Consider the following 72,089-nt stretch of genomic DNA (forward strand, 5'->3'; position numbering starts at 1 on the left):
GATGGCTGATATAGATCTATTTTAAGCTTTCTAAAGCAATTTGGACATGCATACTTAAACACATCATGATCTTACTTCTGCTATCTTTGTCTTTCTTCTTATCTTTTGGTGCAATCATTTATTGTATCTTGGCTCAGGCAAAATACTACTTGCGGCAAATTTTCCACCTGCATGTGAATGTTCATAATGCAAATAGAATCAAATTTCTGTTCTGATGGGGTCCTCCAAGAACCTGCCAAAAGATATGTTATTTCTATTCTATTTTAGAAACTATAACTAAGTGGTACATCAGCCAGGCAAACCCATAGACCTTTATAAAGGAGAGGGTTCTGTGTTCATGTGGTTTTGGCAAAATATTGAGGAGGTTTGAGCCACCCTCTTGACCCAAATCAACTCAGTTATGGAGTAGGCTCTGTCTATCATCTATTACATAAGCAAGACATCACTCTTAACAGAAAAGTGCAAGGCAAACGCGACTGAATTAATGGCATTCATAATAAAATATATTGTAGACAAAAAGTATTTCAGATTTCCAGATGATCTAAATCTTCTCTGTGTGGTATTGGAGGGGGGGGAGGAAAGTGACAATTTTTCTGGTGCTATATTATAGCATAATTAGAGCCATCAGTAAATGACAACTTCCATTCGCAGTCTTAACCTTACTCTTTTCCACATACGTTTTATAGTACAGCCAATATTTACATGTATTTCAGTATTTCTCAGATAAGGTAATGCCCTCTTTTCTCTACATATTAGCTAACATTTAAAAAAAAAAAAATTAAATCTTTAAAACAACAACAAAAAAAATCTTAAAAGCCCACTCTGAAAACCCAGTTTCGCAGATGCAGCTGAAGAAACTTACCTTTAATTATTCCATTTATGATCTCTGAGAGCATCGAGCTTGCTAACCCAGTCCCCAAGCTCACGTTTGCAGGAAGAAAGTCAAAAACACCTGAACAAAGGCATATGTTAAGCAACCTGACCTTGACTCTGTACTACATACATTATACCGGTGATATCTTTGTAAACTGTTGTTTCAAGCTGAGTTAACGAGTATGATTCTTAGACAAGATCAGACTGAGAGCTCATGGGAATGCAGGTGACTGAGAGCTGATGCGATATGAGATGGAGCAATAGAGAACAAAGACACACACTCACTTTTGATTTCCCTGAAGGGGTAAACAGAGACACTGTGAGAAAAGTCTGTTGGAGGAGAGGGGGTGGAAAAAAATGCAGTCGGTAAGTGTAGAGAGTTGAGAGGTTTTGTGCTGCTATCTATTTTCAATATTTTCTGTAAGAAACTGCTCAGGGTACCCAGGAGAGTCCCTCACTGGGAAATCTCACTGTAGCAAGTAGCTGTTAATTCCATTTTAAGTTAGTATGTTTTCCCGCAGTACAATTTTGGCCTCATAAGCACGTATCTAATAAATGCTCTAACCCAAGAGTTCTTCAACTGCTCGAAGGTAAGGGTGTGCAGCATGAGCGTTACTTCCTGGAGTTGTGCTCCAAAACCTGCTGTGTATATGGCACAGGCCTAGCTGTGTCCTTAGCCGACCAAACAGACAGTTTTAATGCAAGCTACAATACTCAGCTGAAATCCTGGCTCTACACAGCAGCAGGCTGGGAATGTTCAAAAAGCTTTGACCTCAGTGTTGAAGGAGAATTTGGCATAATCCAGAGAAAACCAGAGGCTAATCAAGAGCAACACTGAGGCATTTACTTAGATAGTCAATGACAGTGAACTAAGTGAAATCTTTTAGTGTGTATGAAGCATATAAAAATCAACTTTTTTTCATATTTGTAATGAAACAAGAAACATTTCTATTTAAGTTTGAAGGGTTGAAACTACAACCGAATATTTAATGGGTTCAAAATGGCTAGGAAAGGGGGAAAAAGGCTATGAGTCTACAAAATAAGACACCTCATGTTTTGCATATTTTGTTGTTTTTCCTGGAGCTCGGACCAGAGAGGTGTGACAAACACATGGGAAAGTTGGACAGAACGGCATGCAAAAAAGGGCTATACATGTTGTGCCTTTTTGGTATTCTAATCGCATTGCTTCCTTCTGTTGCTCCAAATCACATCTGACACTTAGTTAGATTAATCTGATAGATTGCAAATGTGTATCCAGGGCTGTAAACGTAATTGACATGTGTTAAAAATATAATCATACTGGTCTGAAGTATCTGCATCTTGCCCTCCTAAGGACATTCCCAGTTTTTTGACCTGTAAGTCAGAAATAGTGGGGTTTTTTTCCTTGCATTCTTAGTTTACTCAACACATTTGGATTTTATTTATTACATGGTTCAGATCTGCCATTTTCACTTGTCATGGCCAGTGATGTCCATAGCTGTCATTCAATAATATGAAATTGTACTTTTTTCCTCCCTATACTATTTTTTGTGAATATAAGAATGTTCACACTGACAAATGTTTAATTCTCTTTGAGCTTGATAGAAAAGATTATGATTCTGTCCTGAAAATAAGTTATTTTTCTTCATCACAGTAAAACTTTTATTTATAGTTTGGCATGTTACTGATACCATTTTAAATGACAAAGATGAAATTATCATTTTAACCAAATAAGTGAACAGTAATCTTTGTTCCATACTTTCTTAACTATTCTATTCTGTTATTTTCTTTGCCATGACACTTTCATAAACCATATTTGGATCTGTGTTTATTGTGGACAGATTTTATTTTCTGTGTTTTTTTTTTTTATTTCATATTTGCAATGGCCTGTTTGCGTGACGGAATTTAGATTGTGGGGCTGGTGCTGACTGTTGACCAATAAAGAGCTCCTCATAGTCTGCAATGTCCTAGCTAGTGACACTGTCCTTTAGATCTTTATTTTGAAAGAAGGTAGAGAGGACATGTACAGACAAGAGGTGTATATACACTGTCCTGAACCCTGTTTATACCAGTTCAGGTTATACAATTCAACTTAGTCTATAGATGAGGTGTAGAATGTTTCTGATGTCATTGCATTTCATACTCACTGCTCATGACGATACATCTATGCAAATTCCACAGAGAAGAGACTAAACATAGATGGAAAGTGTCCTAATCCATTGTTTTTATTTTTTGTTACATACATTGTGTGACAGCATTAGATTTTTCTCCATGCTAAACAAAATGCTTTTTATAATGATATTAGACTTTTCTGCATGAATGTGCAGGTTCCTTTTTCTCTTTACTGGACAAAAAGACCTTAGCCTAGGATGACTTTTTCACTTTGGGGATCACCACATCTCGGATCTTGTTCTCAAGAATTAAAGAGCAAGCAGGATTTACCTAAGAGTTTTTGATACTCGGATTTCTCTGCCTTTCATATATCCTGTCAGGCCATAGTAAGATTTTGTAAGGTGATTGACTGGGACTGACAGCCTGATCAGGAAACTTGGTTCTGTCGTTTAAGGTAATTGTTTGGGGGAGTTTGCTTTTATTTTAGATTGGCAGATCAGGCTTTTCATGCTGTTATGAGTTGGAATAAGGCTCTGTGGGGGGTTTAGCTGCCCTCAAAACATTAATTTCTGTTCTATGTGAGGAAAATGTAGTGAAATTTTGTGTGAATTTTTCTGGCTGCCTAATATATGGTTCTGTCTCTGAGCAGCAGTCACACGAGAACTGAGCTGCTTCAGAGCTATTCCTGGTTTTACTCTTTTTCATGTTGTAGAGTTAGCAGGACTTTCATTTGCTCATCAAGACCAAGAAATACTTGGTCAAGTTTCCCCAGACAGCTGGGGGTGATAATGCTTGTTTACCGCAGGGCAGGATCTAGGGTTACCCAGAAACAAAGTTTCCAACTCCAAAGGTGACACAGATATATAAAGTATCAGGAGTGATTCAAGCCACAGGTAGAAGATCTTTCCTATATGGCATTTATATAGGTTAGGGTATTTTAAATTATCTGTGTCTATACTGCCACACTCAGAAACGGCGTTCGCAGAAAGTGAGGAAATAAGAAAAGTCATCTAGACAGTTTATTCAAGCTTCAAGAATCCTTACAGACTGCTTCTTTCACATAGTGTAATCTTTGCTTGTAGCATCATTGCAAGATCATAGGCTAATTCATGACTGTTACCCCTGGGTTAAACACCTCAGCGGATGGTCTCCCAAGGCTCATGCAATTAATCTTCCTTTCACAGGGGACCTCTTTGTTCATGAAGACATTAATCAAATGCATTTGTAAAAATTTCATATTAAGCTATGAAGTTGATATACTCGCCTTTTAGTGGCATCACCCTCAGACATAAGAGTAGCATAGGTAAAATCATTGCATTTCTCTCTTTCTTCTAAATCTGTTGGGTGCCTTGCTAGGAGAGAATGGAGTCTTGCTTTCTCTTTTTTTCTCCACAGTAGTTGCACGAGCTCTTTGTTCTCCAAACTGTGCCTCAGCTCTACAGTTAAAATCACTTTTCCTTGCACATATGCAGGGACAGACCACAGCTGAGCTGTGAGCTAACCCGGGCTTTGCTGTGTGCCCTGCCTGTGATCAGGAGCAGATGATGGTATGCAGGACTCATCTTAGGATACCGTCACAGGGATAGCAATCATCTACTCAATGCCTCATTCCTTTTAATACCAGAAAGGATACATGCCACCTTCTTCTAGTTTGTGTTGACAAATCAATCAGGTGGGAGGTTCCACTTGCTCAACTGTATCAGATTTTTAAAGAAGTTGAAGACCTTTGTCAGCACACGCCAATTCAAAGTAATAATTTATGAAGTACAGCCAATAACTGCAAGAAAGTATTTGAATTAAAAAGACCATTTACCTCTGTATGTTGAACAGAACTATATAGGAAATTTTTAAAGATGTTTGTTGGTAATTACTTGTTGATTCAAAACGGCAGTACTTGTACTTCATGAATAATACTCTCTAATTTCTCTGAACAATTCATCAGCATCAATTAGAGTGTATTTGACACACCTCTGGGGCATATATCTGGTCTTTTTCTTTTAACTACCGCTTGAGAGGTTTGCTTAATATGTTATCAGATTCAGCAGCCAGATCTCTGCTTCAGGAGCCCGTCACCTTCAAAACAAATCTTGTCTGTTGCCCATGAGCATACTCCCCAGCTCTGACCAGAAACAGAAAGTTTTGGTTTTTTTTTTCATTCTCCAGGACCTGCATGCTAAGTCAACCTGCCCTGTGTTGATTTTCATTTTTTAAAACCATTAGATTGTGGTAAATATAAATTATCTGGAAGATACCCTTTACTCATCCTTCAGTGGAACTAGCAGGTGCGAGCAATGAAGGTAGACTTGCACATTATTTTTCTCTGCTACTTCTGAGAGTAATTTTAGCAGTAATTAGATTTAAGAGCCAAGATAAGAACTTTACATTTGTTGCTCAACACATTTCAGGCAGGGTAGTTGTCAGATGCAAGACTATAAAAAAGTGAAGATTTTTGTACAATAAAATACCCAGGCTATAATCTCAGACCTTGGTAATAGCAAAATAATGTTAATCATTCATCATACTCCGCAATTCTATCTGTATTCTATCTGCATATATAAATATTAAATAATTAATCCCCACAACCTCTCAGCAAGTTGACTGTCATTATTTCCATTTTATAGATAAATTGTGGAGCAGAATAATTAAATACTTTGGTTAAGGTCACAGAGTAAGTCTGCTGAAGACATGAAAATGGAATCAGACTCTGCTGCTTCCCAGTTTGGTTTTTAGCCACAGAACAGTCTTTTTCTGCAACATCTCTCTCACTCATGACACATCTCATGCATAGTCTAAATTAGAAGCATCATTAAGAAGTGAAGTTAATTACCTTCTCTCCTTTAAAAACTATGATGTGCTGATTTTAATATTGAATACATTCAAGCAGTTTTATCATGCGATGATGATGGCAAAAAATCTAAGCACAAATCTGAAAATAATCATGCTGTTTCTCCATGTTTTCATGGTATAAACAGCCAATAACACCCACAGCAACTTTATTAAGACAAAAATAAGCAAATATGGGAGTTTAATTGGATTCTATTTTCAAACATATCAAAGCCCTAAAAGACTAGCTTTTACATTCTCCTTCTTTATTTCTTCTCCATGACATTTTAAGCAAACCTGTTGTTACGAAAATTAAGGCACTGTGTGAACCAACAAAACCTCTGCATTTTTCTAGACAAATGTTTTTAAAAGCACGTTATACAACAATTTCTAAAATCTCATTTTCAAAAACAAGTACAAGATATGGAGAGAGCAGAATCTGAAGGTATGTTAATCACTGAACAATGCCCAGAAACTTTAGAAAACTCCTCTGGCCCATTAGCTGAATTTTTAGGCTCTGACAAAAATGGAAAACATTTGACCTATTGGCACTTCTGAAATTTTTCATATAGAGCCTAAAGAGTCAAAGAAAATTAGTTATTCTAAACCTAAAACAACACGGGACTTAGGCATCTACTTCATGTTCTTAAATGCAAACATTTAGGCACCTGTGAGACACTACACCCTCTCAGCTGCCACATAGGCTTCCCGTGTCTGGAGATCTCTGCAACCAAGTTTTTGTCAGGAACATCTTCAGCATGAAAGTCCACTGTGGCCTGAGCTCTGAGGAAACCACACAGCTTTTTACCATGACTGACCTGTCCAAAGCCCAGGGGTATCCCATTACCTTCATAGGATCCTCAAATCAAAATGGGTTCTCCCTGTGGTACCTGCATACTCGAACCCCGTTGCCATACTTGGAGCATGCCTGAGCTTCACATGAGTCAGCATGGAGAGAGGGGAAGGATATCTGTTTGACATCTAGCTGAAAGTACTCACCTATGATGTCGCAAGATGTGGTTAAAATGTATTTTGTTTTAAGTTTTGAAGCAGGGATTTACACCTTCTACAGGCTCTCATGTGAGGCTGCTATATTCTGGGATGTTTGTTGTGTTTTGGTCAGGTTCACATTCTGCTACAGTAGTCAAGTGTTCAAATTTCACCCTGGGATGCACAAAGACCTTTATTTCTGAATGCCTCCTTACAGCTTGTTAGGCCTCTTTCCTAGAAGATAGGAAGCCAAATCAAATACAGAAGGAATTTGAATTTTATTCAGAACAGTGTTATAGGCAGCTGCTCCTCACATCCCCCACCTGCCAACCCGGAAAGGGCTGACCTTGCTTCACCCACTTGACTCCAAAAGAGGATTGATGACTCTGCATCCCAAGGGGAACTAAGAAATAAGCAACTACTTTCCCTCCCAGACAGTTATCTTATGATGAGCTGAATTACTTGCTGAGATGTCTATCTCTCTCCTTTAATATGAGAAGTAGATTATACGACCAGCTTAGAACAGACACCTAACTTTCAGGAGATTGAAGTCTCAATTAAAATGTCTAGGTTAGTTTTGAAAATGGTGATGGATTTCTAAAGCATATGGATGTAGGTGCTTTTGAAAAGTGTGCCCTTAGCACTTCTGCAGATAGGACCCTAATGCATTTCACTAAGCTTACTATTTAACTTGGGACTTTGCAGAACTGTGCAAACTAAACTCCGTATTTCCATTTTTCAAGGAAGGATTCTATGAGAAAGATAAGATGTATACCCATAGCTTAAATTATACCTGTTTTCAAAACCATTAGGATGTATTAAATGAGAAATTTTAATGTGGCCATCATTATGAGATGCAAATTGTAAGAGTTAACAATTTGTTTCTATGTAGAGGAATTCCATTAAAATTCATTATATTTATTTAATTTCTAGTCTAAAATTCAGTGATTTGCTTATATTCTGTGTAAAACCATTATAAAATACTATATAAGAAGCTTTAAAAAGCTAATTTTATGTATAAGTCTCTGCAGAGAGGAATGGAGACACTTGCTGACCCCTAATATTTAATCTTCTGGTTGTCAGTTCATCGTTTTTTTTCTTAGCTCTTCCTTTTTTAGCTCCAGCATAGAAAGAATTCTGGAAAAAAATAGAAATAAGGGGCTTTACTCATACTTATTGTCATCATGACCAAGTTTATAAAACAATATTATGAGTTTACAAAGAGCATGTTCTTACAGATTTGCAATGGACAATTTCGAAGTTACTATACAGAAAAAGGGGTTACCTGTGGTCACAGCTGCAATTCGTATGTCATAACAAAATAGCTCTGAATTGGAAATCATGATTTGGGGAAATAATCTGAAGCATCTGAGAGAACTAAGGAATGAGGTAAGGGTAAGTTTTACCTTGGGGGTAGTAGAGTCCATCACAAGCAGAAACTTTATAATCCTTTCCAAAATATTTCTTTGTTATTGCATCTTAATAGCAACATGCCACAATGGCATAATACAACAGTAACATGCAGTAAGGAGTTAACATGGGACAGAGCTCCATAAATACATTTTTTTTTACTAATGCATAACTGTCACAGTCTCTTTTTTTTTGTTAGTTTCTTTTTTTTTAGATCCATGCCAGCCAAACAAGCACTTGAAACATCTCTGAAAGTAATGAACAGATGAACAGAGACTGCTGATACTACCTACTCCTCTATTTCAGAAAATGGCATGAAAGATTGGGTCATTTTCCTGTGATGACTATATCTTTACTTAACATTGGCTTTTTTACAGCATATTGGTTGTCTTTTCACAAAGTCTCTAAACATACGATATACAAAGGGAGAGGAAATGTGAAAATAATAGCTGTAATGCATATCTGCTTGGAGTGTATTTACTTACTCTGCTCCTCCTCTGTATCCATCAGTTCCATCCATCCCTTCTTTATATCACCTCGAGACAAAGAACTGCTTCTTCCAGGTATTCAAGTCATACCAGAATAAATGTTGTCTTTTTACCAACCTAAAAAGTTTGGTGTCCGTCAAAGAAAGTGTATGGCAATCTTTCAGATGGCAAAGCCTTTACACACAAGTGCTATGCAGTGTATTATTACCGTTATGTGCTGCCTTTGAGCAAAGTTCTGACCTCATTGTCCTTTTGCACAAGTTAATAGAAGTGCTAACGAACTGCAGATCGTAAGGACTGTCACAATGTCTATGATGTGTAAGATCTATGCTGTGTAACTGCTCTGGCCATACTCAATAAGCGAGACAGCTCTGCTCTGGGCTGTGTTCAAGGGCATCAGTGCAGCCAGTCCTCCCGACGTCACGCTGAAAGGTTGGGTACTTTAGCTCAGATAGATTACGGCTTGTGCTCACATGATATCTGAACTAATATGATTTGCTTTGGGCTTATTTGGAAGGCAAACACTCTGAGGCTATAGTCATATAGCTATATGGACCTACCAGTGGTGCAAATCAGAGTTTCTTCTGCAATCATTAAAACCTACTTCGTGCACTTGACATAGAATCATAGAATCATAGAACCATTAAGATTGGAAAAGACCTCTAAGATCATCGAGTCCAACCGTCAACACAACACCACCATGCCCACTACACCATGTCCCTAAGCACCTCATCTACACGTCTTTTAAATACTTCCAGGGATGGTGACTCAACCACTTCCCTGGGCAGCCTGTTCCAAGGCCTGACCACTCTTTCAGGAAAGAAGTTTTTCCTAATGTCCAGCCTAAACCTCCCTTGGTGCAAATTGAGGCCATTTCCTCTCGTCCTAGCGCTTGTTACTTGGGAGAAGAGACCAGCACCCACCTCACTACAACCTCCCTTCAGGTAGTTGTAGAGCACGATGAGGTCTCCCCTCAGCCTCCTCTTCTCCAGACTAAACAGTCCCAGTTCCCTCAGCTGCTCCTCATAAGACTTGCTCTCCGGGCCCTTCATCAGCTTCATTGCCCTTCTCTGGACACGCTCCAGCACCTCAATGTCCTTCTTGTAGTGAGGGGCCCAAAACTGAACACAGTATTCGAGGTGCGGCCTCACCAGTGCTGAGCACAGGGGCACAATCAAGTCCCTGCTCCTGCTGGCCACACTATTTCTGATACAGTCCAGGATGCCGTTGGCCTTCTTGGCCACCTGGGCACACTGCAGGCTCATGTTCAGCTGGCTGTCAACCAGCACCCCAAGGTCCTTTTCCTCTGGGCAGCTTTCCAGCCACTCTTCCCCAAGCCTGTAACGTTGCCTGGGGTTGTTGTGGCCGAAGTGCAGGACCCGGCACTTGGCCTTGTTAAACCTCATACAATTGGCCTCGGCCCATAGATCCAGCCTGTCCAGGTCCCTCTGCAGAGCCTTCCTACCCTCGAGCAGATCAACACTCCCACCCAGCTTGGTGTCACTTGCAAACTTACCAAGGGAGCACTCGATCCCCTCGTCCAGATCATTGATAAAGATATTGAACAGGACCAGCCCCAGTACTGAGCCCTGGGGAACACCGCTCGTGACCGGCCGCCAATTGGATTTAACTCCATTGACCACAACTCTCTGGGCTCGGCCGTCCAGCCAGTTTTTTACCCAGCGAAGAGTGTACATGTCTAAGCCGTGAGCCGCCAGCTTCTCTAGGAGAATGCTGTGGGAGACAGTGTCAAAGGTTTTACTGAAGTCCAGGTAGACCACATCCACTGCTTTCCCTCATCCACTAGGCAGGTCACCTGGTCATAGAAGGAGATCAGGTTGGTCAAGCAGGACCTGCCTTCCATGAACCCGTGCTGGCTGGGCCTGATCCCCTGGTTGTCCCGGACATGGCTCATGAGCGCCCTCAAGACGAACCGCTCCATGATCTTCCCCGGCACCAAGGTCAGGCTGACCGGCCTGTAGCTCCCCGGATCCTCCTTCTGGCCCTTCTTGTAGGTGGGCGTCACATTGGCAAGCCTCCAGCTGTCTGGGACCTCCCCTGTTAACCAGGACTGCTGGTAAATGATGGAGAGTAGCTTGGCAAGCTCCTCCGCCAGCTCCCTCAGTACCCTCGGGTGGATCCCATCCGGCCCCATAGACTTGTGAGTATCCAGGTGGCATAGCAGGTCATTAACTTCTTCTTCTCGGATTATGAGGAGTTTATCCTGCTCGCCGTCCCTGTCTTCTAGATCAGGGGGCTGAGCAGCCTGATGATAACTGCTCTGACTATTAAAGACTGAGGCAAAGAAGGCGTTAAGTATCTCAGCCTTATCCTCGTCCTTGGTGGCAACGTTCCCCCCCGCATCCAATAAAGGATGGAGATTATCCTTTGCTCTCCTTTTGTCATTAATATACTTGTAAAAGCATTTTTCGTTGTCTCTCAGGACATGGGCCAGGTTGAGTTCTAGCTGGGCTTTTGCCTTTCTAATTTCCACTCTGCACGACCTAACGAGATCAATGGCACTGATATTAGGAAGTAATTTGATAGATCACATTTCGCTTTTTATTTTTCCAGTCTGCTGGATCTCATCTGTGCTGATTTGCAAGCCCAAAGCCATCACAGATCCCAATTACTCACTTAACAAAGGATTCAGTCAGTACAAGGGAACCAGTCTTAGTTACGTGATAATTTCTGTACGTACTTTCAGAATACTGTACAAAGAAGATGAGTCTCTTTAACTCCATTTTATGTTTGAGGAAACTAAATCAGGCATAAGATCTGACTTGCCAGTGTCACCATCACCTGTCCCACCACTCAAGCAAACCAGGTACAATGTCACCCACACTAAAACTCTGAGTATCCTCCTAATATGTTGCTCTTATTTCCAATTTCCATCAAAACTACCATCATAGCTTCTCTTTTATGGTAGTCTAAAGTGTGCTTGTGTATGTAAAGGGATTAAATGATATTTTAAATGTGTAAATGAGTTTACACTGAGATAAACCTCTCCCTGTTGGTCTAGAGGGAGACTTTATTTATATAAGATAAATCTTTCATTCATAGCAAAATTTAATACCAGCCCAGTCATTATGCTTTCACAGTTATTCTGAAAAAGAAGCTTGTTTACAGGCAACAACTTTGTCTAACTATGCCTTAGAGATACTGGCATTTCCAAACCTATGCTGTAACAGTCAACAATCCTTTGGGAGCAATGTTAAAAACTGATACCTTGATTAAGCATTAAGGTTGAGAATCAGAGAAAAATCTCTGGAAGAGACTAGAACATGAATGGGGAGTACATTTGGGAAGACTTGCTGCAGATCAACGTCCGATTCCAAACAGACAGTTCTGATGGTTGAGGATGAGGTTCTTGCCCAAGAACAGATCGCAGATCTGAGAGCTCTGTAAGCATCCTGACTTCTTTTCTTGAACGAAATAAGAAAAGAGACACTTTTAGCTATTTATAGCATAAGTAGCTCTGAATTTTTTTTTTTAATTTCAGCATATCTTTCCCCAGCAGGATAAAAGTTCTATGTATTTTCGCACTACCACAAAATAAACTTGTTTTTCATCTTCATGTTTTAGCAGTGGGGACAGTGATTTTAGAGTTGCTGGCAAACCACAGGCATTGCTTTCTTTACCAAATGGCAATCCTGTACAGACAGCAGTGGTATACCATTCTCAGGGAAGAGATAAGCCTAAGCAGGAGTCTTTGTTTTACCAGTGTCATAGTCATGGAGTACTCAAGAGAGGATGGGATTCTCCACTACTAATATTCATGTATCATTTTAGGAGAAAACCAAAAAAAACCCCAAAACTCTGCAGAAAATACCTCACAGCATATATTAACTAGCATAGCCCTAACATGCAGTAAAACAGCATGGGAGCACCTAATCAATGGCAAATTTCTCTAAATTATAGCAGTCATCCTGTGACAGTAATAGAGCTAGAACAGTTCAGACCATATCCATTCCACATCTCTGATGAGTTCCAAAATACAGAGGATATCACCCAAACATTTTTCTACTCTGCACCTACTCAATTGCTAAACCAGTTCCTAATGAAGCATTGCAGCCAAGTGTATTCAGCATAATTTTGCTCCAGACACAAAGTAGTCTGCAGTCATGGTTCAGATCCATGTGGCATCAAAAGAAAAAAAAAAAAAGCTAAAAAAAGAGCATTTGTTTGAGACTATTTCAAACCTTCCATATTAAAAGTCCTCTGCCTTGAGAGAACAAGAAGTGAGTTCTGTAAACTGTATTGGAAGTACCAAACAGTGAAAATCAGGAGCTGCTTTCCCACAGTCCCATAATAGGATTTCTTGTAATCAGTACTATATTTTTTTCATCTTAGTTTTTTGAGTACACCAAGTTACTTTTTCAAGCTTTGCTCTACAGCTGTGATTCCTAGAAATGTATTTCCTTGGGAAAATGGAAGCTCTGTGCATTCACAGTGCAATGGTACCCAGGAACCTAAGGCTTCCTAGGTTTAGGCTCCCTGCACACTTGAATAAAAAACAGCTGATGAAAACATTTCTAATAAGTCCATGGTGCGGAAAATTTTTTTGTGTGAATTCATATACATGTATGCAAGCATACAGGGAAGATACTAACAAGCATAAATTATATTGTTTTGCTGTTTCTTTACCATCATTCAATGTTATGGGGTTCCCGGGGTGAGGTGCACTGGCAATTCTCATCCATATTTAACTGTTCCTCAATAGCTATCTAAGCCAGAGCAGTTCACAGTGATGTGTACTTTCCTGCCATGTTTAGCTGTTCAGATCTATGTTCTATAGTGCAGTTGGGATGTTGAACAAGCTAGGATTATTTAAAGATGTTGTTCTGCTGCTTGATTGCCAGAATGCTACTTCCCTCATCAGAGACATTTTGATTGGAAATTTGCAGTATGAGTCACAAAGGACAATGTTGATGTAATTAGGATGCTAAAATGACAGTAACAGAGTGCTAGTTGAGCTGTGGGAATGACATTCAAATACTGGGTTTCATAATCTGTATTTACAATGGAAATATACCTTCAGAGTTATGATGCACAGTAGCAAACATCTACCACCATTATTACAGAGAAAATGGGGCTTATTAATCAGGGATTAAGAACAGCTTTCAAAGCTGCCAAGGAAAAGGTAAAGTGCTGATGACTGAGGACCAGGAAAGCCCACATTTGTGGGATACATGCCTGTATCCTTTTGCCTTTAGAAGAAAGTCCTTCTATTACCCCTCCTTAACCCTCCATTTGGAACTATTCTGCTTAGGAGGCTTTTCCATTAAAGTCAAAAGACAGAGGGCTAAAAATTACTTTCACTGTATCATTTATTTACCAAGCCTCCCTTGCTTTGCTTTATCTAAGTGATTTTCTCCTCGGCAGCTACAGCAGGAATTACTTTAATGTGCTGTATTCAGTTTAGTATTGGTATTAGTTATTCTTTCTATAATCCTGTGGCTTTTTTTATTATGCTCCATTTTATGGCATTATAGCATGACCAGTTTGGAGTATAGACGTCTTGATAACTCAGTGGTCATATTTATACTGTGGCCATCCTTAGTGAATCTTCAAGAACAGGATTCCCAATTGGTAAGGTAAAAAACATGTTAAAAGTGAGGCCCAGCATGGAGCCTAAACATCAGAGCAGGACCTGTGTTGGTTGGATGTTGGGCCGGAGCATGGGTCTGGAACCGGCATACTGAGGAACATGGGAAAAAAGGGACTTGGTGGTCCAGAGCAGCATCATTTGGTGGCAGTGCTGGTCACCTGCACCCAGAGTCTTCCAGAAGACCTGAAAAGCAGGGCAGGGAGGGAACTGGGGTTGGAAGCAGACAGAGATGAACACAGTTGGAAGAACATAATGCCTCTTATTTCAAATGAGGCATTTACATAGTAACCTACACGAAGCCTGCAATCATAGGTCCAAAAAATGTATGCAAAACACCGGTGTTATAACCAAATTCATGGGATTTTAATTCATGCTCATTAACTGGATGAAGGTTTCACCTGAAAGCATCTGTGATCTGGATCCTGCAGACATCTTACTTCGGAGTGTCTGCTTCTGGGGAACAAGGAATAGCTCTAGTAATGAATAATAAGCAGAGTGAGGCTGGTATGAAATGCACGTAAGATTAACAAAGAAGTCTTCAGGAAATGTCAGGGATGTAATATATCCTGTACCACGTCTCCATGAAGGTAACTGTAGCACCCTTAGTCAAGTATACACTTGTAGGCGTGGAAATTAATTCTGCATAGGAAATAACATGGTAAAGCCATGGTTCTTCAAGTCCGAACCCATTTTAAATAACACAGTAGGACATATATATAGTATAAAATGTCTTTAACAAACAAATAACACTATCAAGAAACTGCCTCTATTCTGCAACCTTTACTCTGGGCAAGTCTGGAGGTCCTTTCTTTCCTGAACACATTTGAAGTCCTAAGGCTTCCAGTTCCTTACCTAGCGTTAGTTGTCTGAGCACTAATAATCTTTCCCCTCTCTCAGAGGAGTAGAGTACCAGAAGAAAAAATGCACTGCTTCCAGGTGTTTTTCTCCCAGTCTTCTCATGGGCATTTATTCAGCAATTTCCATTTATGTAATAATTATTTTTGGATTAACATGCTGGGCCCTATCAAGAACATTCAAAGTTCTGTTGATCTGCCTTAAAATAAGCAATTGCATAGAAAATAGTGAACTCTAAATGAGGACAAAGGACAGGAAAAGTGACATTGGCAGTATTATTTGGTTAGTTCAATAAGTTGTTAGGATGTTGCTGGAGCTGCCAGATTCCCATAATTGTTGCTAACTGAGAAATAAAGAGAGTGTGACATTGCCCCAAAAAGGAACAAAGTAAAGATGGAAACAGAGTCAGAGGATGAAGAAAAGGGAACAGTAGAAGTAGAAAGAAAAAAAAAAAAGAGAGAGGCAATTAAGAGAGTGGGCTGAGGCTGTTCTCAGTAGGAATCATGATGTCTGAGACTGAGACCGTGAAGCTCTCACCATGGTAATGTTGTGAGTAGAGATGACTAGTATAGGACCAGTGAGGAGACTGAAATTTTCATAAGGCATGTTACAGGTACAATCTCTCTGAGGCAGATTCTTCAAGGTATTCTTACCTAAAAGTGTAGGGGACGCTGGGAGGCATGGTACTGCTCTGGATGCTTGCTGCTAGAGCAACAATTGCTGGATTGTCTCCTGGTGGAAACTACTAATTACTCAGGCTATGTTTGTATCAAGGTGAGGTCTATTTCTTCCACCCTCGCTTTGCTTTAGATAGTACTCCAGTTGTACAGGTCAAGAGAAAGATGTGATGCTGTTGTCATAACCCACTCTGACAGCATGCGACAGTGTGTACCTGTCCTCCAGGCTTGACAGAGAATGAAAAATCTACCAGCCATTAAGGGTATCATAAATTGATAGCTAGAATGATTTCTTGTCCTCTGCAAATTTTTGTGATGTTGAAAATGTTCTCATTTTTATCAGGGCAAAACTGCAATCTTTCAAGCCATTCCCTCAGTAATGAGGTCCACTGGTATTAAAGCAGCTATGGGCTTCCCTGAAAATTTGTTCCAAATCTGGCAAAAAATATCCCTGAGAAAATGTTAACAAACCAGACATTCTCGAGGTAAGTTTTTGTTTTGACAAACTGATAATGGACACGAAAAAATTATGAAACATTTTGTGATCAAGTGTCCTTGAACTTTCATAGATCAAAATATAGTTTTATGCCCAATGCATCAGAATCCAAAATCATTTGAGAACCAATGTATGGAGACAAAATAGGAAACAAAGGGCACTTGATTCACCTTGTCCAATGAAAACAAGAAAGTCATTTCCACTATAGTTTATAGTTACTGTCCAGTAAATCTGAGTTTGTCCTCCACTAGCAGAGAACAACAGTTTATACACTGCAGGAATTTGTAAAAGAAATAAAAAATCTTTCCTCTGTATTTCAAACAATAATAGCAATGGGAGCATTTCTATTGTTCTTAGGTTTTGTAGATCAAGGTATTCCAAACCTAAATTCTGTGCCACATTTGCCTGAACACTATCCCTTTTACGTAATTTCCCTTATATGTGGCAGTTAAAAAAGTGATGTAAAATCCCAATGGAAAAATAAATCTAGCTAAAGCAATCATACTATCAACACATCAGCTCTGCAAAACTCTGTCTTGCTTCCTTGCACAAAATGACAATTTAAAGTATCTTTCCAGAAGTCTCCTGGGAGATTATCGTATTTTATTCTCTATTTAGAAAAAAAAGTAAAAATCTTTGAGAACATATGAGAAGATTCCTAGTGAAATACTTACAGTTCAGTTCAGCATTATACACCAGTTTCAGAGAGGCTGAAATGTAATTCATTTCATTTTACTTTCATCAGCAAGTAAAGGCCATCCATTCAAAACCAGCTTTTCCAGATGCACACATTTCATTTGTTATCATCTTAAATAACACAGAAGTGCAGTCAAATTCCAATATTTGTCAATTGCACACAAGTTCTGTTAAGTAATCTCTTACTTTCTGTTTAAATGCTTACACCATGGACATTGAATAAGTGCTTGCTTGGCATTCAAATAAACAGCTTAAAGCAAGAAGACTTCCTTTAAACTGTAAGGAATTTTCTAAATATTTCATGAGTACCTGAAAAACTGTATTTTCTAGTTAATATTACATTATTTGGAATCGAGAAAAAATATTCTGCATGTAGTTACACCTTTAAAAATCCTAAGTAACTCATTTTTTAAAAGTAATCCTTCTCTGATACTTAAACACAGTCTTTCTCCTCTTCTGTTGTACCAACTGCTAATAAGAGGTATCATTGGGAACTACAAACAAGCACAGAAATAACTTGCAGATACACTAACTATGCCAATATATCGTTAGGCATACAGCTAATATGTCAGGTTATTTCTGTTTCTTTAGCAAACATACCAGGTCTTGGCATATTTTATTGTTGAGATTGCAAAAAAAGAATCAAGCACAGTTAATTATTCTTGTGACTTTGTTGCTGCGGTCATTGTCTGCGTTAGTGATCTGCTTTGAAGCCATATTGCAATTCTGAAATGGATTCCCTGACTGCTTCCCCTCACTGTCTGTTGGTTCAGTTCTTAAAGAGATTTGGGTGTGCACAAACTATTTACCTTTTCAAGAAGAAGTAATCAGATATTTTGTTTCAAAACTGCTCCAGAGCTTCATGAGGATATTCAGCTCCAATCCAAGATGAGGGCTGGATCACTCTGGGGTCCTGTAGCACGAACCCTATCTGCATTCACCAACAGGGCTTCCAAAACAGTTAGAGCTCCTACAGAAGCCTGAAATTGTTCTCACACTTTATAAAGGACGATCCACTTTATAATATGCTATGTATGTTTTCCTCTTCACTGCCAGCTGCCACCAGCAACTACATCTTCTCTTTGCCACTCCTTCACCATCCAAGAAATAAAATAATGAATTCACTTCAAATATGTGCTGAAAGAGATTGACATAAGGTAGAAATGACTCACAGCTAGGTTTTCAACCTCTGGTTTCTAATCGGCAGGCGGGTGTTCAGCCACCTCCAGGAAAGCAGGGCTCCATCACGCGTAACGGTTACTTGGGAAGACAGACGCCATCACTCCGAATGTTCCCCCCTTCCTTCTTCTTCCCCCAGCTTTATATGCTGAGCATGACGTCATATGGTACGGGATATCCCTTTGGTCAGTTGGGGTCAGCTGTCCCAGCTGTGTCCCCTCCCAACTCCTTGCTGGTGGGGTGGGGTGAGAAGCAGAAGAGGCCTTGACTCTGTGTAAGCACTGCTCAGCAGTAATGAAAACATCCCTGTGTTATCAACACTGTTTCCAGCACAAATCCAAACCACAGCCCCATACTAACTACTGTGAAGAAAATTAACTCTACCCCAGCCAAAACCAGCACAATTACATATGATGTACTTATGTACTTAAGCACACATTAGCTGCCACCTGCTGATTATCCCATAATGAACACCAAAGACTGAGTTATAAAATCTCCTCCCCTTTTGTCGTGATTTAACCCCAGCCGGCCACTGAGCACCACGCAGCCGCTCGCTTAACCTGCCCGGGGTGGGATGGGGGAAAGAATCAGAAGGGTAAAAGTGAGAAAACTCGTGGGTTGAGATAAAGACAGTTTAATAGATAAAACAAAAGCCGCGCACGCCAGCAAAGCAAACCAAGGAATTCATTCACTGCTTCCCATCGGCAGGCAGGTGTTCAGCCACCTCCAGGAAAGCAGGGCTCCATCACGCGTAACAGTTACTTGGGAAGACAAACGCCATCACTCTGAACGTCCCCCCTTCCTCCTTCTTGCCCCAGCTTTATATGCTGAGCATGACGTCATATGGTATGGAATAGCCCATTGGCCAGCTGGGCCAGCCATCACGGTCAAGGTCCCTTCCAGCCCCCTGCGCACCTAGCAGGGCACAGGAAGATGAAAAGTCCTTGACTAGCGTAAACACTACTTAGCAACAACTAAAACATCAGTGTGTCTTCAACATTATTCTCATACTACATCCAAAACACAACACTATACCAGTTAATAGGAGGAAAATCAACTCCATCCCAGCTGAAACCAGGACACATTTTCATATATATTTGTACAATGCCTTGTACAAATGTCCTGACTTGGCCAAATTTTCTCTAGTGGTAAATCAGTCTGCAGGATGAATAAAGCTCTACGAAAGAAACCCTCTCTATTGCTGAAGTCCCGCAATAGGAGCCGGTCAGTAAGAGACTGATCCTACACGGAAGCTGAGTTCTGCTGAAGATACCTTTTCCCAGCCAGGCAGCTAGTCTCAGCAGTGTTAACGAAGCAAACTGAATGTGTCCACTCAGGTCATCCTACTCTCATTCTCACATGCAGAACAGAGCAAAACAATCACTTCTATGGGTACAGAATCATTTAAATAGAAAAAATTCCCATGTATTCTACTTACATTTTAATCTTCCCTTTTGGCATTGCAGAGCATAATTTCAGAACAATAAATAACAAAACCAAATGCTAAGGTGTCAGGCATGACATAGGAACCTGAACAGAATAACTCAGAAAATAAGCAGAAGATATGTGGAAAAAAACTTTGAAAAAGTTTATTCTAAAATGTCCTTAGTTTTTTTTTTTTAAAAAAACACACACATAAATCTTAGACCTTTGTATTGGCAGTTAAAATTAATCCAATAGAAATAGCTGGTTGAAAACAATTATCATATTTGTCATATTCTTGACTCAAAACATAAAAGCACAGAAAACTTGAAAGAAACTGACTGGTGATGAAAATGAAGCTGATAATCATTGTTGACACTGAAAATGCAAAAAGGAGCAGAATACGAATGAAAACTAAATTGGATTTTAAGACTCCTTTATCTTTAAAGCTTTCTATTCATATCAACTATGTAAATAAACATGCTTGTTTGCTTATTAGGAAAGATTCTTGAGTAAATCCACCCCATTTCCCCATGACGTATTTCATCAGCATCCTAGTCCTGAGCAACTGCCTTCTCTTCCTTGCCAGAGTTTTTCCAAAAGTCTAAAGGCAGATTTCCCATCTCCAGATATGTATACAGGGGTCTCATGCATCTCATGCTGTAAATAATCTTCAGGATTGCAGGATTCAGCCTGCTGCTGTGCTTCTTGCTGAAGGAACTGTTTGAGACCAATGCTTTCTTTCATGTCCTCTCTGATAAAAGGATTAAGGTATATAAGAAAAAAAAAGATTTTATTTCTCGTATATAATAATCCCCATCTCCACTTTCCATTGCCTCTTCCCATCCACCCCTCCCCGGCTCAGTGCCTCAGTGAATTCAATGCTCTGTTTCTCTCCCTCATATTTGCCAGTACGGCAGTAGTAGTCGCTCCAGCGCCTTCTGCATCTGCTGGCTGTCACATTGCAAAGCAGTAGCATGTCTCATTAGGACCACTGCTTCTGCCCACATCCAGCAGGTTGCACAGTAGTTCCCTATATATTCATAAACATACGTGCGCATGTGTATACACTCACATACATATAGAAGTATGTAAGGGTATGAATACAAAGAAATATAAATCAGAATTGATAAGACATATTTCAGGGAATCTAAGAAATGTACTGCGTAAATGGAGTGTGTGTGTATATATGTATGTATGTATATGCATGTATATACTTATATTTATAACATGTTGCAGGTCTGAAAACTGAGACACACTTTTAATAGGTGATTAAATCTTTCCTAAGGTTACAGATTGTGTGTGTCTCTGTATATATGTGTATATGGGAGAGTGTTTATTACTTGCAACTTGTTCCAGCGTTTAGATTCCCTGAGCTCTGACTTACATCTGTCTTGCTGTCTCCTGAGTTGCCTTAGGTTTTTCATTTCTAAGTTAACTTTAATCACAAAGGAATAGCTTTTGAACTCTTTTACTCACTTCTTACATGTTGCTGCAATCAACTGAAAGAACAAAACCCTATCTATACTGAAATTAATAGAAGGTTTTCCAGTGTTTCTGTGAGCAAGATTTCATTTCTGATACTTCTTGTCTTTCAGCAAATCCAGCTTTGCTGACAGAGTTTTGACCTTAGCTCTGAAAAAGGGTTGTGTTTTTTCTTATTGTATGGATCAAGGGGTCATTGACTTAAATCTGATTAAATCTTCCATTTCCTTTCACTAACTCCTACAATCAAGAAGACGAGGATGTGTTTTCAGAGATTTGAAACAAAGATACACGCCAGAGAGATCTGATCTGAATAAACGTGATATGACTAGTTTCTGGTGACATTTCTTTGAAGGAAAAATATTCTATCCCACAGACTCAACTGTTTCGATGTAAATTGAAGTCATCATTGTCAAATACCTGTTAAAATCTTTATGATATTGTGGAAATAACTTTATCTCTCTGGGACTTAATTTCCACTCCTCCTTTACTTCCCATAAAGTAGTTTCAGTAATAATTTTCTGACTGTGCTGTGATTAAAACTTAATTAATGCTTGTAAAAGTCCAAAAGATTCTTCAAGGGAAGGCATTTCAGAAGTGAAAGTATTGTTATTACTAAAGCAGTATTTTTTTTTGCTTGTATGGTACTTCTAATTTGTAGATTTTAAAGTATTTTATTAAAGGAGGGAAAATGTCATTAGTCTCATGCTATAGGTGTCAAAAATGAGATAGAAAGTGATTAACACTTAAATTAACACAAATTAAATTCCACTCAACTAAACTCAAGTTAAACCGATAGAAGAGCCAGGAAGTCCTCCTACCACCTTGTTCTCTGCCCCATATATGAGACTTGTCAGGCACCAACAGGCTTTAATTGCCCTGGCAAAACTGTGTTGTCCTTCATCAGATCAAGATGCTGGTCAGTAAGATCAAGATTTCCCAATATTATTATTATAGCTTTTGATTTCACTCCCTTTATGAGAGCTTACGATATATATATTCTAACAGAAAATCCATTTAATTTGGCTGGGAGGGAGACTTTGTGGTATTTTAATCTTTGTTTTGTGTGACATCTGACCGCATCTGATCATGCAGACCAAAGGCTGCACTCAAAAACCAGCTTGTGTGCCGAGCATTAGCATGTCTGGCTGTTAGCCCAAAAGCCTTGTTAGGGTGCCTAGAACACCTGCTTAATGCAGGAAATTAGTTAGGCACCTAAGGATGGAGACACACAGCACAAGCAGTAGAAGAGGCTGCCCAGAAGAGGACTGGGATGTGTCTTCCTCCATCCCTCACCAAGGCATCCAGCGCTCTGAAGGAGTGGCTCCTTCAATGGGATTCAGAGCTGGGAATCATCCCTTGAGATCAGCAAGCTAGCCCCTTTTTTTTATACAGAAATTAGTGAATTACACCTTTTGAAACACAGCCAGAGGAGGATTCACCCAAAATACATACCAGTTTTTGTGATCTTTCCAACAAAGGAGATTCAAACCACTTCTGCCACCTTCTCTTTACAGGGTTGTAAACTGCACAGGGAAGGAAGTTGACTGCACCCTCTACTGCTGCAGATGTGCCCCTGGGCATAAATAATTAGGGAATCAATAGGAAAGAGACAGAAAGAGGTCAAGGGAAAGTAGTAGTGTCTTGATTAGCAGCTAGGGCACCAATAAGGAGGAAAGGATTCTTCGCTTCTAACCCTAAACCTCTTCACACATTTTCAAATTGACAGCCATCGTCACCTAGGAGCTAGGAAATCTTTAAGGAAAGTGAAATATCTAGGTCTGAATCACTTCAGGCTGAAGTGGGATTCGTATCTAACAGGTCATACCTTCAATTGTTGCATAAAGGGACTTCATCCTATGCCGGTTTCTTTTAAAATTAGACAAAAAAAAAAAGCAGCTGCTACCACTGCATTTAAGATAGAGTCTGCTCTTGTAGGCACATCTTGTAGGGCTGAGAGCTGGGGGAATAACTAGTTTATCGATTTTGAATGGCCCTTCCCTGTGAAGAATGAGCTCCTTCTGGGGATGTGCTGGCACCAGGCTGCTAAGTGCACAGGAGCCTGAAAGGCAGAGGGCAGACAGAACTTAAGCATGACCAGCACTAAGAGACAAATGAACAGAGGTTTTTCAGGGTTGCAGTTTCAGAGCCAGATACCAGCATTTCCCCTGAGCCCTATTAGTAGCGTTTTTTTCTGGTTTGGGGCTCCTTAGGACTTGGGGTAGCCTAATCAACCAGGGGTTTAAGTCCCTCTTATCATTCTTGTCATCAAATTAGTCCTACCCGCCTTTGCTATGCTGTGTCAACTGCAGGGATTCACAGACTGTTTGCAAAGGCAGCTGCCTGCCATCATCTTTCTTTACACCAATGTCCTCAAAGGAGAGGAATACAGAATTAAATAGAGTGCTGCTGACCTCATATCTAGCTCCTTTTTTCCTCCTTTTCTAATTTATTTCCCTTGCTCACTCTCTTTCCCTTGTATTTTCTCCTAGCTATCTCTGCTGACTTTCTTTAGAAAGTTACTTTCTGAGTAAGATGGCTATACAAAGTCTTCCTCATGGAGTAGGAGCAAATGAGGACTTTCGTTCCCCTGTTTAAATGCCTCTTTTTAATACATACAGTAGGGTTGTACCACACAAAGACTAGGGGCTGCAAACCTTGAGATGGGAAAACACTGCCTGGCAAATTGTATTTCCAAGATATAGTAAATAATTTTACATTAACTTGTTACTGTAGTGGTAAAAATTTTATTAATTCATTATGGAATTTTTACTCTATTAAAAGTAGAATAATGTATGACAGTAAAAACCCGTAATTGAACATCAGAATGAACTGCTTTAACTTACACTGCAAATATTTAACTTCTCTTTTTAACAAGCATAGAAGGAATTCAATAAGCTAAGAGATAGCAAGTAGCTTGAGTCTTTTCAAGTGAAGTATGATCTCTGCACTAACTCCTGATCTGCTTTGTACGATGTACTGTCAACAGCCTGTGCAGAATATTCTTCATTCCCATATTCTAACCTTCAGAGTTGCTCTCAAAGGCGTGGGTGCATATGTTAACCCGGACAGTAAAAGTAACAAGAAAACATCATCTTAGAACGCGTAGGTGTTTGTAACTACTGGAGGATTTTTTTCAGACTATTGTTCCTTCAACCCATTCCTCTTATGTATTTGCTATTTCTTGACTGAAGGATTTCTTTTTTTCTTTTCTACAGAAAAAGCCTTTTCAGTGACTTTTTGTTACACTTTGTATTTCTTAGCTTGTTATACCAGTAGTTCCAGCTCTCTGCTCTTCCTTTTGCTATGCACATAAAAAGACACTCCAAGAAATTAACCATTGGTTTCTCTCAACTGCAATTTTGTTTTCTCAGAGGAGTGTGCAGTTTCAGAGGTTTAGGGATTGTTATTTTTGCTGGTTTTACAATATGTACTATCTAAAATATATATTCTATATAAAATATGCTTTCATTCTTGCTATTTAATGTTTTAGGTTTTGGGGGATTATGTTTTTGTTTCTGTTTCTGTGCGTGCATATGTTTAAACTTCTTATAATATTATTAGGAATGATTCTGAATTTACTTTCTAGGTATCTTGCTCTTTCTCTCTATGCATGAGTAAGAAGCCACTTGGATTGGACTCTTAAAAGTCTTCTGTTCTTGTTTTCAGTGTCCAAACTTTATAATCTTTATAAAGTTAGCTATAAATGGCTAATCTTTATAGTGACTTACTAATTTGTTTGCTCCAGCAAGACAAAGCACTTCATTTAAAAGTCTTGTTTTATAATCACCTTCTAGCTTACATCTACCAGCCTCTTTCTTTAAAATGTTTAGCACTACCAAGACAAGTCACCTTGAAAACACAGCTGTTGGTGTGCAATGGGAAAATGATTGGTGATGTTCCTCCATTTTTCCAATTGTCCATGCATTTAGTGCTGATGTCCTTACACTCATAAGTGCTCTACATTACATCACTTACTTGAATTGCATTTTTGCCAGATGGAAAATAAGCAACCATCATTTTTGGCACCAGTATGACATGAAGGATTTGTATTCTCTATACACAGACTCTAACCTGAAGCTTTGTGTCACTGATGCTCTTCTATGAAAGCTAGAGCGGTGAGGAGCTCTGTTCCAGTCATTTAGACAACAACTAGCAGAATCGGGATAAGGACTTTTGGCCATCATGAGTCCTGTTGACCAACACTGAGTTACTTCTTTGTTCAGAATAGTCAAGAAATCCAATTCAGTTGGCTGGATTTCTAAAACAAATGTCCGTCCTTCCACCCTGTGAGGGGAAGAGAAAAAAAAGTCTTATTTGCAAAGAATATGAACATATTTCAGAAAAATAGGCCTATAAATCATCACCTCTCTTCTCCACTTTCCTTCTGTCTGTATTAATAAATGCCATTCTCTCTTTCAGCCACAGGGCAGATTGCAACAGATTTGCACACTTCAGTTGCTCCCCTTGCTCTCCAGGGCAGTTGTTGTCTCTCTGGCAACTAGTATCCATAGCACTTAAGACTTTGCAAATTAAAGCAAGAACACTGACCTGCATCCTAAAAAACCAGCTACATCAGTACAGATCCCAAACCCAGAGGTATAATGAGTTTCTTAAGGAAAAGGTGCTAGGCAGGCAGAGAAGTGAAATGTTAAGTAGACATCAGATTATGAGGATTTTATGGTATTTTTTAGAGGTCTCTCAGGCTTTCTTTCTAGGCTACAGAGCTGTCTCAGGAGTTATGTTGCTACTGGCAGAATCCTCCAGATCTATGCAGTTGTATCTGCAGAAAAGCAACATTAAACCCCAATTAAAATTTTCAAGCTTGCCTATGCAGCAAGATTCAGCATTGTAACTACTGCACACAGCCTCTAATCATATCTACACAAACAGCTGGTGCTTAGAACTCCAAAAGTCTTGCTTTGCCACAGAAGTAGTCCCCTGCAGTAAGTGTTCACTGTTATAAGCAGGCATCCTCTGCTCTTTCCTGATTCTGATTTGTCTGCTTTGCATGGACATGTGTTTTTCCATTGTACTAGGGGACTATACACTAGGAAATCAGCCAGAAGCAATTGTGATTCTGAGATGTGGACTTTAGCACGCACGCACAGCAAAGCCTATGATTCTTCTTCTGCCACTTCATGGTCCACCTCTGTTTGGTTTAGCTCACCCCAGTTTCACAGCTACTGTGAGTTAACTAGGGCTTTCTGGTGGGCTGGTGGCCATCACAAACACATAGCTTGTGCAGGTATGTTATTCACATTTCAGCTGGTCAGCTGCAGTTTTACAAGCCAGCCACAAAGCTACTGAAGAGCCCTTTCTGCAGTTCTGGCAGAATCAGAGGGAACAGCAGTTTGCTGTCCCCAGACCACACGGAAAAAGGAAGAAAGAGATCACTTGCTTCTGGAGCAGCTTTTCTTTAATCAGCTTCATTTGGTGCAGAGCCTTTTCAGGGCTTTTGAAAGAAGTGTGGACTGGCTTGTGCTGCATAGCTAGGATGTGCTTTATCTTCAGGAAGATAAAAAGCACTTTCCTGGCAAGGCAGATAAAGTTTGCTACCAAGCTATGGTGAAGAACTCCCTTTTCTGTAGCTAGCACAGTATGGAAAGCCACAGCCCCTTTCACAGAATGCTATCGGTCATAAACTAGCTGTGATTTGGACAAGCCAGCGTGGAAATTAAGGTAAAAAAAGATCTTGTCTCTGCATGTTACCAAGGCTGACAATGCTGCTGAGGTTTCTGATAGCTTTGCATGCATGTACTTTCCAGTTGTGCCAGGGAGGGAATGGAGGATACTCATGTTCCCTCTGAGACAAACCTAAAAGCTCATAATTAGAAAGCGACACAGCTGCAGTGTGAAGTGAGGTGTCCTGACACTAATACCAGATTGTCCGGAAAAGTTCCCTGCTGATAGGATTTTTGGGTAAGTCCACTTCTCTTTTTTTTCCTTTTTCATATGTGACATTGGGGGTGGAGATAGGGTCCCTCCAGTATGGACAGCAGTGCTGTAGCCATTTCCCTCTGTTATTCTGAGAGACTCTGTGTCCCTGGCTATTGCCTTTTGCTGTGCAGTTGGATCACAGAAAGGAACCACTGAGCTGTTGCCTAAGCAGCTGGAGAGTGACAGTGTGTGACTGCCGTGGGGAGAAGGAGAGGATAGATGACAATCACAGGGGAAGGCTGGGGGCTGCTGAGCCATAGCAGCACGCTGTGTGTTGCACAGCCATCGGGAGAAGGGAGCTGAGAATAGGGTTTTCCTCAGCAAGGCCTAAGGGGACAAGATTCAGAGATTCTCAAAAAGCAGCAGTACCCCAGGAAGCAGCTGACAGGAAGCTTTACGTTTTGCCTTTGAAAATAGGGACTTCGTTGTTGTTGTCCACGCGGTTTTTCAGTTTCCTTCACATTTTCACTGTGTATGGTATGGCTGTTTCATAGTTTGCAAGACAAGTTTCAAGATGGGGGATTTTTTTACTCATTTATTCAGCAATTCTTCGCAGTTTTACACTGCCAGCTTGTGTTCTTATTAGGTGCATTTTACAAGAATTTGTGTTTAATATTATCACTGAGCACAAGGCTGGAAGGAATCAAGTGAGATCATCTAGCCCAGCCCTGGGACCTGGGGGCAGAATCTAATCTGTCATTGCGTAGTGGTACTTGTCTAACCTGTTCTTAAGTCTCCAGTGACAGGTTCAGCACCATCCCTAAAAAAATCTGTCTTAATGGCTACCTGTCCTCGGGGTGCTCTTAGATCATTTTTCTAAAATTGTTGAAGATAAAAATTACCACTGTTGAATAAAAAGATTCTATACTGTTCTCAAAGTGCAAATACACAAAACTGGAATCTGAGGAATTGAACAAATAACCCGAAAACAAAGGAGATGGAGAGGGGAAGAAAAAGAATGTTGCAAACAATAGAATAAAAATATGCAGTCTGAGATTAGCAGCTCATTCAGCTTTCAGCCTTTAACTGTATGCAGCTCTGTTCAGCCTTTTCATACTGGGCTGCTTTCAGAAATCTGTGGGACAGGCGTGGAAAGGCGTGGAAAGGCGTGGAAGCAAGCCTATGTTTGGATAGTGGGTGGGGAGAAAATCCACCATTCTGGTTGCGACAGAGGAGGCATAACTGGGAGCGGTGAGGGTTAATTCCAATAAAAAGAAGCATTCTTCAGTCTCAGAGAGCTACAGCAAAAGCAGATTGGGGCACATCCACACAGCAGTGACTTGGAGATAAGAAGTCACGCTCAGGCTATCCTGAGGCAATCAGTTTTCTTTTAACACTGCAGGTGAAAAAGCTCCAGCTAATTGGAAGTGTGGTCTAAGAAAACACAGCTCTTAGCATAAATGCAGATATGCCATGGCCGAGGCTGGTGAAACATGCCAGAGGGCAGGGAGAGCTATTTCAAATGAGTCTCCTTTCTAGCAATAACAATTGTTTGCTTGTGATTCCTATCAGTTCCCACTGCATTCGACTGTCCTTTTAATAGTCCCAGAGTATCTACCTAGCTAGTTGTCTGCTTCTAAATGGGCCTACCTCTGAGACCTTAGTTTGGCTCCCTGTCCTTCTGCTCCTCAATCTTGATAAGCCCTCTGTGCCAGTCTGACCCCAGGAGTGATCCTCAGAGACTATCTTGAGGCTGTTAAGTATTTATTCTTGAGTTATCCTGAGACCAAGTGATGATGAAGATAAGAGTTAGCCCTGAACATTTAAGAATTCTAAGATGAGAAAAATAACAATTGATTTTTTTATTCATTGTTTAGTGTCCATGATTTCAAAAACCTTTGCTCCGGCTTAATTTTAAAATACTGTCCGTTTCCTTTGGAAAATCTCAGTACTAGACTAGTAATGAAAGTTATACCTTGTTGTCCAAAAAGCAGATGTGTGCCTGGTGTGCAAGTAACCAATTCACACGCTCAAGAGATATATTGTTTTATTCAGGCCTGGGTGCTCGGTGGACTTGCCACAAATCAAGCACACACGGTCTAGTCACCTTTCTGTTTATATCCATGCTTCTCATACATATTTTAAGTTCCTCTTTTACTTATTCATTAAATTTCCGAGAACTAACTATACTATTACATCATCCTAGACACGTGCGCACTAAAGCCTTTAGGGTCTCCTTGAGGGTCTCAGCTGGTCTCTGGTGGTCAGCAGGGTAGTGAATTCTTCATGAACCTGTTCCTTTCTTTCCTTATAAGGTCGAGATTTGTCTGCAAGCCACATCTGGACCACGTTTGTTTATGGTTCTCTTTTCCAAGATTACTCTTCACTAGAGTCTAACAATGCTTCCAGGATACACGATTTATACTAATTACAATTCTACACACCTGCAAACACAACACCTGCTAGTTACCTAACTTCTAAGCAAAAAGTCTTCATTGTTTAGAATTACAGAAGCGAGCAGTAGAATTACAGAAGTGAGCAGTATGGAATGGTAGATACTGTACCTATTGCATCAACCTCTTCAAGTAATGATGTATTTTGGGCTACTGGCAAAACCTTGAGGGTATACCAGAGAAACTGGTGTAAAACTATACCAGGGAAACAAGCATTGATATTATTGACCAAAAAGATTACATTTTCTTTCTCCTGCAGTGTTGCATAACCAGAAAACACATGTCTATCCCTTCTGGAATGATTGAGAAGTCACTGTTGTAATGAAACCATGATTAAACAGTTTCCATAAAATTCCATTTTATTTCTTAGTGAACATGATGCATTCACAGAATAGATATATTTTTGCAAGCCTTGCCTGGTGTACTTGGGGTTAACGCTGCTGATACCCTGTTACTATCTCCCTGTTTGTGTTGCTACTAAATGGAGTTGCTTGCTGATGGAATGCCAAGTTTTGCACTTAAAAAGAAGCCTTGCTAAGTTTTGTACCGAGAACATAGTGTTGTACTGATGAAATACTATACTTTCAACTTGGAAAAAAAGCACCTCGAAAATACTTGCTATGCCACAACACTCTGAAATGTACTTTATAACAAAACTATCAAAAGTACCGAATTCTTCCAGTTGGCAAAAGTCTCAGTAAACACATATCTTTGACAAAGTTTTCTTTTCAGAGTCTGGCATGCCAGAGATTGATGGGGGAGGGGATCCACAAAAAGGAAATTTGTGATTCTGTGGTAAAAGGAAAGCCATGAAAGAGTAAGGGTGAGCTAAGGTTACTTGGCTGGATGTTGTGTGACAAATGTCTCCTTAGCATCACCTTTATAGTGAGAACTACAGCGGGAGATCGATGGCTATCTTGGGCACAAAAGAGAACAAGAAAATAAATAAATGTGGAAAAGACTCCACATTTTGGAGAATATTGTGAAAAAAATGTTCCATGAATTCTAGTGGACAAACAAAAGACGACAACCTATACTTCCTAGCAGTATAGACAAGCTACTTCTCAAGAAAATAGTATTTGTCAACAGGTGCTTACTACATGCCTTCATTGTACTGCTGCCTGGCTGTGTACGGGACTCAGGCCCAAAATGTTGTCCGAAAAGCAGACTCGTGCCCGGCGTGCAAGTAACCAATTCCACACGCTCAGGAGAGATATTGTTTTATTCAGGCCTGGGTGCTCGGTGGACTTGCCACAAATCAAGCACACTTGGTCTAGTCACCTTTCTGTTTATATCCATGCTTCTCATACATATTTTAAATTTCCTTGTTACATATTCATTACATTTCCGAGAACTAATTATAATATTACATCATCTTAAACACATGCGCACTAAAGCCTTTAGGGTCTTCTTGGGGGTCTCGGGTGGTCTCTGGTGGTCGGCAGGGTAGTGAACTCTTCATGAACTTATTTCCTCTTTTACCTTATAGGGTCGCAATTTGTCCCTAAGCCATGCTTGGACCACGTTTGTTTATAGTTTCCATAGCTCACTACCTCTAAAACACACAGCTTATAATTAATTACTACTCCACACAATTACAAACACACACCTGTTAGTTATCTAACTTCTAAGCAACAAATCTGCATTGTTTAAAATTACAGAAGCGAGCAATATAGAATCCACAACAAACTATCTATCACCATAGTGTTCTTAAATTAAAACACATACATCTTGATCTCCTCCAATCAAACACCCACTCACTAGCTTCATCATTCTGGTTTCTTATTAACTGGTCTTTTAACCCAGTTCTGGGTGAGGGCTATACACAGGATGATACCACTTTGAAAATTAATGTTGATTAAGATTAACATTAACAAAAAGACTGAGTTTGCTGGTCCATTCCATAGGTTCCTCAATCTCCTTTATGAAGCACAGAAGTTATGGCATCTGAGGTTAGCACTTCATCCTGAAAAATTACTGCTATTTCCAGTGCACATCTTAATAGTTATTACTGGAGTTAACACAAAATGGAATAGAAAAATAGAATTCCATGACAAAATCCTGTCCAGCTCCTCGGGGTGTAGGTAAGCGGTATTTTTAGGAGTCTGCCCAGGTCTTCTGCTTCCTTGCAAGCCTTTCATTCCAGGTTTTAATGGGTCTTGTTTTCACAACCCTTTTCCACCATCCCATTGTTATCCAAAAAGCAGATTCGTGCCTGGCGTGCAAGTAATCAATTCACACGCTCAAGAGATATATTGTTTTATTCAGGCCTGGGTGCTCGGTGGACTTGCCACAAATCAAGCACACACGGTCTAGTCACCTTTCTGTTTATATCCATGCTTCTCATACATATTTTAAGTTCCTCTTTTACTTATTCATTAAATTTCTGAGAGCTAATTATAATATTACATCATCCTAGACACGTGCGCACTAAAGCCTTTAGGGTCTTCTTGGGGGTCTCAGCTGGTCTCTGGTGGTCAGCAGGGTAGTGAATTCTTCATGAACCTGTTCCTTTCTTTCCTTATAAGGTCAAGATTTGTCTGCAAGCCACATCTGGACCACGTTTGTTTATGGTTCTCTTTTCCAAGGTTACTCTTCACTAGAGTCTAACAATGCTTCCAGGATACACGATTTATACTAATTACAATTCTACACACCTGCAAACGCAACACCTGCTAGTTACCTAACTTCTAAGCAAAAAGTCTTCATTGTTTAGAATTACAGAAGCGAGCAGTAGAATTACAGAAGTGAGCAGTATGGAATAGTAGATACTGTACCTACTGCACCACCATTAGCAGTAGCTTCAAAGTGAAGCATGCCAGTGATGCCTTTCCATCTAATGGATATATGAGTCTGCGTAATGAACAGTTAGTTCTCTGAATCCAAAGAACGGAAAACTAAAAAGGACTATCCTGACTATAGGCTAGCCTTTTGGTGAAAGGCAAAATCTAAGAACCATGATCCCAGATCAGGAGGGGGCACATGAGTTCCCAGGGCAGCAAAGCAATGTGAAGAAACAGGTCTGGAAGGGATAAAATAGGTAAATTCACTTGTTTAATGAGACGTTAATATTGGTACTCTGGGTAGCACAAACAGCAAGTGTTTATCCTCACATTGGCCCTACAGTTCAAAAGCTTCCTACACAAATGCAACACTGTGGACATAGTAGAATTTCAAGCAGAGAACAGAATACGTAATATCTGGTCATTTCCTATGTACCAAGAATTGTCATGTGATGATGCAAGGTTTTTTATTAGTTAGCAGAAGAGCTTAGTGTAAAATAATCCCTATCAGAGAGGCATGTGTCAAAGGACTTTTAACTGGAAGGCGACTAAATTACAAAACACAAAGTGAAGGTCCTTTTCTGATTTCTCATCCATTTCAATCCCTAGAAAATGAACAGTCTCTGTGAATAGACACCTTTCCCAACCTATTGTTCAAACTCAGCTCACGCTATCTGTTCAATGAAAAGCTGAACACGCTATTCTGTGTGTTAGTTTCAATAGCACAGAAATGAAGAACAGAGTTACGTGAAGATCAGCTCAGCCTCTTGTTTTTTCCTTGAGCTTCATCTCCTAGAGCTGCTCAACCTAAATTCTTCCTCAGAGACCCCCTTCTGACTTTCGCTATAGTAAGGCAGGGAAGCAGCCTTCTGCTCTCATGGGACATAACCTCCCCTTTAGACATATTTTCCAGCAAAAATCAACATAGGCTAAAAAAAGCCAATGTGATGTTGCTGTAAAACCACATATTTCTTTCAGAGGGGTTAAAACTGATGAGGATAAGTAGAAAAGCCATGGACACAACAGTTCCTCCCCTTTACTCCCTTCAGGATCATTTTGCTGAAAGCAGAGAGGACCTGCTAAACTATGTCCTAAAGAAAGCGGCTGAGTCAAAAGAGTCAGACTCAACATGCCACTATATTTTATATAACTGTATTGGGTGTTCGTGCCCGGGTGTTGGCAGCAGGGGCTGCAGGTTGGTCTCTCTGAGGAGAGGCCGGGGCTGCCGGACACCACAGCCGGTTCCACTGCAGAGCACAGCTGAGCCCAGCAGCTAAGATGGTGGCACCTCTGGGAAAGCGTATTTAAGAAAGGGACAGGCAGTGAGGAATGAGGAGAAAAAATGTGAGAAACAACCCTGTGAGCACCAAGGTCAGAGGAGGAGGATGGGAGGAGGTGCTCCAGGCACTGAAGCAGAGATTCCCCTGCAGCCCATGGAGGACCACAGTGGAGCAGTATCCACACTGCAGCCTGGGGGTATATGCCCTGAAGGAACTGCAGCTCATGGACAGCCCACCCAGGAGCAGAGGGTTTTTTCCTGAAGGGACTGTATCCTATGGAAAGGACCCATGTTGGAGCAGGGGAGAAGTGTGAGGAGGAAGGAGCGGCCGAGAGGAATCGTCGTGGACTGACAGCAAACTTCCATTCCCTATCCCTCTGCACTACTCAGGAGGTAGAGGAGTTGGGAATGAAGGAGGAAATTGAGTCTGGGAAGAAGTTGGGGGGGAAGGTATTATTGTAACTTTTGTCTGTATTCCTCACTATCCAAATCTATTTTAATTGGCAATAAATTATATTAATTTTCCCCAAGGTGGGTCTGTTTCGCCTGTGACAGTAATTGGTGAGTGATCTCCCTGTCCTTACCTCATGAGATTTTCATCTTATTTTTATCCCCTGTCCTGCTGAAGAGGGGGAGTGAGAGAGTGGATGGGCGAGTGTCTGACAGCCAGCCAAGGTTAACCCACCACAATAGCTAAAACCAGAATTAAGACCATCTGCCTTCTCAAAACAGGGGAAACATTGTGGCAAATTCCTTTTTCCTCAAGACATAAAGTTAGAGTAAAGCTAAGCGTGATGTTCCCTCCTTTCTCCTTTCCTCAACAATGAATGTGAAAACATTTTTGTTGTAACTGTAGTGCTACACTCACATCAGTTTTTACATTCACGAAGCAGCAAAGTTATGTTGCATTAATGGACCTCTGAATCACATTCTACCATATCTTCATTCTGAATTTAACTACACTTATTTCACAGGTTAGAGGAGATGAGCTATGAAACTGGCTTAAAAGGCCTGAAATTCTCTTTCTGCTTTCTGTGACTTTGAATTTATTTTTTTTGATTTATTCATATATATTATATATTTTAAGGATGCATTTAGGGGTAGGTTTTTTATAAAAATTTTTGTGGACCTAGCTAGTAAAGACAAGAAAAACCGAAATAATTGAAAAATATGCAGAAAAGGCAAGCCAGACAAATTTTATAGTCATTGAAACGCACTGTAGAATTACCTTTCTACATTAGGCCAATATATTCAGAACACTTATTTTTGGTAATTAACTTCCACTCCTTTTTCCTTGTATGTCATAGTGCTCTTTACATGGTTAACTGTTTTTATTTTTAGAACACCACTGAGTTCTAGAGCTATGTTCAGGAGCAAGGGTTAGCAATAAGCCTAACTTTGCGAGGTTTCACAAGAACCATATGGAAGAGAAGTTCTGGAAAGAGATTTATCACTTCTCTCAGGAAGGGACAACCAGAGAGAGGGCAAAGGAGGCTCTAGGAACTCCTCACCCTTTTTGCCTTGGAAAAAACGCAGCACAAAGATGCAGCATATCTCTACTTTTCCTAATTTTTAACACAGGGCTGTGGCATCAAAACATAATCAAATATTTAAGGACATCTTTTTACTCATTTTTCTTTATGTGGGAACTATGTGAAGCTGCATATGGGAACAGAGGAGCTGAGAACCTCTATTGCTGCTTTCCTTCCCTAGCTATTTTAGGAGTTCTCTGGAGAAGGCATGAGTGTTCATCCCCATGTAGCCATCAGGCATGAACTAGTTTTCTAACAGTCTTATTGATTACAGTATTAAAATTCCAGTTCCTTCCTTTTTCATTTCTCTAATCCTAGATCCTCCATACAGGTATACACACAAATATGAATGGACCAAATCTGCAGCATGTTATCCCTTACACAGACACAAGGGCAGAATCAAAGGGTAATTTTTTCTCTTAAACTCTTGGCCTAGATTCTAAGCAAAAAGACTTCTCAAGACATATACTGATTTATATCAACTATGAGATGTATTAAAATCCTACTTTTAATTTATGTCAATTAGCTTTTAATGTGAAGAGGAGAAATATTGCCACTGTCATGAATAGCATGCAAGAACCCACACCCTCTCCACTCAACACTCAAATTTCTGAGGTTACAGCCCAGTGATATTACAGTTCTATCCATTTTGATGTCTGATTGCTTTAACAAGACATATATATGTAATTTAATAGCTGATGTTATTTTCTCTCTTTTTCTTCCTCTGTTTTTTCTCAGAACAAATTATGACATCGACATCTAAAGGAATTTTCCGGCCATTTTTTATTATCTTCATTGTCCTTGGTTGTTTCATGGCATTCATACTAATTTATATCAAACCAACAAATAGCTGGATCTCTGGTCCTATAGAATCAGCCAGTTCAGTTTTGAAAATGAAGAGCTTCTTTTCTTCCAAAACTGATAATCTTAATGAAACTACCATTTTGATCTGGGTTTGGCCATTTGGTCAGACATTCGATCTAACATCCTGCCAAACAATGTTCAATATCCATGGGTGCCACCTGACTATTGACCGCTCACTATATAACAGATCCCATGCTGTTCTCATTCATCACAGGGACATTAGCTGGGATCTGACTAATTTACCTCAGCAAGCCAGGCCACCATTCCAGAAGTGGATTTGGATGAACTTGGAGTCTCCAACTCATACTCCACAAAAGAGTGGCATTGAACACCTCTTTAACCTGACCCTGACTTATCGGCGTGATTCAGATATTCAGGTGCCTTATGGCTTCATGATGGTCGGTACAAGTTCCTTCACATTTGAAGTGCCAAGTAAGGAAAACTTGGTCTGTTGGGTGGTAAGTAACTGGAACCCTGAGCACGCTCGAGTCAAGTATTACAATGAGCTTAGCAAATACATTGAAATCCATACCTACGGACAAGCCTTTGGAGACTACGTCAATGATAAAAACTTGATTCCAACTATCTCCACTTGCAAATTCTACCTTTCCTTTGAAAATTCAATCCACAAAGATTACATTACTGAGAAACTTTACAATGCTCTTCTGGCCGGATCAGTACCAGTTGTACTGGGCCCTTCCAGAGAAAACTATGAGAATTACATTCCAGGAGACTCTTTCATACATGTGGAAGATTTTCTCTCCCCCAGAGAGCTGGCAGAATATCTTCTGATGCTTGACAAAAATAACAAGATGTACCTTAATTATTTCAACTGGAAGAAGGATTTCTCAGTGCATCTTCCTAGGTTCTGGGAATCGCACGCATGTCTTGCTTGTGATCATGTGAAAAGACACCAGGAATACAAGTCCATTGGAAATTTAGAAAAATGGTTTTGGAATTAATTTGTGTGTGTGTGCGCACTTTTTTGAAGAAGCCAGAATAAACTTCAGTCCAAGTGGAGAGGAAAGGAAAAGAGAAAAAAAAAGAAGGAAAAGAGAACCCTATGTCACAGTTTATCAGCTATGCTTTCTTAGCCATCCTATTTATATTTTGTAAGAGATTTTAAAAGATCAGCAGCAGCAGTCATCAATACTCAGTTTAAAATTATAATGTACATACTAATTTTGTGCACTGAAGAATATTTGATTGCTTACTATAATTTTTAAACAAGATTTTCCACATTTTCTGTGAAATATGTCCCGGTCAGACTTAAAGTAGTCATTTTTAACACTTCTTTTTTATTTTTAACATTACATTTGCTTTTTAACCTATTTGGAGAATGAGGACACAACTTTTAAATGCCAGAGAGAACTTTAAGAACATAATTTTCTGTTCCAGTCTGAAATGTGTGTAATATTTCAAAAGACAGTAAGGTTTTTTATGGTTCATCTTACATTTTAAGAACACAGTAAAGTTCAATACTTACCATTATTCCAGTACGATCAACTGCACCCCTTTTTAAGGGTGATGAACCTGGAAATACAGTTTTTAAAAGATATTACAATAGTAGACAGTCTTGTTTCTAAAAATAAGATGTTTCCTAACAAATAGCTCCATTAAGTTACTTTAGGAATATGTCTGTTCTTATCCTCTGAAGAATAAAGAAGTCAGATATAGACAAGATGAACAACCTTAGTAACCAAAGCCCAGATTCATCCAATTTTTGAGTGTATTTAAATGCAGCATGTCCTTAAGTCTCATTGTGTCTCAAGTATTGTTTACCTGCACCAGGGTTGCAAGTGGTGTTATACTGATACAGAGATGAGCAGATTTTAACATAGGGGTTTGATTACATTAGCCCCATGCACTGAATTCAGCTGGTAATAATGGATTTTTAGAAATAGCTTGTTGAGAAATTTTAGCAATTTCTCTCATATAATTTCTTGAATAATTGTGAATTTGTCCCCAATTCTGTAAAGATCTGCTGAACTTTAACTGTAGCCAGACAACTTGTTGTTATGACTCATGAAAAAATGCACCAAAAAAATGGAAAAAAAATTACCAAACACTTTATTTTCTGAAAGAAATATGCTGAAATTCAGTACATGAGTTATGACGCTGACATATTCAACCATTCAACTCATTAGACTAATGAATTTTGTTTTTTGAAAATATTTTATGTGACAGGTATAAACAAATGCACTCAAGAAGAGCAGTTGCTATCAAAATTTGAATATATAAATAGGTTCTTAAGTAGTAAATTTGCTCTGATAGCAAATATGAAAATCTGATGATTGTCATGATATTGTTTAAAATGTCTGCTTTTAACGTGTCATTTGATTTTACTATTTTTTTCTTTCACCTAAGACTGAAATATCTGATTGCTATATATGTTCGTATGTACAAGGTTGATTTAATGACATAAATGTATGGATATGTTTTGGTATGAAGTGAAAACTAATCAGCCTGGTTTTTCAGGTCAAAATGTTACAAATCACACCTTCTACTGAAAAAAAAACAAGTTTAACTGGATAAACTTCAGCTTATGTGATGTTTAAGACCCTGATCAAGCAAAGTAGTTGATTGAGTACTTAAGATTAAACTTGCAGACAACAACGTTGCTGAAGTAAGGGAATAAGGGATAAACAATGTAAAAGATAAGGTGATTTGTCAGATTTTTTTTTCACCCCAGGCTCGAATAGAAACACAGAAGGCTGTAAGAGTAACTACATTAAATTTCTAAAACAGGAAACTCCATGGAAAGTTTATAGAAACACTTGTGCTCTCCCTACAGCTTCAAAAGCTGTATTCTGATCTAGATATTTATTTATACTACATATTGCTGTCTTTAAAAGCTAGTTTGCAATATACTGTGAACCTCCTAAATTCACCAGCATTCCACTATGAAACAATATGAGCTTACTTTGCAAATTAATGCAATATAATGAAACCCAGTCTTCTAAAAACAAAGTGCTGACGTGGATGTAATGTGAGTAGTATTTCTATCATTTTGAAGGCAAGTGGCTATTGCCTACAGTCTGTCCTATGGGACATCATACCTTTTGTTTTCAGGAGGGCTGTGAAATTCTCAGTCACAGAATATGCCACTGCTTTGGCTGGATAATCTGATTCCCTTGATGCTGGAATTTGGAAGTTCTTTGTATTGATCTCAGTGGAATTACATTCACCCCTTGGTGAACGTGCACAGTCCCTTGTTTCATTCCTCATTTCAGATAGTGGGAGTTATGCTGTGTGTTACAAGGTCTTATGTCAAATCAGACTGGCTTCTTGGCATCAAGATTCAGACAATAAATTATTATATTAATAACAAGTAAGCACAAAAATAAGATATATGACTTGTTACTACAAATATCAACCAGTGTATACACAAGAAAGTTTTGAAATATATGTTAAATTTTAAGCTTGTAAGTAATGTTATTACCTCTATGAGCACTGGATCCAGTCAGCATGGCTAATCTTGGGCTGAATTTTAAGAAATGTGGAAGTCTTTTGATGGAACTGGAAAGAAAGTTGTTTTCTTCACAGAAACTCCACACAAGGCTTGTATACTTGCATTCAGGATGCATTGCTAAAATTGTTTCAAAGATTAATAAGACAGGAGAGAAATCTAATCCAGATTGATATGACCAAGAATCATGACCAACTCCTAAACAAGAGACATGACCCTAATGCCTCACTGACATTCTTGAAGAGGGTGGGCTGGAACATAAATGAGCCAGCCGTTTTATGAAGATTTTAAGGTGATCTACAGGTATCAAGCCTTAAGCAGGTCTGGATATAAAGAGCTTTGCTGACAGAAGATGAAACATCTTCGAGTATGTCCAGCCTAGTGGTAAATTATGTGAAGCAATGGATGTAAACATCTGGACTCCATGCATGCATAAAGGTAGCCTACCTAGACCTACACACGTAACTCATAGAATTCCAGCCTATATACAACATTAAGCATTGTGATATCTGTGCTCCTTCAGTGAGCTACCCTGCATGAACACCTAGCATAAATAGACTCAAATTGTAAATCACTGTGAAGAAGAATGGGCAAAACCAATTAATTATGGAAGGGTAAATTACATGGAATTCTTTAAAATAGAGAACAAGTTATTATTTATGCCTTGGTACCACTGGCAAAAGAAGTTAGTTGTACAAGAAAAGAGAAATGAAAGATGAGAAATCACACCAATTCTTACTGTTTTCTCAACAATTTTGTTTCAGATTTTCAGTTTATTTTATTTGCCAACCCACAATAATCTTGCATATGCATTTGTCACAAGTTAACTCATCAGTCACAGAGAGTAATCATTATTCTTTCCTTTACAATGGCTTCTTTTGGATGTTATTAGGCTCTCTGTCATACACTGAGCTATCAACATTACTGCCTTTCTCAGTGTGGAAAATAAGACCCAAAACAGATAAAGTACTATCTGCAGATGCATTGCTATTCCACTGAACGTGAACAGACATCAGACAAAACTGGCAGCAGATCCTTCTAAAGCAGAGTTTTCCTTTCATTTCACAGACACTCAATGACCACAGCAGCTTTTGCTCAATATGAGACCTCCATTCCTTAGTGAATCCTGGTTGCCAGTTTCTTTGAATACCTCTTGCCATCCAAAATGTCTGTACTCACAATGAACAAGAGCCTGAGCAAGGCCCGCAGAATGTGTGAGACACATCCAGCAACATACTTGTCTTTTAAGAAACAGATCAAATAAAATGAAAGTTGGACTAAGAGAGCATGAATGTGGGGCTTTGTAGAGTTCATGCGGGCTGAGCAAGATATGGGAAATTGGCACTGCTGAGCACAGTAAACAGCTACGTACTGTTTCTAGCTACTCATGTTTGTTTCTCAAACTGGGCTTTTAAAAAAAAAACACGTAACACGTAATTTTCTCCCATCTCTAATCAAGCAAGCTTCAGTTAAATAAATAACTGTTTCTGAATATTTAAGAATGGGACTCCTGTTGGCCTTTTAATACCTCTTTTATTAGACAAAAAATAACATTCGGGGGAAGAGGGGAGTCTGTCAGTAAGCTAATCATATTTCTTATCTGACTTCAAGAATCCTTATTCTTCTTTTCTTTTCTTTTTTGATTTTGAAGTAAATCTTCATGTCCTCATGCAACAATACTTTCTGGACTTGATGCAAGAAAGACCTTAAACACATGCATATGACCACGAGACTCAAGCATGTGCTTAAATTTAAGAGCATCTTAAATGTTTTAATGCATCGGGGCTTCATACAGTATGTTTCTATTGCCTTTGGGAATTGTGCCAGAGAGCAGAGTCTATAGCCAACAGAGGCCAATTTGTGTGGCCTCTCCTGCATCATGTGTGTCCATCCTGTGAGTAGACTGGCTATTCCCGGCTGAAAACTGTTTGGACTAATACTGGCTTAGTGTCTATCCAATATGCCTTCTGCCCTACTCTCCTGCTTCAGGATGCTATATGTGCCACCATCGTCTCATGCCTTCCACTCAGCCTGGCACTCCACCTTACAGCCTGCCTGTGCTGTGCAGGATGAGTGAATTTGCATGTGGTGTATGGAGGTGAGAGGAGCTGAGGTTTGTTAAAATAGTATTTCAAGGACTGTCCTAGGAAGAAAGCATAAAACTTGGTCATCCTTTTAATCTGGACTGAGTGTGCCCTAGAGAGGGTCAGTCTCAGCCATACCTGATTTTCCTTTTGGAGGAAAATATTTGGTTCAGCCTAGGTGAGACTAAACCTAATGGTGAAAGTTAATGAAGTACTCAAGTGTTTCCTTGGTCAAAACTAGTACATTATTGAGAAGGGAGTCCAGAGGAAGTATTTGTTTGTCTACTAGTTGGTGGGCTTTTTCATTAATATTGGCTGACTGTTCTGGTTGGTTTGTTTGTTTGTTTGTTTGTGTTGAATATAAGTGACTTTTAAATGTTAGAAATCAATCAATATGATTCATACAAGATAGTTATTTCAGCTTCATCCTTCACTCCTTGCTCAGGGAAATCTTCTACCAGAGTCAGCAGGTGATTTGGGAGAATCCCATGCTAGTAATAAAGGATTGAGCCAAGGGTGGAATGGCTGGGGTAAAAAACAACCTTCTTATTCATGGATGTTTCCCTTCTAATATTTGAATAACAAGTTCTAGTGCTATAGCCAATTCTACCTTCAGAGAATCAGTGTAAAATTCATACGCGTTAGGTATGTTCATAAAAGGTACAGAAATGCCAAGAAATTGATTAAATAAACCATGCAATAGCAATTTTAATTCATGGCATAAATGCCACAGAGTGATACAGATGATAAAACCTTAAACTCATGAGAAATAATTAGGCCTAGAGACATCACCCTGGAGTTTTCGTATTGGAAAAAGTCACTTCATTACTCTATTGGAAAGGTAATTAATTGAGAATATTTTATGTCGCCATATTCTCTACACAATTAAGTGAAACCAACAGTCTCTGTGCTGTGAATAGTTCAGAGATTTGCTCATGTGGCAGAGAGCCTTTCACCTCCAGGTTAATAGCCTGAATTCTGAGTAGATTGGTACAGACCGGTGTTTGGCAACCTCCAGTAGATGACTCAGTGATCTCAGTCAGGTTTCTAATTCCTGCTTTCAGCCAAGGAGGCAAAGAACTGACCTGAGACTCATCTGACATCTTCCGTGCATTTCTCGGCACTCTCACGGGTGGCTTAGGACACTCTCACTCCTGCAGCCTGTACCATGCCTGTTTATGACTACGCAAAAGACTTTGCTGTTCCAGGTAATAAGAGTATTGGCATTTTTTTCAGGTATGGTGCCAGTCTGTACAAATAAAGTATTCATACATGGGGGAACTCTTCATTAATATTCCTAAGTAAATAATTAGTAGGAAAATCATTTAATCATTGCAAATTGGCAGCAAAAGCAATTGTTTGTTATTCTTTATATGAATTAGTCCAGTGGAAAACAGGTTTTGATGAAACTTTATCCCCCTGGCTTGACACAGCCTGTTTGGATCCAGATACAGGGACATGCATGATAGCAAAATTTGAAAGATATATGGTAAACCAACACTTATATGTATATAAAGTTGGGATAAATTTCCTATAGAGCCTTGAAGCTGTAACTGAACGCTTTAGCAGTCACCAGATGACAAATGTTCCCATTAATCCTTTTCTTTATAACATAGTAAGAAAAGCCAGTCTGATATATGCTGTTTGGCAAATAAATTAATCACAAAGTCTACATTTTCCTTTGCTGTTTTGTAACACACATGTTATCAGAGATGAGAGTAAAAAGTTTGGAGAGTTAACTCCCTTGGTGCAATTTAACGTTTTAAAGATTCAATGGATATACTGAAGAGAAGAAAGTAAGAAGCTTTTCCATCTATACAAAATCCTAATGTGCCAAACTGTTTCCAGTGAATGAACAAAACAGTTAAGTATACTGACTTTTTATTAGGAATTGCAAAATCTTCTATTAACGCACTGCAATTTTGCACTATTTTGTAAGAAAAGAAAAAAGGAAAAAGAAAAAAGGAACTGAAAAAGAAACAGAAAAAATATCTAAAAATAGATGCCAAATGTATAGTTTGTAAAATACTATTTTTCTTATATAAGGTGTCATCACATTGTGAATCTAACTGTGTTACTGTAAACTGTGAAAAATGTGATGTACTGTTGTGACACAGCCTACCAAGGGCCATTTCTAACACACAGATTAGTCACCTGGACTTGTTTATATGAAACATATTCATAAATCTGAGATCACTTTTATACTTATTTTTTGTAGACTATTTTTCCACATTTACAACACAACTGTTATTTTATATCAAACATTAATTTTGCTTTAAAATATTATTTGAATAGGTGGGTGGGTGTCTTAAATGTGCCAGAGATTCAAAACTCTAACAAAGATAATTCAGAGACTATTCTTTGCCAAACTGTAATGCTACTGAAATCGAAGATGTTTTGTTGAACAAGCAGGCACACTGTCAATAAACAATAGTTTCTATTCCATGATAATGATGATAATGTTATATTTGCTAGGATAAATGCCTGGTAGTTATGAGCTGCATTTCCCTTCTGTCTTTCTGTACTTTGGGGAAACAAAACTGGGTGCCATAGCTGAATGTCATAGACTTTCAGCCACTCACATAACGTGCCATGGACTTGACCTCTGAAATATATTGATGAGAATTAGGGGAAAAACACTTAAGCTGCTTGTCCTGATTCAAACCCACTTTCTGTGGCGGGTCACATGAAAATGGGATGGTTGACACATGCAGGACTGGTACGATTTCAGTAAAAGTAGTAAGTTCTGTATGTAGAAACATGGGACCACATTTACTCTCTTAGTGCAAGATCAGGACCAAAGTCCCTTTCTCATGTATTTGAGCTTACACACATAGCATTGGGCAGGATCTGATATGAACCCTTGCTTCATGTTCTCAGCTAATGATATTCCTTGTATTGACAACTTAATCTTTTATGTGTTTTATATAGTATATATACAATGCATAAATTCATGTGTAAGAAATAGTAACCATGGAAAATTGAATTTTAATAAAAATAATGAAAACCATTCTTACCTGCAGGCACATTTTAAGATGTTGTGTTAAAAGGAGATCTTGTAAAAAGCTGTATTTTTATTTATTAGTGATTGTATATTTTGCCCCATGATCTAGACATTTTATAACAGGGATTCTACCAAACTGTTTCTTTGTTCCCTTTAAACAATATCATCACCCTAAGATGCATCTGAAAAATGTAGAGGTTCAACCACTGATGTTTTTCAGTATTTTTTTAATTTGATGTTGTTGTCAAATTTTCTTCTGATTACCTATAGCTACGTTCAGAGCTTTTCAACACAATTTGACTGCAGTCAGAAGATACCTACTGTATGAAACTACAGGTAACTGTAACCATTTCAAGGACTTTCATCATTTATGTGAAATTAATATTTCAGAACTCTCATTCCAAGATGATTAACAAGTAGCTCACTGACTCTTATTTATTGAACACTGGAATTCTCCCCAAAGGATAAATACTGAATTATGTAAATAATAGTGCTCTATATAAGCCTAACAAATAATTGTAATAGGTATATTTAAAATAAAAAGAGAACATTCTAAGTGTACTATAGTCTTTGATCATTATTTCGTAGGTCTAATATCATTCTTTTTCTTCTTACAGTAGTTTTCATCAAAAGCCTGATCTAAAGATTGTTGCTAGTCATTCCCGTGACTTCTGACTAAGATCTTACAAACAGAATTTTAGGATTTTTTAAGCTGTTACACATGAAATTCTTGTAAGTGTTCAGGGTCAGACTGAATTCATATGGACTGTCGCATGAATTTGCTGTGTACAGCAAGCAACACAGCTGAATCAGTATGGTACTACAGTTGAGTAGTTTGCCTTGTTTTTAGCAACGTAGTTATGCCGCTCTCTGAGCAATCATTTGATTTTTCTGAATTCACAAGATATTTGTTACTGGAAAATGGGCTTTACTAGGTCCATGTAATCTTACAAAAAAAAAGTTATCTTTAAAAGTTCTCAGAGGAGTAGAGTAGCAATTTACATGCTCATATTTCATTGCTTTACTGTACAAATAACCTACATTTGCAGAGCTTAACTGTATCTAAAATAGCAAATGGTTAACACAATGGTGTCAGTTTTATTTTAAAATATATATGTAAAAAATTGAAAAAACTGCCACTGAAATAAATGTAATAAATAATGCAGTATTCCCAGTACAACAGAGTATTTGGTCCCAATGATCACAAAGTTTATCCAAGACAGAATATTATGTCTGGGTACTGTGCAGCTTGAAGAATGGGTGGGGGTCCTCAAAAATCCTTTTCTGTTCTATCAGACAGGCAAATTTGCTCATAAAACAGCTCCTGAGCTGATAAAACTTTGTTAATTTGGATACATTCTCTAAAAGTTTATTTAATTTATACCATTTACTCAAACCAAACATCATCATCTTGATCTCGACAATCATAGAATCCTAGAATCATAGAATGGTTTGGGTTGGAAGGGACCTTAAATATCATCTAGTTCCAACCCCCCTGCCATGGGCAGGGACACATTCCACTAGACCAGGTTGCTCAAAGCTCCATCCAACCTGGCCTTGGTAAGTACAGAGATAGATTGATTTTTTAATACTACATGGGAAATAAGTCCCCGCCACATTTGATTCATTCCCCCCCTCTCATTTCTCCTACTTGCATTCAAATACCACATCAAAAAGTCAATCTAGGACTGAACATACAACTTTCTGTCTTTAAAACAGAACTTTTTTTCCTGAAATAATCCATTTCTTCTTCCTCTCACTTACAAACTCCCCCTGGATACACCAACCTACTGGACACAAAGCCTTGTGGTTTGGAAAGCCAGGTCTCTGCCTCTGAATGTCAGAAGCAGCCGACCTAATGATCTGCTTCTGAAAGCACAGCACTGAAGTGAAACCTAAAAAAAAATAGTCACGCATAGGTGTGCAGGTTTCTAACACTGCCAGCAATAGGGGGCTATAACAGATGCTGAAACCACATCTGTGGGTGATAAGGCTGCTGGGGGCACAACTTTCTCATGCAGTGAAACACGCAATAAGCCCCACATAAGCTTTACACAGGCTGGTCCTTCAGCATAAAACTGTTCATTGAACGTGCATCCAGTGTGAGTCTGAGAGCAGGCTAGCACCTCTCAGCAAGGCTAAGAGAGAAGGTAAGACAGACAAACAGTTATGCTACTTCTGGGTCCATTAGCTGGTTGCATCCTGGCTTCCCACACCACAAAATACCCCATGTCAATTCTCATACTGACTAAAACAGCAGCTTCCTTTCAAGAAATATATTGTCTCAACATATATTTTAATTCCAATAAAGTCTTTGGATAGGATAACAAGCCTTTAGGCAAAAGATCTGGCTGTAGCTTAAGAATCTCAGAGCAGATGTCTACATGTAGGTATATAGAAGTGCAATGAATTTCTAGGTTCCCACTGCCTGTAAAGTTTAAAAAAGTAAATGGAGTCTGAGAGCAATTCAGCTCTTGGGGTGTCTTCATCTTTAATCCTGCCTAAGATCACATTAAAAAATAACATATTAACTAGCAGTTCAATGACAATTGTTATTACAAATAATTTTGATGTACAACGAATCAGAAAAATGAAAGAAAACAAAACTGCTTGTGTTGAAAGGTGAAAATTATCAGGTTTCATATTTTCAGTCAAAATTAGTTGTTTGTGATGTTTTAATTGATACTTTTATGAAAGATCAAAATCACTCTCAAAATTTTTGCCTTTAATCAAAAACTTAAGATTTCAGTAATAGCTAAAATAATATTAAGGATAATTTGGGAAATTGCATACTAATTTCAACACTTTTTATGAGATGTTTCTTTTTCCCAAAGGAGGCTATTTTTCAATGACAGGATTCTTGAATGCGGAAAATGTCATCAACTGCAGTTTCATTCTTCTCTTGGCTTCTGTCATCTGAATTCTGTCATGTGAAGAACACATACTCAGTGGGATGTGGTTAATCAAAATGGAAGAGTTGTGGCAAAAGATTTCAGAATAATTTCTATATAGTCACAGACTTGCTGCTATACCACAATCATGTTATTCCTGCAATAGGAGCAATCTTGAGACACGTACTTTCAAGTTATGAAGTTCACTTTGGTTTTCAAGCTGCTCAGTCTTGATATTAGCAGCATTACAGTTTCTGGCATTTGTAGACATTATCTCCACCTTATGTCCACTTGGTTTCCTTAGCCATATCATGCCCTCTCCTTCTACACCAACTCTACATTCTTACATTCTCTGTCAGCATTTTGACATAAGAAAAAAAAAATCTATTTCCAGCTAGATTGATTCAAGCCTCTGTAACCTTGAACTACTAAGCCCTACACCCTTACGCCACTGCCCCTTCACTGTCACTAAAATAGATTTAATTCACTGATAAGTGCACTGAAATGAAATGTAACAAGGTACATGGGCAATCAGGTGCTTTTTAATTAGTTCTGCTTGTCAACCAAATATATTGTAATGCAATCAACCAGATGTGTCAATTACACCCAGAGTGGCGGTTTTACCCTTGAAACCTTTTATTCTAATGTAGCTCCAAGCTGTCATGCGGTTATACCACACTAGACCCAGTCTTGAGCTCAAAGACAGCAAGCGATACTGAGGGGACAGAGCAATAGCACAGGATTACCATTTAGTCAGTTGTTATACAAGATTCCCTGAGTAATAGGAAAAAAAACAGATACAGCTAGACATACCATATAATTTACTACAGTGATATCTGCCTGCCCAGGCTCAGCTCATGTCCAGCAGCGTTTATTAGCTCTGTCTCAGCACAGCCCTTGAGTCTGCACCTAGCATCCTGGCTTCTGGCTCGCGCAGAGCACCATACAGACCCACAGAGCTCTCCAGCACTCTGGACAAGCTGCCCAGCAATAATAAAGTGCAGATGCAAGTCCAAGCATTCCTGAGAGCTGGATAGCATTGCCTGGTGAGCAGGATTGAGCCTGTAGGCCAACCATTAGCCATATGAGATCTAGGTCAACAAGAGAGTGTTTCTTTGTCTCCATCCTTTTTCATGTCTTTCATGTTGGCTGCCTGAAAAATTCTTTTATCTTCCATTTGTTTGATATTAAAAAGCATCCTCTTTCCCACTAACTCTGAAAGCAATGGCACTTAATGTTATCACTCAAAATCTCTTACAAAAATTACAGAACCAAAACCTTAATCTTTGTAGTGATTTTACATTTTAGTTTGTGTTCAAGATGAATGCTTTTCACAGATAAACATATTGTATAGCAAGACAGAGCTCATTTACCTTTTTAGTAAAGCTCAAATATGTATTTACCAATGAAAACACGGTTCATGAGCTCTATCTTATCAGCAAAATTATGCAGGAATGTGCACCATAATGATAATAATTATGCTACCAATCCCATTCAACCAAGGAGACCAAAGAGTTAATGAAATAGATCTGACCCTTCAGCATCTATAAAAATGTTTTTCTTTGATGTTGCAAATTGTAGACTTAAATGGTTTTGAGACCCCTTCTACACTTAAGTAAAGCATCTGCACAAGTGATTGCAGAATTAGGGCCTTTACTTTCCAGACAAACTGGTGCCTTGCATAAATACTCATGTTTTCATCTTCCGCGTTAAAGAACTGAGGCAGAGTTTATGAATGACATACTACACTTTAGCTAGCTGAGCTGTCTGCACATCCCAGTGCAGTCATGAGCAGCATGAACGAGCTCAGCTGTTGTACAGCATAGCTGTATATACAATAAAACTACTTGCCTGCACTGTCCCAGCACCTGAACAAGCTCACTTTGAGCCATTGCATTTTTGCAAGGCATCTGCTAAACCTTTCCACTCAGGGAATCTCTAGAATCCTCCCTGAAGCTTAGTCAGAAAACAGGCCTTAGGCAATTTTCTAAATTTCTTAATCCCGTAATGAAACCTGTGACTAAATGTCCGGCAGGCAGCCAAATACCACACAGCCGCTCGCTCACTCCCCCCACCTCGTCAGGGCGGGGAGAGAATCGGAAGGGGGAGGGTGAGAAAAAACTCGTGGGTTGAGATAAAGATAGTTTAATAGGACAGAAAAGAGAAAATAATAATAATAATAATAATAAAATATACAAAATGAGTGATGCACAATGCAATTGCTCACCACCCGCGCCGACCGATAACCAAGTAGCGATCGATACTTCCCGGATCACGCCTACCATTCATATACTGAGCATGACCTCACATGGTATGGAATACCCCGTTGGCCAGCTGTTCTGGCTATGTTCCCTTCTCCCAGTCTAGCTTGGTAGCTTCTTGGAGGGTAGTTGTCCTTGACAAGATACTTAGCAATATCTGAAAACATCAGTGTGTTATCAACATTCTTCTCATACTAAATCCAACAGACAGCACTAGGAAGAAATTTAACTCTATCCCAGCCGAAACCAGGACACTAAGTTACCTGGGAGGATCTCTCTGTTGTGGATATTAATGTACACCTTTACAAAGCAGTTGACTTTACTGATGACCACATCATTAATAAAGATGTCTCAGAGGTTCTTCTCTTAAACGCTCAGCACAATCATTTTAAGGCAACTACAACTTGTTTTCAGTGAAACATTTAGATGTTTTGGAAAATATTTAATGCTAATATCCTTACTGAAGAGGTAGCTGTCTTCTCCCTACCAATTGTTTTTCTACTCTGTAGCCTTCTGTCTTTTTTCTACAGTTGTTGCCAACCTGATATCTAAGTTTTAAGACTGGACTGGAAAGGTCACATTCTAGGCCAGAACACCCAGAACGAGCAATTCTCAGCAAATCTGAGCATAGTCTTCATACATAAGCTTAAAATTACTTACAAACCTGTTTTGCTGTTCTGGAATCTCAGTGCTTCAGTAGTTAAACTATTCCTTCTCATGGAAGCCCATTTTATCTTGTGACAGTACTGTCCTTCAGCTTAAGAGGGAAGAAACTCTTTTCTCTCTCCCTTAAATTTATGCTCATAATGTGTTTTCGTAGTGTTGCATCCCTTCTCCATTTTCAGTTTGCTCTTTCATTTGCTTTTTGCATCATGGGTTTGCCATGTCCTGATATTCTTAGCTGTCAAGAGGAATTTATCCTTCCTGAATCTGAGTGACTAGATATCTACACAGCTTCAATAGTACTTCTCTAAAATGATTGATCCCTTTTCCATCTTCCTCTCCAAAGAGACCTTTATCGGTGATGTCTCTGGTCTTATAGTGATTTCTTATTGTTCTCCCAACAGCTGATGGCTTCAGTTTGAGGGCATTTCCCAATTACCTTCCTTTAACTGTTTCTCAGTCCCTTATTCCCGCTACAGCAGAATTCCCTTCATTCATTTACCAGCTCAGCACCCTGATGTTATCTAAAAACCTTACATGACTTTTGTTTTCCTAATTTAACATATTAGCATAATATAATTGAAATTGCTTGTGAAGTCCAAAAACATTAATTTCAAGGCATTGTTGATTGCATTGTTCTAATACTTGCAGTAATATCTCCATTGTATGATACTACACCCCCCAAGACAGAAGAATACATGCTTAATAAGCTTTGTTATCTCCTCTGAAGCTAATTACTTCTGCGGGTTTTGCTTCACAATGCATTCTGGTTTTAAAAAGTTTTTCAAAACATCCCTCTCCACCATCATTTTTTACCAGGCAACATGCTGCTCTTTCTCACTCTATTTACTAAACATAACAGTGCCTCTCCGCAGCAGTTTTTCAGTGAAGTTCATCACCAGCCCCATCCTCTTAAAAGACATTTAGTTCCTTTAAGATCCTCTAGCAGAGGAAGCAATGAAACCTAATTTTATGAATTCAGGTCTTGTAGTTGGATTCTCTAGCATATAATTAGACGTGATGTCTGATTAAAGCTTTTCTCACAATTAGGACACTCATAATAGCTCTCTCTTGTGGATTCCCTGATGTCTCTGGAGGTTTGCATTCATAAGTCAGGTTTTCTTTCAGAAGGGAGACTTTACAGGTCTATTTGAACTATCTAGTTGCCCATTTTGGTGAACGTTATGTGAACATATTATCTTTGCATTTACTAACACTCTGTGAAATTGGCTCATATGCTGATAAGTTATGAAGTGTGAAAGAGAGAGACAAAAAGGGAAACACAGGTAGAGACAGGCAGAGAAGGAGAAAAAGTAATCACTTAAGCCTCATGTCCTTAGGAAATGTCTAAATTATCTAATTCTGATACATATCTCCTTGCACCATGGCAGCAGTAAAAATGTTTGCCATTTGCACACCTTAGAGAAACACAAATTCAACTTTTCACCTTCCATGGAGAAACATGAAAAAAAAAGCCAGCCACTGTGCTGAAACAACTGCTGCTTCACTTTTAATCCCATTTCAAACCTCTTCCTTCTTCCTCAGACTGTCTTGATTTTGTAAGAATCGCATTAAGTTCCTTCTGCGCTGTATTTCTCTTCTTGTTTCACCTACAAAGACTATATTCCGCAAGTGTCCAGATAAATTTTTTTAAACATGAGAATGACAGCTAAGAGCTTTTGTTAAAGAACAACCGTTCCCCAACTGTTCACTCAAACACAAGCTGCTCACAAATAAGCATGCAGCCAAACAACCATTAAAAAATTATTCCTAGTCAGCCTGCAATACTGCACATTTGGGCATCTGCTTGTGTCTGCTTTTGGAGACAGACCACCAGGCTAGATAGACTCCTAGTCTAACCCAGTTTGATCCTTCTTATGTCCTCATAGAGAAGTGCCATGGTGAGCTTTCCATGACAGCACCTGAAAACTGACCCACAGGTGCCAGAGCTTTTCATTCCTGGAGACCAATGGCAGCACCACATTCACTGGCCAGCTTCTAAAATCCCTTTCTTGGATACTTAACAGTCCGTGTGCACTCTTCAGGCAACCCCAGTGGCACGCAACTCTTTCAGTCAGCCTCGGATATGGCAGCAGGTGGCAGACTGTCTAATGGCATCATTTCTCTCAAAGCAAGTCTGTTGTGTGAGTTAATTGAAAGCTTATTTGGCTGTACCTGCATTAACTCACAGAAGTGCTAAACAACATGCTGCCAGGGACGCGCAAGCCAACTACACACCTCAGAGGCAGCAGCGTGTGAATAGAGCTATCTCACTGGTAAGTGTCAACACCATGACATTATATGTGGGATCACAAGTAGATTTTTTGGTACCATATTTCTCTGTGAAATATAGGCATGTTTCTGTTAACTAATTCCAAAGCCAGCATTAGCCTCCGGGAGCCACAGGTGAGTGAAAGATACAGATCCCTCAGTCCACTCTCACGAACATCAGAAGACTTGTCCTTGCTTGGGTGCATGCACTCCCACAGCTTTTGGTCCCACAGAAATGTTTTCCTTGTCTGCCCTTAAAGCGACTGGGGAATGCTCAAATCTCTCTGAAATCTGCCTTTTGTGAAACTATGGACCAAATCTTCAAAGGTAGATACAGGCAGTGAGAATTAGGTATATAAGGTCACTTTTTCTATTATGTCCCAAGCTTCGTAAGCTGATGTATACTATTACATTGTTAGAGTGATCTATATTATTACATTGTTAGAGTGACCTCTGGTACCATTTATGCCTCAAGTCAGCTGCTGCACTCCCAGTACCTCCCTACACATTTCAGGACTCACCTCATGCTGAGAGGCACTTAATATGAGAGTACTCTGTTCTGGAGGATAGACTTGACTAGTGTGAACACTGGCTAGTCCCAGAGAATGGTCATGGACGTATTTCACTAGAAAAATGCAGTTAAAGGTAAGTACAGATTCAAGCATTTAATACTATGTACTTATTTAAATTCTTAAACCATGTCTTTCTGATGAACTAAAACAGTATCACATCCCACCACCTGCAAAAGACATTGTAATATTCCCTGGGGATAGTAATCACGTTATGCTGAAAGAGCTATAAACTCATTTAGGAAAAATCTTTTGCTGTTGCAGTTCAGTGCATGATCAATTTGGCAGCATTCTGACAATTCACACTCCTGCATTTAATGTGAATTTACCCCCTTTTTAGCAGCAATTTCTTCTTAATGAAAACAAAATTTTACAACTGGTATTACATAAAATGTGAACCTAATATATGTCTAAATTTTGTGCTGTTTGATGACCTTCTCTCCCTTGATTACTATGAAAGTCCTCCTGCAGAGTTTCACTGTTGTAAGAGTGAATTCAATCTTTTTCAGATATTTGGAGAATAGATAGCTCTTGATTAAAGAGTTCATTCATTATACCCCAGCACACAATATCTATTCAGGGATAGAATTTTTTCCTCTTCAAAAATGATAGTTTCCATATAATTGAAATAGAAGGCAAGATTCTGCTCATATTTCAAATTACGGGCTGCATAGAACTGGAACTGATAGGCAAGAGAAATGACGAAAGCGAGCAGAAGAAATTCTGCTCTTTTGATAAGCATCTGCTGAAATTCCTTGAATCTACAGACACATTTTTTAATGAATCAAATGAGGACTGAATATGTTTATAGAAGTATAGGAGAAGAATGCACCATGGCAGGTCGGAGGTCCTGCATGAAAGGATTTTAATGAATCAAATGAACATTTGCATGTTTGCAAACATAACTGAATGGAAGTTCAGAGCCCTTCCAAATTCACCTGTTATTTCACATATTGCAGTGCACTTTTAAGAAGGAAGATAGGAAATTTATTCATTAGATAGGTGAAGGTGCTTCAAATGTCATACCATTTAGACAAAAATCCTGAAAACTACAGGTTACAATAGTATTGTGATAGTTTAACACACATTGTTTTGTTTTGTTTGTTTGCAGTTTTGAGTAAGGAATGTGAAACCTAGCAGATCTAAAAGTTAAGATCTAAAAGTTATCCACACAAGAAAATGCAATGCTAATGTGCTTATGACCCCACTACTATTTTCTTATGTTCTGATTTTCACTACAGTACAGAAAAATAAGATCCTCCATCCAAAACTCTTCACTGGCACAATATTCTTCTCTAAAGTCGTAATGGGTTATGACTTCATCATCAAAACTCAGTTAAAGAAATCTTCGTCACAACACAGCTGCCACATAAATACGAGAGTTGGTTAGAGCTGGCTAGAAGAACAATGGCTCTTATAAAAAAATCAGGTTATGCTGAGCTGAATTTACGTCCAGAATCCCAAGCTGTTCTGAATCAGCCTCACGCCAGCAAGATGATATCGTCTGATATCTAGCGCAGTGTGAATGAAAGGCATATATTTTGAGATTTTTATTTAAGCTGCTTTTTGTGTCTAACTCAGATCCCATCTTTCTTCCTCCCTTTTCTGACAGAAACCTCAATACAATGACAAGGCCCTTCTATTTCATTCTTGGGATGGCAACATTCAATTGTGCCCACACTACTCATAAACTTTGAGGTGATGCTGACTATAGGGATGTGTTCACTTACCTTTTTTCCTGAAAGGTCCTTATTTGACTGCAACGGGATTATACCTCCACATAATATTAAACCCCCATACAACTGCAGGCAAGATGGGGAGGATAATTGATTATTCCCCTTGCTTACTTTTTAATTTCTCTCGAATTCATCGTGGAAAACACTCAACTTGGTCCTTTTTTTGTATTATTTCGCCAAGTTCAGTTTCCAGGTATAGTATGCCTCTGAACCCACTGGGAATACCTTCAAACAGAATTCTTTATCCAAGATATTGTGGTCAAGCAGGCCTTTTTAGGTGAATACCTGGTTTATTCGCTGAGGAACTTCGCTAGTAGGGCAAATTGTTACCACACACTAGATTATCCTGCAACAGCACAGGACCCATGTGGCTCCATGTGGACCCATGTGGAGAAAATCTATTTTGGTTCCAAAATTATATAAAGTTAATTTCACTTAATTTTGTTCTAAAATTATGTCAGCATATCTTTTGGTCTTAGTTTTTGTTTTCTAAGTTCTTTTGTGTTGATTTTCAATTGATATCCACCTACTTATCTATTAAGCGTATAACTATGAGTAGAACTGAATCTGCACATGTATGGGTCCCCTGTTGGATAAAGCTCATAGTCTGGTCGGCATAAATTATAATTTAATAGACACATAGCAAGAAAAAATCCCTGCCCATCTGTTTCATCCTTTAACTAAATATTTTGGAAGGAAGTAATTCACCTTGGCAAGATCCCACAGTAAATTATGAGTAGAATAAATAAGCTTCCATGTATTTCTGTTTGTACTTGCATTGTCTCTCAAGTTAGGACGATCTATATTCATCTCTTTTAAAATATTTTTCACAGTAAATAAATAAAACATCCACTGTTCTTAAAGGCTGGCTGGTTTCACAGATTATGTTACAGAATCAAAAGCATTTTTGCCAGAGAGGGAACTTAAGAACTGAATGTGATATCTGGAGGTAAACTGATTTTACCTACATTATCTCTGCCAAATGCAATGCCAGAAACCACCCAGGAAGGACCTTCCCATACTCCAAAGTGAGGATAAACCTGTTTTTCCCCTGAGTAGTTGCCTTGAATCTTCCTTGCTGCAAAGTAACTTTTGTCTTGCCTCTGGAGTAACTATGGAGTATATCCTTATACTAATATTTTAGTAGCCACAGTCTGATGCCATGTTCCCATCTGTTCTCTTTTCTAGATTAAATAAGCCCAACTGCTTCAGAATTGCTTTTTTTTTCACATTTCAGTGGTCTTTCTCTGTTTTTTTATAGATCCTTCTTTAAATGTGTTGCCCAAGTTCCAGTTTTTCACCAGCACTTAACAGAGGAAGTAATTGTTTCCTTCCTACACCATTCTTGCTAATATATCACAGAATGAGATACACTTTTTTTTTGTTATAACATCCCAGCAGGGATTCACGTTTCATTTGTGATCTGCTACAACTCTCAAAGTTTTCACTGCAGTATCTCTGACAGCTCCGTTATTACTCATTTTGTACTTACACCTTTGATTTTGCCTTCCTAAATGTTGAACTATACACTTGTGTTTAGTGAATTTTGTCTCCTCGACTTTAGATTATTTCTTCAATTTATCAAGAACCTTTGAATTCTGATTTTCTGATTCTTTCAAAGTGCTTTCAAATAATCCAGCTTAGCATTATCTAAAATTTTAATAAGTTTATTCTTTATTTTGTTATCCAGATAATTAATGAGGATATTTTAACAACATCAGAAAAAGGCTGAGAAACCCAACCTGAACTGTCCTTCCAGACTAAAAATCCCATTCTCTATGTTGTGTTTCTGTATCGCTTGATGTGGTGAAGGCTTGACAATTAAATATGCATTGCATCACAGTGTGAAATTAGCGGGCTGCTCCACAAAACTTAGCAGCTGGGACAGAGGAAAACTAATGCAATCTGGCCTCTCTCTTTGGTTATGTTATTATTTATTGCTGTGTTATTAAATTATAAATATTTATTTTCACTAATAAAATTCAAAAGCAGCTAAAACTGGAAAACAACATCATGACATTCTCTTTGAAGTTATTTGTCTGATGATACAGTGAGCTGGACTGGATGCTGGACTGGATCATGTACATTCATCAAAGGATCTGTCTATGAGGTGGTGAATATTCTGGCCCTGATTCAGCCCAGGAAATGGGGATATGAATTTAGTAATTCTGTGTGGTGGGAGGAGTAAAACAGAATTGTCACCCATCACCTGTCAGTTTGCTCCAGGAAATGAAGCATTACAGCTGAAATGTGTAGCAGAAATGTGAATAAGTATGAATATGTAGAGTAACATAGAGTTATGTCTCCTAATGTCCCACCATGTGGCAAGGGAACACTTCTACCTACCACATCCTCCCTCAGCCTTGTGGGGTTGTGATGCACAGCTGTAGCTAGGGAGAAGAAACTTCTTCTTGCATCACCACAGCTCAGCACCAGCTCCCTGCCTCTTGCACAGGAAAAAAGACATAGCTTTGGACTGGGAACACAGCAATTGCAGTGTTATAGTGGTGAAGCAGGAAATGGGAGTTTTATGGGATTTTCACTGCTGGTGTAGAAGAACTGTAAGCAGAAGGAAGCAACACTGCGGAATGGGGATTTATTGGGTAAAAGACAGGAGTGAAAATGATTAAAAGTTATAGAAGCCAGACAGGTTCAAACAGAAGCATCTAACAGGGAAGGGTAAAAGAACTAAGACCTTTCTCAGAAATTACAATTCACGATCCACAAAATTTGCTATGTTCAAATTATCAGTTCAGCTAGAAAAAAAAAAAATTAAGTAAAAGAAAGAAATGCTTCAAGAGAAAAAAAAAGGAATGCTTTTACTGTTTTGTATTGTGTTGTCCAAATAGAACTCCTGCATTTTTATTAAACTATTTCCATTTCTCTTAAAGGAATAAATAATATAGGGCCAGTACCTCTTATGCTATTGCCTGCATTTGTTCTTCACACAAGATTTCTAGGGGTATTTAAACATCAATTATTACTGAAATCAAAGATCTTTAAAAAAAACCTAGGTCATAAGCAATGTAATCACTCAACAGCTGAGTAGATTTGAGCAACCCTGAAGAGATCACTTTTTCTGAAATTGTTACTACTTTCCTATGTTATTCCACAGTAAGAAGCTAACTATTCTAGCACATCCTTAGTTATGTTATCTGACATGAATTTGACTGCCTCTCGCCTCAATAGCCAGCACAGAGTTGGCTGGAAAAATAATTACACAAACTGATTTGGCTTACAAGAAAAAAAAGGAAGAAGTAATTTGGAAATATATAGGGAATGCTGGCTTCCCAACTGGAATGAGTTGTTAGGAACCAACTAGATTAAGTTGCTTCATCTCACCTAACTTTAGCTGTCTTAAGGCTGGGCATGTAGCTTTACATATAAGTCCTGTCACCTAGGCTTTGTGCTTTCAAATATCTCCAAAGAATGATTAATAAAATATGTATTTTAGATATGTAGGATGAATATATACTTGAAGATGCCTGTCTCTCTCCACTGACTGTAAATGAAGTTTAGATGAATGACGGAAAGTCTAAATATACAAATTCTGGGCAGTTAAATTAGATGAAGCAAATCGTACCTTAGAAGTCCAGCATGAAATAACATCATTTTGATTTGCACAGACTTTTCAGTGGTGAATGATCAAAGAACTGTTGTAGTGTGCAGAGAGGATTAATGAGTGGAAGCGGGAGGAAAGGGATTATGATGTAAGTAAAACATAGAGTAAATTGGAGAGAAAGATTTTCTGTGGGAATGTTAATTTTCCAGGACCTGCACTGAGTTTTAGAGCACTGACTTCTGCCTTTCCTATATCATCAGTGATAAAAGCCAACCTAATGTTATTATCCAACTTCTGTGTTTATATTCTTATCAATAACCCTGAGTTTTCAGAACTTACATTCAGATAAATTAACGGTGATGAAAAAGAAACCTAGCTGTCTTGCTGTACCATTTCTGTAAGGCAAAGTCAAGTCTATCCAAGCTTGTTTTTCCTTGTTGAACTGTTTTTATATTGGCCTTATCTCTAAAAAATATCTCAGAGACAAAGCTGAATGGGTGCAAATCTGTCCACAATCTGTACATTTCCTCTAGACTTATAAAAATGCAAAGATCTGCAAGCCATACAGAACGAGCACATTTTGAAGAGCTATTTAAAAAGTATGAGTGATAACATCCTTTATATGACATATAAGGCAGTAAACACATAGCAGTTGATTTTTGTGTACTTCACTTTTAACTTATGAAGCACTCTTCCTGCAGAGATGGTTTCCATTTCATTCACTGTGCTCTGAAGTCTATGTGAAGCTATGCTGTCTGATGGGCACTTGACTTTTATTTCTTCTTCTTGCTTTCTCTTTAACTTAAAATAAAGGTAATCAATGGGGAAAGCCTGTATATAGAAAAACATAATTCCAACTACGTTAAAATAAATAATACTATAATCCCTATTTAATTTTTTTGGTTGAAAGGAAATAGTTATAGCTGCTTCTAACTTAAATGATTTTTGCTTTAGCAGCATTTTGCATTTATTGTTGTTTTAAAGGTGGATTTATGAATAAAACATCAGAGTTCTAAAAACATCCTGGCTTTATAGTGTTGTGAATGGAGAGCAAAAATAACAAATCAACCAGTATGTTAGAATTTCACTTGATGTTTTATGGGCAGAAGCATTACACGTGGTTTAACATCTGAATCACCTTAACTGTTGAGGTAGCCTTGAGAATGACATCAATATTTTTGAATTGGCCTGATTTAATTCCTAGCTTTCAGTTTAAAGTAGAGTGACTTTTCATGGTCCCATTTCATTTCAAAATTTTATGTTGTTAGTAGGAGTAGTTAGAAATGGATTGTGAGGAGGGCAAGTGATATTAAGTTGCTTGTAAATTAGAAATTACAAAAAACAGCACCAGTGCTATTTCAAAAGAATTACTAAACCTAGAAACAAGCAGGATTAGGGCTAATGTGGAATTCCTTTTCTTTTCCCTTCCTGAAAAGGGAAAAGACTTTGTGGTTTCCATTTATTTGATTTTGGAGAAGCCTGAGTGCCCTCAGCTTTGATTGACTTCAAGATGAGATATAGACATCCAACAGTTCACAAGATTAAATCTTTGCTAGCATGTGGAAATAAATCTCTCCATCACTCTGCTACATGTGTGCCTGTGGGGGTGAGGAAAGGTGCAGGTTGCAATAAGCTGTACTGAAGGCTCGGGATTTCTGAACTCTACAGAAAGCCACTATGAGGTACAAAACCCCACTTCACAGGGGCCCTTTGCATGGTCATGCAGAGATCGTAAGGTCTGCACCAACGCCCCCAAAGCCCATGGCAAGGTCCCAACAGTGAAAAGGAAAGGCTAATTCAAACAGAAAACTCAACAAGGCCTCATTTGATATTATTTTCTGGTTCGGTGTGAACTACTGTCGTTATCAGTTGTTGCTTTTCATTTCACTTTCAGTACCCACACATATACATCCTAAGTCGCTGCTTCCCGCTTGCAAAAACAGAACGTGCAACTAATCCTATCTACCCTCGAGCGCCTAATATTGTTGCATTTAACAATGCATATATTACAAGAAATGAATGTATGGTCTAAACAACATCCCATGACACAGTTCCCCAGCTTATATATATTACAATGTTACATACGTTGTGGGTAAGTCTAAACAGATCTCCTGTCTACACAGGATTTCACTTAAGAGATTAATCCCTGCACTTTGGAGTGTGTGATGAAAAGTCAAGCCACAGAAAGCATTCAGATTTTCTTTGCAAATTCTCCTTTTAAGCACTGGCAGGAAATTCCAGAGAGACACAGAGTGAAATAGCTCCCAATTCTGAAAACACCATCACAGCTAATTGGAAAGTTGTGTATCAGAACAATCCAGGGGCTGCCCAACAGAGGAAATTAATTTCTGTCTAATGCAGCAGTTTTCTCTTCAAGTAAAGTCACCGTAGAGGCATACAGTGTATGCCTACCAAAGCTGTGTTGAGGCACCTCCTTTCTGCTGCAGCCACATTGCATAGTACCATCAGCAGCAGGAGAGTCGCTGGGCAGACCCTGCTCTGAATTAGAGCCAGTGTGAGATTTCACCTCCGAGCTTCCAGGTGAGAGGCCATTGAGGTTGTGCCTGGACATGATGGGCACAGAGGTGAGGCAGGATCCTATCCCTAAAGTGCATATTCTCACATAACCTTTCTGCTCTCCAAAAAAGAAGTCATTCACAGACTCCTCTCGCCCACTCCTCTCATCAAGTAATGTCTCCATCCCATGGCAAAAGTTCATCCCTTTGTCCTCGAATCCTCCATCCTGTCCTTTTCTGAAATGGTGTGTGCTGTGTACTGTGTGGCAGGGGACCTGAAGGTTTCTGTCTGATTTTCATGCACTCCTTTGCTCTGTGAGGGACTTCTCTGATGGAGAATTTCAAGACCAAACAGCGGGGAGGAGAAGAAAAAGGAGGAGGAACTGCTAGGCAATGAGGGAGTTGCGCACTCAAATAGGAGATATTTCTTTCCCCCCTCCCCACTCCCAATCCCATTTTGTCACAGTGAGAAGATCAAGCATGAGAACAGGAACAAGACATTACTGTATTCAGTAAAAGGAATGCCTCCACACCGAGCAGAGCTTTCACCTGGTACCTAATTCTTACCTGACATTTCTGCTGATTTGTTTTTGGCAAATATGACCCAACTAGGAAACTAATTCTTTCATTTGGCATCAAATGTAAACTTTGCATTGGCTTTTTTTTCGGTGACAAACATGAAAAAATGCTCATTTCAGTTAAATCCACATGCATCTTCTTTTTCTCCTTTTTTTTCCCTAACTTTTAATTTTTCAGTTTGGGTACTGAACCAAAAAATCAATTATTCACACAGCCCAAGCAAAGAGTTCAACAGTTGTAATTAACAAATGTAGCAGTTTGTTTGAATATATCCAAATCCTTCACCTATATTTCCAAAACGCATCAGCTTTCTTTGTGGGATTCATGTATCTCACAAGTCAATATTTAACAGATCCTTTATTGTGCAAGCACATACTAAGGTTTCCCTTGAAAAATACAAAGTTTAGGAGTCCCCCAAACCGTCTCAGTCCAAAAATCCCTATATACATCTAATTTCTATTTGCCGTTACAATAAAATTCTCAACACTATTACTAGGAAACAGTCCTTATTTCCACAAAGAAAAGGGACTATGACAACAAAGGCAAATAAGGGTAAGCACACACTATTTATTTCTTGCCACAGTTTTGTTTACTGCTTTGTTGATTATCAGTGTCAGACAGCTAAGCAGGGAACCCTGGCTCCTTTCCTTTCTCATTCTCTGTGATGCTTTAATACAGGAACATCACTGTGGAGCTTCCTCAGCTGGACCTCTGCTTCTCAAGGCTCAAATGGTAAGATCTCTTCCAGAATTAAATGTCCTGTTACACAGAGGTATTGTAGGATGCCCTAATCTCCATACCTTCCACTTATGTAGATGCAGATGTGGCAGTTCCTCCAAGGCATGGTCCCATGTCCAAAAATACAAATGAATGGAAAAAGTTTCACTTAATCTTGTAAGAAAAAGTTATAACCAAAAGCAGCTGTCTACATTCATTGCTGGTGCTGCTTTTGCAAACATTTTACACTCAGTGCTGTATACGCAAGCAGTTAGTTCATTTAATCTGAGACCATTTAATGTTTCAAAGTTAAGCAGATGCTTAATTGCAATATTCATAGAGCAGTAACAATGCCTAAATTTAATGGTCCCTGATATATTTATTATAATCCTTGTTTTATATAAGTTTTTCCTTCCCATACATGATTTATAGCTAGTGGTTTCTTATAAACCCAGCAATTCATAGATTATACACCCAAACTGTTCTATCCTATTTCTTCAAGGAATGAGTGGACTAGGTCAAGCAAGTGTTAGGTATGTACAGCAAAGAATTTAATTGGACTTATCAAAAAGTTCTTTGTCTCCCTGGCTACCTAGCTCACAGTGCAGATATGTTCCATGGCACCTTTCTCAGCCCTGATCCCTCATTGTCCAAACTGGAGAACGTGGGAAAGTGCATCAGGGGTCTTCTTCCACTCAGCAGTACAAACTTTCTTTTCACGGAAACCAGGGTCAGGCATCTGTATAGGGGTGGTTCACGCCTGTCTCCTTTCCAACACGGAGTGAGGTTGTGGCTTGGATGTGCATCTGCTTCTAGGAGTTGCGAACCTGTCCCAGATCCCACAATATTCACATAATGAAGAGTCAATTATTTTGGTAAGTGAGAGCAGTGGAGATTCTCTGGCATAGCCTGTCTCTTATCCCCCAACCACCTTTCATGCCATCTTCATTTTTAAAAGGTGCTGTGAAACCTCAAAGTATTGCATCATTGTGTAATGATAATGCAAAAATTAAATCACGCCAATTCTGAATTCAGAATCTAAGCAGCCTAATATTTAATGGCTTATAAGCTTTGACATTTCATAGGTCTTCTGGGACACTTATGAAATACCCATCTTCATTTGTGAAACTCAGCTGAGTATTTTACTGTTATTCTGCATTAACATTTGGTACTATTTGAAGGTTTCCTCAAAGGATTTCAAAGGATTTCTGGCAGGCTGCATGTATAATTCTTCCTCCTGCATCCTTGCTGTAGTATGGATAGGCTGCTTACAATCAATGAAAGGTTTACACTAAGGGACATAGTCATCATAAAAAGTAACGAGCTAAAATTCAGAATTCCTTACTGGATAGACTCAAGTGCCTATAGCCACTAAGTAATTACTCCAATGCAAGACATTAAGCCAAGCCTTCTAAGAGCTCTTTCTTGTAGCAGCTGCTAAATGATTAATATCACATTGGTAGATTTCACAGGAGAATCTGCTAAATAAAGGAATGTTCAGTGTATATGTAAAGTTTAAATTCTGCACAATTTGTTTTAGAATCAACATACTATATTGCATATTTCATGGTTCCAAGAGGAGTGCAGCATTCATTAAGAAAATACAGATGGTCTTCAGATAGCTAACAAGATTTCACACTCATTTCATTTCTCCCTGCTGTGAAACCGAGAGAGAAAATAACAGTAACAATGAATTCACTATGGCTGAACCTCAAGGCTCATTTCTGCCAAAATATTACCCAAATCCTGAACTGGTGTTAGCAGTCAAATTCCACCGAGTTCAACAGAGCTAAGCTATTTACAGCATTTTAAAATGTGGCCCTCTTCTCTCCAACAGTATTTTTCTCCCTTTAGGAAAATCCATCATTTTTTAAGGGCAAGACTGTCAATTTATGATGAGCTTTAAATAGCCAGCAGCATGTAGTTGTACTGCCTCGGGAGCACAGCAGTCTGAATCTTGAGACTTGGAGAATGAGAATTCAATCCTTGGTGGTTGCCTTGCTTTGGGAGAAAACAACCAAATCAGCACGTTAGTCACAGAGACTCTCCCTTCCCCTTCCGTCAGCTGCCCTATGCTAATGCAGAGTGGAGGGAAGAGAGGTGTGAAGACATGAGGCCTCAGGCATCAGAGTCTAAACCCCTCTGCTGCACTTCTCTGCACAGCAAGACCCAATCGTGCCCAAAATCCGCGTTCAGCATATTAATATCCTATGGAATTTGTAGAAAACAACAGCTAACAAGCATGTTTTGCTCGTCTGAATCCACTCAGGAATAATTGATCTCTCTAACAGTTTTTCTTGGTTAAATCACAAGGATTTCAGGATTTCTTCCCATGTGATTTCTGCCTGCAGTAAGAGAATATCTGATGAATGATGCAAGTATGAACACTGAAAAACAAACAATGGACTATTCATGAAAATTTACATCAGGCAGATTTACCTTCACCTGCCACTCTTAAAAGCATTCTGCCTTCTGTCTCCAGTGTCTATGTTAACTTCCCCTCTGTTATTCTAATGCATTCATTATTTTTCTGCTCGAGCATCTATGAATAAGAACAAATATAGGCACACAAAAGTACAAATACATGGATGCATTACACATGCACACATAGACAGACGTATATTGATTCCATATTGCTGCCCAAAAAGGCCTTCCACATTAAAACAATTGGGATGTCTAAAAAATTTAAAAATAATTCAAATATTATGTTCGTTAAACCAAGTCTGTTCATCACCCTCAATTATATCTATGCTGTATTTACACAGTAAGATGCAGCACTGGACATACATACAATTCACAATTACGTGAAAATACTGGCTTAAGGTTACTGTTTCTCAAATACAGTTTGGTCTTACCCTTGCTCTCGAAACTGGGGACTTAGCCATTATTCAAGTTTTCAGTGAAGAGCTTGTAATTTGCCTCGTTTCAGGATCTGCCAGACCTTTTGCAGACTGCGCTGAGCTTGTTCTGGTTGTACTCGGAGCTGGCTGGATGCAAGCAAGGTCTCACCCAGAATCCACATAGCTTCATTAGGCAGCACTTTGCTCTGAGCAAGGCTTACCATATTACTCCAAGCATGGTGCCTTCAGTTTAAAGCTGGTTAGTATCCTGTTGGCTTAAAGCACAGGTAGAACAAGTAAAAATATGTCTGTAGAAGTATATATAGAAATATTTATAGTCTAATATCGTAAGCCAGTATGTCAGCCTGCAGGCTTTTACTGATATTTTAAAATCCTACCTGGGGCTCAAGTTTAGGGCTACAGCTGTCATACAGAGACTCATGCAAATGCAGAATTTGTATTGCAGACAAATTTCCCCACAAATTTTCCCACAAAAACAAAATTGGTGCAGTACAATTGTTGTTTCTACATTGCCAGGCTGATGGCCACATTTGCATTCATCCATATTCCTTGCCTACAGGAGCATTCTTGCAGTAGTTTTGCAGGGATATCTCAGGAAGCAGGAGAATATCCAAAATGTGGCACAGATTTATTTAATATCTGCATGGACCTTGTGGCTCTGGACTCTGTTGACATAGGCCAATGGTTTGGGTAGACGGATTACCTATCTGGTCAGCTATGTCAGCTTCTATGTTCTGCTGTAAATCCTGTATTCTTACCAGGTATTTCTATTTCATAGAATCATAGAATCATTAAGGTTGGAAAAGACCTCTAAGATCATCGAGTCCAACCGTCAACCCAACACCACCATGCCCACTACACCATGTCCCTAAGCACCGCATCTACACATCTTTTAAATACTTCCAGGGATGGTGACTCAACCACTTCCCTGGGCAGCCTGTTCCAAGGCCTGACCACTCTTTCAGTAAAGAAGTTTTTCCTAATGTCCAATCTAAACCTCCCTTGGCACAACTTGAGGCCATTTCCTCTCGTCCTATCGCTAGTTACTTGGCAGAAGAGACCAACCCCCACCTCACTACAACCTCCTTTCTGGTAGTTGTAAAGCGCGATGAGGTCTCCCCTCAGCCTCCTCTTCTCCAGACTAAACAGTCCCAGTTCTCTCAGCTGCTCCTCATAAGACTTGTGCTCCAGGCCCTTCCCCAGCTTCGTTGCCCTCCTCTGGACACGCTCCAGCACCTCAATGTCCTTCTTGTAGTGAGGGGCCCAAAACTTAACACAGTATTCAAGGTGCGGCCTCATCAGTGCCGAGTACAGGGGCACAATGACCTCCCTACTCCTGCTGGCCACACTATTTCTGATACAGTCCAGGATGCCGTTGGCCTTCTTGGCCACCTGGGCACACTGCCGGCTCGTGTTCACTACAATATATACTACTATATTTCACTACAATATATCCAGACTGAAAAACTGAAGGGTTACTGCAGACTTTCTTGTAACTTGCTATACATTAATTATGGTTATTATGAAGCTTCTATAGAGATACAAAAACCTGTCTCGAAACCAATCTTCTGCAGTATTAATGTAATATTTTATATATAACACATGCATATATTTGTTATATCGTTCAAAATTTTCATGGAATTTTATAATGTATCTTCACCTTTAAAGCTTCCTACTCAAATGAAAGCAACTGTATTCGACTCGCAGGAAGACAGAAAAAACAAACTTACAATAACCTCTAGATCGAAATATTCAGAGAATTCTTCATTGGTTACAGCGAATCACATTTCCTTGCTCTTTTGCTCACTCTCGCTCTCTAACATCCACATGCAAGAATACCTTAAAAAAATATAAAATTACTAAAATTTCATTGATGAAATGTGCAAGTTTATTACATGTCTAAGAGTACAAGTTTTGATCATTTTCCTTTTTTTTTTTCTCCAGTTTCTTTTTGAATGATTAGTTTGGATAGCTTGAATGTGAAGATAGCTATAAAAATAGCACCCACAAGTCTTCTTAAAACTCCTAAAAATTTTTGAAGCTTTCTTTTCTTTGTCTGGTGTATCAAAACACAGCATGACCTGAATGATTGACTTTTAGTCTGATTACTCGTGTGGGCTTCCAACACTAATGTTGCTAAAACCTTTAGACCTCATCATGCTACAGCGTAGTCTCCTTACACACTTCGTTCTGATCTAGATGTAAGAAAAAAAACCTTTCAAAGAATAAAACATCTCATCATTTGTAGCCAAGCGGTCATGTTGTTAAAACATTTTCTATTCTCATCAAGCCATGACAGGTATTGTGCCTTTGTTAAAAGGGAATTGAGACCTAGAATGAAGCCAGAACTGCCGTCAGAGATCTGGTGTTTTAAAATGAACCTGTCATGGATTCTAAATGTGGCTAAATAAAATCTCCCTCAGCCTTTCCTGCTTATGAAGTGCTCCACTTACCTAGCAAAATCCTCAACAGTCGTTTTCAGCCATTTGTCTTTGTACTCAAAATACACAGTCATCTTGTTATTGCAGTAAATGTTCTTCTGAAATCAACAAAAATTCTAAAAATAAAGTAGTGTCATGTTAATAAATCCAGATAAAGCAGAGCATCCCCACTTCCAAACCAGCCTTAACTCAACTTTTGGAAATTACCCTGTGAATAATGGTATACAAGTGGCCTAGAATAAACCAAGTAAAGCAAGTCAACAGATTTTTCAAGAGGAACTTTACAGTAGTGTAACTTCCACTGATCTGAAAAAAAATAGTAACATTGTATCATATTAAATTTTTTAATCTAGCTGTTATGTGTTTGGCTACCTCAATAAGTTCATCTAATATTAGATTTACTAATTGTGCTGGTTTTGGCTGGGATAGAGTTAATTTTCTTCCTAGTAGCTAGTATGGGGCTATGTTTTGGATTTGTGCTGAAAACGGTGTTGATAACACAGGGATGTTTTCGTTACTGCTGAGCAGTGCTTACACAGAGTCAAGGCCTCTTCTGCTCCTCACCCCACTCCACCAGCGAGTGGGCTGGGGGTGCACAAGGAGCTGGGAGGGGACACAGCTGGGACAGCTGACCCCAACTGACCAAAGGGATATTCCATACCATATGACGTCATGCTCAGCATATAAAGCTGGGGGAAGAAGAAGGAAGGGGGGAATGTTCAGAGTGATGGCGTTTGTCTTCCCAAGTCACCATTACGCGTGATGGAGCCCTGCTTTCCTGGAGGTGGCTGAACACCTGCCTGCCGATGAGAAGTAGTGAATGAATTCCTTGTTTTGCTTTGCGCATGCTTATTAAACTCTTTCTCTCAACCCACGAGTTTTCTCATTTTTACTCTTTTGATTTTCTCCCCCATCCCATGGAGCGAGCGGCTGTGGGGGGCTTAACTGCCTGCCAGGTTAAACCACAACACTAATATTCTCTATTTAACTAATAGTGCTTGCACAATTCATTATTAGAAAACCTGAAGTAATTACCATACAAAATGATTGCATACATATGTTCCTGGTTTTCCAGCTTTTTGACGTAAGAAGTGTATTGAAGTACAGAATACATTGACCATGTTCTGGAAAGACAATGATCATGCATATATGTGTCAATAAATAATAAAGCAAGCTATTAACCTCTTCTGTAGGAGTCAGTTTTTCTGCTGTGATATCATCTGTGCATTTATACTAGGGCAGTAATCATATTATTGGCACTAGATTAAAAATGCTATATGCCTAATTGTTTTTAATTACAATTGACTAAATAAATATGAAGTTAAATGTAATAGTTTGTACAGTCATAGCACTAAACATTTGGATTAAATAACTAAAATTGTGAGCATGAAATTTAAAGTTTCTGATAAAGAAGAAATAATTTACACATCTAATTCATTCTCCCTCGGTTTTACATGCGCATGAATATCACATACTACATGTGCTCTCCTACTTTATCAGTTTTTTGTGTACACATAACTCACATTGCCCAATGTAAATAGATTGTAGCTTGAAATAATTATGTTCAAGAGGCTGTAATATTAGTCTGTTCATCACTATGTTATTTTTGTCAAGAGCACAGAAATTGAAACTGAGCAGTCCTGAAATTGCTCAGAATGACTCATGACAGTGTGAAAGTAAATTATATTCTCTTCATCTATAGAAATGAAGGTAGTGATATTTACAGTGTCTGTTATTGTTTATGAAGTGCTTTGGAGACGAAAGGTGCTGTCTCACGCCGACTCCTGCTATGTCATAAAAGTGTTTTACATTTTCTTTTTGTGGAGTAGTATGTCCCACATAGACAAAGTTTTGAGTGTCAAAGCTGCTGATACAGTCCTTAATATTATTATTAGATTAATAAATGTGTGATGCTGCTGTTACAAATAAGAACACAATCTTTGGCAAAAATATTATCCTGGGTGTCACTGCATACATATTTTTCCCTGGTATGCATATTACCTTCCTGTGTGATTTAATTCTGTTGCTGTGCTTTTGTTTAAATTTTTAAGAAGCGCCAAAATAAGGGTACATAAAATTGGTGTCAAGAACATATAATGAATGTAATTCTGATGTCTTCCAGCTCCAGAAACAGAAGCCTCCAAAAACATTTTAAGTGAAAAACTTTCTGTAATTGTGTGTAAAAGCTGTCTTTTATCCTGCCTGTGGAAAAGCCACCAGAAGGCTATAGCATTTTCAAGCACATATCCTTAATTGCAACACATTACACAGTGTAAGACACAGTTGCAGTACTGGCAGTAGCTGCACCACCTTCTCAGAAATTATGTAGGCTGTCTCTTTGTCCTAGCAGATGGTATTTTTATGACCCACAGTTCCTATGTTCAGGAAGTCTAGGGAATATAATTCTTGATCTGAAGAATTCCAAAAGACTGTAACCAAAGATTTCGATCTTAATATTAGTCTTAACATTACGAATTATGGAACTATCTAAGTGTCCTGGTTTTCAGAGATACTCGGTAATAGTAATTGCCCTTAAAGTCCAGCTCCATCTGGAAATCCTGCCGGTTACGTAGATGCCTTAGCAAGTATTAGAGAACCCAAGCAAAAGAACTTGAAGGGAAAAAGTGTTGTGTGTTACTGCAAAACAAGAGCCTGTATAAGAGCCTGAAAAAGCACATCACTTCCTGCTGCTCACTTTTTATAAGGCTGGGTTCCAGCAAGTGTTTTCAGCCTCCCAGATCAGTTCCATATAGTATGGTCATTTTAATGTGTGAACAACAGATCATATCAGATTGTTTCTCCTTCACAAGTATGGATTTCATCAATGAAAAATACCAAAATATATGCCTGCCTTCGTTTTTAACTTGTCCCAACCTATATGCTTAATCACATTTCATTTTTTAACTAATAATTTGAAAATGGGATATATGCTTCAAAATTATTCTTTTTTATAATATTCAAAGATGAGCAACTGAGCTGAGCTATGATAAACAGCAAAAGACAAAAGTAGCAAGAGCTGCACATCTGTTAGTTCGTTATCAGTGTGCCAATGTGCCGGTTCATACCGTACACCATTTGATAAATGCCTTCCCCTAAACATAGAAATACTGATGCACCATCCTACCCTCAGTTCTGCTCTTTGTACTACTGTAAATCTATAGTAACTCCTCAATCAGCAATCCCTTTGGATTTGTATCAGTACAAATAAAGGACACATATGGCCACCCTAACTGAATATTTGATATGGTCCTCCAAAAACTCACTCAGAAAACAAAACTGTGGACAGCTTCTCCTCCTTGATCAGCTTGCGATAAATAAAACAAAGCGAACAGATGATTTCTCAAGTGCAAGGACTCCTAAAGAAACTGTCATTCTGATTAATCCCAAAGTACTTTTTGAGTAAACAAGTGTTTGTATTGAAAAGCCACAATGTGATTTCAAAGAATTCTTTCTATCCCACTCATTGCTCATGGTTAGAGGTAATTGGAAGCCACTTTCTCACTCTATTGATGATTAATGAGCAGCATTTTAGTCTTTTAAATATAACATTCTGTAGTCCAACATAGAAAGGCAGTAGAAATTAGTGGCTTAATAACTTAGATTTTCAGAGCAGAGAATAATTAAAACGGTGAAAGGCAAAGGAAAGGGCACACAACAAGCCTTATTTAAACAAATCCCCCACTGAGAGCTAGGAGAGTTTGGGACCACAAGCAGTAAGTAAAATCAATTAATTTTGGTCTAACTTTACTCAAGTTATTGATTTTATAAGGATTTGATCCACCATGCTTGTTAGCTGCCAGTATGAAAAATGAATCTCATTTGACAGGAAAGCATTGAATGTGGAGATTGCAAGACACTCAGTTGAAAAAGTAAGGGATGAAAGACACTCTGTATTCATGCATGCAGAATTGTTGGGGGGGGTGTATCTTTCATTCTTTCTTTTTTTAAAAAATACAAAACCAAGAATATCCATACAAAGTTTAGCTTTCTTGCCCAGCACTGTACCTCCTTTCATGCTGTCAGCACAAAAATGATGACCTACCCATGTGTTTGAATAGATGTCTTCATAAGCTACTCAAAGGATAATGAATACCATTCACATAGCTACTTCCATATACTACAACCAAACTAGAAAAAATGCTCAAAAGATGTGCCCAAGAAAAAGAGACAATTAAGAAAAATACAAGTTATAAACAGCAAAATGTACGTGAACAATCTAAGGTGGAGCTTCAGGGATGATATCACCTCTAGCTAGCTCTGGAAAATGACAGTCCTCTCTAGCCTTTGACTTTGCAGTTATTGAAAGTAGAAGATTTCAGATCAAGACCTGGAATTTCAGTTCCCAAAGAACAACAGAGTTTAGGAGTAGCCAGCCATATCACTCAGATCTAGGTTTGGATTTTCTGTACATCTCATATTTGCCCTCCAGTAGCTCTGGATGATGTAGGTTTCAAAGAGAGATTAGCAACAATATGTCACCTTAGAGGAACAATCAGTGATGAAGATCTTTGCATTTCTGCTTCAGGAGCTGGAAAGACATCCTCCTCATTCTCTACTGCCTTGCATTGTCTTCAGTCA

The 72,089-nt window shown here is 38.9% G+C and overlaps 1 protein-coding gene across 1 annotated transcript; it reads left to right on the top strand.

Annotated features, from left to right (window-relative positions):
• Window positions 1-26,466: 26,466 nt before the first annotated feature.
• Window positions 26,467-37,921, top strand: FUT9 (fucosyltransferase 9). The gene is made up of 3 exons (XM_075148054.1): window positions 26,467-26,778; window positions 26,865-27,018; window positions 35,762-37,921. Exon 3 carries the CDS (start codon window positions 35,770-35,772, stop codon window positions 36,847-36,849), a length of 1,080 nt encoding a protein of 359 aa, XP_075004155.1. The 5' UTR covers window positions 26,467-26,778; window positions 26,865-27,018; window positions 35,762-35,769; the 3' UTR covers window positions 36,850-37,921.
• The last annotated feature ends 34,168 nt before the right edge of the window (window positions 37,922-72,089 follow it).

This window comes from Calonectris borealis, chromosome 3 (assembly GCF_964195595.1).
Source record: "Calonectris borealis chromosome 3, bCalBor7.hap1.2, whole genome shotgun sequence".
NCBI classification, from domain to species: Eukaryota; Metazoa; Chordata; class Aves; order Procellariiformes; family Procellariidae; genus Calonectris; species Calonectris borealis.

What these genes read in the sequence shown, in the direction of transcription:
- FUT9 (XM_075148054.1), top strand. Translation starts at nt 35,770, where the DNA reads ATGACATCGACATCTAAAGGAATTTTCCGGCCATTTTTTATTATCTTC.